This window comes from Trachemys scripta, chromosome 3 (assembly GCF_013100865.1).
Source record: "Trachemys scripta elegans isolate TJP31775 chromosome 3, CAS_Tse_1.0, whole genome shotgun sequence".
NCBI classification, from domain to species: domain Eukaryota; kingdom Metazoa; phylum Chordata; order Testudines; family Emydidae; genus Trachemys; species Trachemys scripta.
This window is the reverse complement of record NC_048300.1, coordinates 184,624,678-184,696,766: the sequence shown is the minus strand read 5'-3', so window position 1 is coordinate 184,696,766 and position 72,089 is coordinate 184,624,678.

The following is a 72,089-nucleotide window of genomic DNA, read 5'->3' as shown; positions in this document are numbered from 1 at the left end:
TGTTCCTGATACTTGTAGTCCATCTTTGTGTGGAATATTGGTGTAGAGGGCTTCTACATCCATAGTGGCCAGGATGGTGTTTTCTGGAAGATCACTGATGGATTGTAGTTTCCTCAGGAAGTCAGTGGTGTCTCAAAGATAGCTGGGAGTGCTGGTAGCGTAGGGCCCGAGGAGAGAGTCCACATAACCAGACAAGCCTGGACACCCCATCATCTCAGGCATTTGCACCCTAACATCAGGCTTGTCTGGTTATGTGGATTCTCTCCTCAGGCCCTACGCTACCAGCACTGAAAGCTGATCCCTCACTCTCACAGATCTTGGGAGACAGACCTGTCCTCGCTTACAGACAATCCCCCAACCTAAAGCAAATACTCACCAGCAACCACACATCACTGAACAAAAACACTGACCCAGGAACTTATCCTTATAACAAAGCCCGATGCCAACTCTGTCCACATATCTATTCAAGTGACATCATCATAGGACCTAATCACATCAGCCATACCATCAGGGGCTCGTTCACCTGCACATCTACCAATTTGATATATGCCATCATGTGCCAGCAATGCCCCTCTGCCAAACCGGACAGTCTCTACGCAAAAGAATTAGTGGACACAAATCTGACATCAGGAATCATAATACTCAAAAACCAGTGGGAGAACACTTTAACCTGTCTGGTCATTCAATGACAGACCTGCGGGTGGCTATTTTACAACAGAAAAACTTCAAAAACAGACTCCAACGAGAGACTGCTGAGCTGGAATTGATATGCAAACTAGATACAATCAATTTAGGATTGAATAAGGACTGGGAATGGCTGAGTCATTACAAACATTGAATCTATCTCCCCTTGTAAATATTCTCACACTTCTTATCAAACTGTCTGTACTCAGCTATCTTGATTATCACTTCAAAAGTTTTTTTTCTCTTACTTAATTGGCCTCTCAGAGTTGGTAAGACAACTCTCACCTGTTTATGCTCTCTGTATGTGTGTATATATATCTCCTCAATATATGTTCTATTCTATATGCATCCGAAGAAGTGGGCTGTAGCCCACGAAAGCTTATGCTCTAATAAATTTGTTAGTCTCTAAGTTGCCACAAGTACTCCTGTTCTTTCTGAAAGATAAAGACTCATTTAAATTTTGATATTTAATGTTTAAAAACTAAAGACTTAATTCTCATTTGTACTAGGCCTCTTATCGCTGCTCTGGCAGTGAAAAGCGGTCTGAGAGTGAGCATAAACGTATTTCACTTCCTCTTGAGAGCCTCTGTACACTAGCAGAGCAGAGTAAAGGGGTCTTAGTGGAAATGAGAATCAGGCCCTAATGTATAGATATAGATGTAGTATTATATTCAAACAATGCATCCTCACTGACCTTTCCATGACGATGATTTAAAGAATAAGTAAAGAGCATTTTAAAATTATGTATACCACAGACACATCTCACATTATGTGTTTCTACCAGTTTAAAAGTTTGACATGTATAGGAAATGGCAGGTAGATGTATTTTAAGTGTATCTATCCAACTCTCTACCTATCCATGATATTGATCTTATAATGAAACTTCTGGCTGATCCACTGGCACTGTGTTAATCCCCAGGTCACCAGCAGAGGATGCTATAATCTCCACAGTACAGGAAAGGGAAGTAAACACAGAGGCCAAAGGCAATCTGGTTCATGAAGGATCTGGAGGATGTATGACAGCAGGAGCAGCAGGCTAGAGGCAAACGTTTGTGGGCTAGCTGCACAGGAAGACAGGCTAGCAGGTGGCCTAGGAGTTGCAGCCTAGTTGGAGGTCTGACAGCCAGCCACAGACAATCCCTGGTCCTAGCAAGGGGCCAGCGGTAGCTGCAGCAAAGTGTCAATGGTCTGCAAACAAAAAGACAGTGTAGAGAGACAGTTTTATACACATGGACCAGGCTGCCCCTAAGAGCTGAGTTAGGAACTGTTGGTTCATCTTTGTTTTCTGTTAAAGCAATTGTGTCTAGAGTATTTGCACCTCTTATTTCTGTTAGCCATAGCACAGCAACCTCCTACGATTCATCAGACTTTGATTGTTTGTGGGAACTCATTGAGGTCTAGATCCAGTACAGTCTAGTGCTTGGAGCACCTGGAGCGCTTGTCTCCAAGTTCATGGTACACCCCACACTCTACCAGATACTGAAGGACTTTTGTTTTTCCATTGGAAAAAGCTATTTGCCAAAACTAAAACTGTTTGTGGGAAAGGGTTGCTTTCAATGAATCTCACGATTAAATAAAAATAGTAAAAAAACGTTTTGAAATTGTTGAAATGCCACATTTTTCCACAATGAAAATGGGGGAGATTTATTAGAGCACAGGTGAGAGCTCCAAGTTGCATGATAAGTGAAATGTATCACACAGCTTTGCAATTTATCATACAGCTGTCATTTAAATACTTGTACATATCCATGGACACACGTAGCTAAGTATCTGGTGGAGTGCTGGGTGTACCTCTCCAGTTATCAAAAGTTCTTTCAAATGTTGTTTTATAACTAATTCCTAAATGTCTCTGATGCCTTTACTCCCCCTAATGAATGCTGTCCTACTATGGTATCTGTCAATATGAAAAGGTAGCTTCTTTGCCTGTTCTGAGCCATAACCCTACAGAGCACTGCAGTGTATTTAATTGTCTCTCTTGTTGCATGAAAATGGAGATCAAACCCACAGTCACATTTAAGGTTGCTTATGTCTCAGTATATAGAACATTAAAGAATAGAGGGGGGAAACACCACCGTCCCTCATTACTGAACCTGTAAAATAATTTGGAATACATACTATATAACTGAGACTGATTATCATCTTACATTTCTTGGCTTTGCCTTTTGTGAATATTGTCATTTGTGGGCATGAAGTTATCGAAACTGTACATTAGTAAGGCAACAAAACAAAACAAAACAGATGGTGCATTAACAATGGGGTTATTAAAAAAAGATAGTCTTCCAGATTCCGATGTATTCATTAATACATTTTAGACAATTTAATTGCTTCCTGAAACACTAATTGGAAGAGTTTCATTTGCAAAAGCCTAGTTTTTGGTAATATCAATGAGGCACAGTGCCACAAAGAGCTTGAATGCTGTAATAAGGAAATGAATAGAAGATTTTTTTAATGCAGTTTTTTTTTTCTTTTAATGAAAGCTGAACAAAGCAATACTAAAGCAACAAAAAAGAAAATTACAGAAGGAAAAGGTTTAGGAAGGACCGGATGTGTTGAAAATATGGGCAGTATTTTTGGCTTATGAAAAGTTAGCCCACATCAAGGGATGCATGGCTAGGATTTGAGAGCACTGGCATATATTGCAGTATAATTTTATCAACACAACACAGTGCTATCCTGTGCATTTCTCTAAACCTAAGTGATGGATACTTTAAAAAATCCTGTCTTCTGAAGCCAAAGTGTCTGTTCTAGAAATGGATGGGCAAGCTTGTTTCGCCAGCAGGGCCGGCTCTGGCTTCTTTTTGGCTGCCCCAAGCAAAAAAAAAAAAAAAAAACAGGGCGGCCAGAGTCGCAAAGCAAAGAAAACCACCTGTGGCGTGGCCAGAGCGTGGGTGCAGGGGGACTCCCTGCACTGCAGATGTGCCCTGGCTAGTGAGGGGAGGAGAGAGAGAGAGAGAGAAGGGGGGCGGCCAGGGCTTCAGCGGGGCGCTACCACGTGGCCCCAACTGCTGCACCGCCTGCCGGGAGGCTCCGCGCTGCTCCGATCCCCTGGGAGGGAAGGACGTGGACTGCCCTGCCGGGCTTGCTGCAGGGCACTCCTGTCCTCTGCGCCACCGCCCCCTACAGGGCGGCCGGAGCGGGGAAAAAAAAACAAAAAAAAAATGGCCGGGCCACCCTAGGATTGGGCGGAATGCCGCCTTGAACAATCTGCCGCCCCAAGCGCCAGCTTGCTCGGCTGATGCCTGGAGCCGGCCCTGTTCGCCAGATTTCGAACCCACTCGACCATTGTAGGTTTGCAAGTTTGAGTCAAATCAAATCATCTTCTATTTACAAGAGACTGTGGGGAGGAAAAAAAAGCAGAGAGGTGGACAAGAGCAAACAAAATAAATCTGGTGAAAGTGGAGCAGAGAACTGGCAAAGTAAACAAACCAATCAACCCCAACAGACAGAAAAATAAAATAAGAAAAACTGAAAAGAAAAGAAAAAATATGGGGGGAGAGAAAAATCCAAATGGAAAAATAAACATAATTTACCGGCTGGCTGGCCTTTTAAGAAAAATTGGGCTTGGCCTTGCCTGTGAGGTAACAGTTAAACCCCAACTGATCCTGATTTAATGACTCAATTACAATAAGGGATTCCAGCTGTGAAAGGGTCAGGGAGGACTAGGAAGAGAGGGAAGAGAACTCAGTGAGGGAGAAGACCCAGGAGGTGAGTGCCTTCCCCCTGGGAAGGGCCTGGGAAAAGCAAGCTGGAGAGAACCACAGGGAGCTGGTTATGCTCCTATGGCAGGCCCTGAAATAGGGCCTATCAGGGTACATCTACACTGCAATTAGACACCCACAGCTGGCCCATGACAGCTGACTCTGGTTTGTGGGGCTTGGGCTAATTGCAGTGTAGAGCAGTGAACCGCGGCCACTGGGAGCTGTGGGAGGCCATGCCTGCAGACGGCCAACGTAAACAAAATGTCTCACCAGCGGATTACCCTGATGGGCCGTGTGCCGAAGGTTGCCGACCCCTGATGTAGTCAGAGACAGGTCATCACAGGGCCAAAGAAGTGGTCAACAAGGGGTGCTAGTGCTACAGTAATGAGTGGAACTATTACTGAGCTAGCGAACAGGAGTAGCAAACAGGGGAGTTTTGCGAGGGAGTTCTCCAGGTGAAGGAGGAGAGACTATGTGCTCCTTGGAATAAATTTGTCTGCTAGTTTGTTTGTCTAGTTGGCTGGTTTGCTGTGTGCTTGAAGATTACAGTGTGGCCTGTTTTGATGGCTGTGTGCTGAACCAAGCTGCCTGCTAGGCTAGGCTGAGAACTTACTAATGAGGCTCTAGCCTGCTATCCTTTGATCTCTAACCACTTTAGGATCCCTTGACAAAAGGGTGGGGCTAACTGAGAAAGAACAAGGGTTTAAAAAGCCAGCTCCTAGTGAACACACGCTAGTAAACAGTGGGCTGCAAACAGTTTGATTTGTTGGGGATTGTGTGTTTGGGGACTGTGTTGGAGTGGGGGATGGAGTCCTACTAGCTGCTAGTTGAGTGTGCACTAGCAAGGCTTTAGCCTCCTGTCTTTTGACCTTTGATCACTCTTGATCAACCTTTTCCTGTGTGTTAATGAGGGGGCAGGGCTGACCTAGGAGAGAAGAGCTTCCTGGACCATGGGATACTGTTCCAAGAAGAAGGACTGCTGAGCAGAGATGGGGTCCCTGCGCCCAAGAAAGAGGAAGAGTATTTTGGATGCAGAATGTCTACCTTAGTGAGCTAGACTTTAAACTAGGTTCTGTGGGGACAGGAGACAAGAGCCCACAGGTACGTCCAGAATATGGAAACCTGGGTGAGGCGTCAGAATCTAGGGGGAACATGGGCAATCACAGCAGCGACAAAGTTTTTTCTAGCTATCCTAATTCTTTCTTCCTCTTAGTATTTATTCTTTCTTTTTGCCTTCTACTTTTCTCCCCAGTGTAAGTAGATGGGAAAGTAAGAATTCTAGGCCCTATCAAAAAGGTAAGTCTTGCATTTAGACCAGTATAGATTTAGGCTCACTCAGATCTATGGTAGTAAGGCATTCCATAGCTTGGATCCTGATTTTGAGAATGCTCTGTAGTAAGAGTTCTATTTGGGGCCATTCAGGTTGTTACATCTCTGTGGAGTGGGTTGTGGATAGATATTTTATGTTCTTCTCTGCTTATTTTGTGTTACCTTGAGCTACTAGTTTGTCTCTTCTACACAGTTCCATGGCACAGTTCATTTAATCTATCATGGAAGAACTTTGAAAGATGTTTCGGTTCAAAGAGGAATTAATTCTGAGAAGTCTTATAGCCTGTGTTATAAAGGAGGTCAGACTAGAAGATCACAGTGGTTCCTTCTGATCTTTATAACCTATGGATGTATGAAAACACAATTATTCTTAGCATACCAAAGTCTCTGCCCAGATGAGAATGCAAGTAACATTTAACACCATTTTTTCCCCTCATGAGTTTGAACCGTGCTGAGAAGATACATTCCACCAATTTTACACTGGATTTAAAATATTCACCAAGCTACATCTTATGGCCATAGTTTCACCCGTTTAATTAAATGGCAACATTTTTCTCTAACACAATATACTGCTACTTCTATGTTTCTAAAATGTGTCATTTGTGAGGAGAATCTAGTTTACAGTGATTTTGCTTTATTAATAGTGCAGTAGTTGGGATTCAAACTTACACTGGCCTGATAACTTCACAGTTCAGTAACGTTTCTTTTTAAAAGAAGAAAATACTAATGAAATTTGACAAAGTCTCAATAAAGCAAGAGCAAAAAGCTGATTTTCATAAACTTTTCACTTTCCTGACTAAAACAGAATTTGGGCTTTTTCGTGTCATAAATTGATGTTGGATGTTAAAGTATTTTCTGTAAATTGGAGTAATAAATTATGAATTTGTGGCCTCATTTAACAGTGTGGTAGACCTGGCCAAAGTACTCCCTTAGGAAATGTCAGATTTCATCAGTGCACACGGAGTAATAAAGAGATGCACCCTGGTGTTCCTTATGTTTTTTCTAATATGTATGCTGTGTGTCATAATTTATAAAATGCACTTAGAGATCACACAGCTATTTTTGAAATTACTACATTGGAAATAATTGATAGGGGACCTGTAAGGCATTCTGTTGCTAAGTACACTCAAATGAGCTCTCACTAACTAGAAGGTAAGAGATTTCTCACCTGTATTTCATAGCAAATTAAAGTCAACAAGATCAATAGCCATGTATGTAACTTCAAGCACATGAATAGTCTCTTTGAAAATAGCTGGTGTACTCACATGCTTGATGAGCTGGTCTACACTGGGGCGGGGGGGATCGATCTAAGGTACGGAACTTCAGCTACGAGAATAGCGTAGCTGAAGTCGACGTATCTTAGATAGATTTATCTCGCATCCTCATGGCGCGGGATCGACAGCCGCGGCTCCCCTTTCGACTCTGCTTCTGCCTCTCGCTCTGGTGGAGTTCTGGAGTCGACGGGAAGCGCGTTCGGGGATCGATTCATCGTGTCTAGACGAGACGCGATAAATTGAGCCCTGATAGATCGATTACTACCCGCCAATCCGGCGGGTAGTGAAGATGTACCCGATGTTAGGCATCTTAGCCCCATCTGCCCCAGGCTTACATGGGTTTTAGTTCACACATTCAAGAGCCTAGTCTAAATCTGTAGAGAGAGTGTACTATAGAGTCACAGTCCGGAAGTCTAGGACGTCAATCCACAATCTCTTCTCTGGACTATATTGGCTCTATGTGTGGAATTCACCCACCGTTAGCTTCAACTGTAGCTCTAACGATCAGCCTGCCACTCTGCGAGGAGGGTAGTACAGGGATTGTTTTAAATCTCTGCCTGTTTTAACTCTCTTCTATTGTGAAACACTAAGAGCTTGTCTACCCATTTAATTGAACCAAAATAATTATATCTGTTGTAATGCACACCCTTCATTATTTTGGTTTAAGTCCATGTGTGGCTGCTCTTAAGCCTGGTCTACACTAGGAGGTTATGTCGAATTTAGCAGCGTTAAATCAAATTAACTCTGCACCCGTCCACACAACGAAGCTATTTAGTTCGACATAGAGGTCTCTTAAATTCGACTTCTGTACTCCTCCCCAACGAGTGGAGTAGCGCTAAATTCGACATGGCTATATCGAATTAGGGTAGGTGTGGATGGAAATCGATGCTAATAGCTCTGGGAGCTATCCCACAGTGCACCATTCTGTTGACGCTCTGGACAGCAGTCCGAGCTCGGATGCTCTGACCAGCCACACAGGAAAAGCCCTGGGAAAATTTGAATTCCTTTTCCTGTCTGGGCAGTTTGAATCTCATTTCCTGTTTGGACATCGTGGCGAGCTCAGCAGCACTGGCAACGATGCAGAGCTCTCCAGCAGAGATGGCCATGCAATCCCAGAATAGAAAGAAGGCCCCAGCATGGACTGATCGGGAAGTCTTGGATCTGATTGCCGTGTGGGGCGATGAGTCCCTGCTTTCGGACTGTGATCGAAAAGACGGAATGCAAAGATCTATAAGAAGATCTCAAAAGCCATGACAGAGAGAGGATACAGCCGGGATGCAATGCTGTGCCGCGTAAAAATCAAGGAGCTGAGACCAGAAGACCAAAGAGGCAAATGGACGCTCCGGATCCCAGCCCCAGATGTGCCGTTTCTACGAGGCACTGCATTCCATCCTAGGTGCGGCCGCCACCACTACCCCACCACTGACCGTGGACTCTGAGGATGGGATATTGTCGATGGCCACTTCCTCGGAGATGTTAGCGGACGGGGAAGATGAGGAAGGAGATGAGGAGGATGAGGCAGTCGACAGCGCTAACAATGCTGATTTCCCAGACAGCCAGGATCTCTTCATCACCCTCACAGAGATCCCCTACCAACCGTCCCCAGGCATTAACCCGGACCCAGAATCCGGGGAAAGATCAGTCGGTAAGTGTTTTAAACATGTAAACATTTATTTTGAACAGAACATTAATATTAACATTTGGTTTTTCATGATTAGTTTGCCCTAGGCGCTTAACATTTTAGTCCTTGGCAGTGCAACTACTGCAAAAAAATCTAACAATGTCCGGTTTATCATGATTGGTTTGCCTTAGGCGCTCTACTATTTAGTCCTTGCCAGTGCAGCTACAGTAAAATTCGGTCTATATGTCCGGGGATAGAGCTGAAATCCTCATGGGACATCTCCATGAAGCTCTCCTGGAGGTAATTGGAAAGCCTTTGCATGAGGTTCCTTGGGAGAGCGGCCTTGTTGTGTCCTCCGTAGTAGGAAACGTTTCCGTGCCAGGCTAGCAGCAAGTACTCCGGGATCATTGCCTTGCAGAGCATGGCGGCATACGGCCCTGGTCTTTGCAGGCTTTCACGAAGCATGCGTTCTCGGTCGGTCTCTGAAATCCTCATCAGAGTGATGTCGCTCATGGTGACCAGCTTTGAATTAGGGGAATGTTAGTATTGGGACTGCTTGCCTGTTCCTTTACAGAACTGTAAAGGGTTGTTTACAGCCATGCAGTGGAGGCGGGAGAGGGGCAGCATACAGGGATCTTTCCCGGGGACAGCCGCGAGGGGGTGGGACAGGGGCAGAGTTCATGCTTGCTGGATTGCTGGCAGCAGGAACTGGCCAACGCTAGGAGCATTGCTTTGAACGTGAAAGGAGGGCAGTGCTATTATTAAAGTTTTAAGCAGCCCCAAGTCTACGGCTTACCATGTCAGCCTGCTACCCAAATTCCGCTGTCCTGCCCCGCTTGTCTGATCTGCACTGCAAGACCCCAGGGACTGAATGAGAAGGCCGAAAATTCGACCTTGTCCTGAGTGCGCATGTGATAGGTGCTGTGCATGGTCTTGTTCACAGAGAAAGACTATGTTCTTTGTTCACAAAAAAATTTATCTTCTGAGGAATTCACTCCCTTTTTCCCATCCCACAGCTGTGACTGTCTCCGGACCTACCCTGGCATCACACTCCCAGAGGCTGTCACAGATTAGGCGTAGAAAGAAAAGGACACGGGACGACATGTTCTCAGAACTTATGGGCTGCTCCCGAGCCGAGGCAACCCAGCAGACCCAGTGGAGGGAGAACATGTCGCAATACCAGCGAGCACACAGCTAACGGGAGGAGAGGTGGCGGCTGGAAGACCAGCAGGTGACTCAAATGCTGCTTGGACTAATGAGGGAGCAAACGGACACGCTCCAGCGCCTTGTGGATGTTCTGCAGGACTGGAGGCAGGAGGACAGAGCCCTGCTGCAGTCTATCTGTAACCACCCTCCCCCGCCACAAAGTCCCATACCCCCCTCACCCAAAGTACCAAGAAGGAGGGGCGGCAGAGTCCGTGAAAACTGTCACTCCACCCCTGCAGACTGCTCAAGTAGCAGAAGGCTGTCATTCCCCAAAATTTGATAAGTCCTTTCCTTCCCACCTCACCCAAGCCCCCATCCCAGTTTCATCCCCTAACGGTGTAGTTGCTAATAAAAAATACGTTTCTGTTAATTACTGTTTCCATCATGTTTTTTTAGAGGAGAGTCTGTTTGAAGGGGGGGGAAGGGGGTTGGTAATTGGACAGGACAGTCACCTTTACCAGGGTACAGACACGGGGGCAGGTTCAGCAGCAGGTCACACACACATTGCAGTCACTAGGCACCCTGGTGAGTCTGGGAGGTGGTTTTCATTTTCTGTGGGGCGGGGCTATGTGACTTTGTGGTGGGGGAGGGTGGTTAGAGATCTTATGCAGCGGTCCTTATCCTGGATCACAGAGCCACACAGCAGGGGATCTGTAACCGTCCTCCCCCTGCCACAAAGTCACATAGCCCCCACACACAGAGTCCTGAACAGGAGGGGTGGCAGGCTCCGTTGAAACAACCAGTCCACCAGTGCGGACCACTCTAGAAGCAGGAGCCTGTTATTCCTCGAGTTTAGAAGCGTCCTTTGCATCACTACACCCGCTCCCCACCACAGTCTGCGTCTCAGTTTCAACACTTTACCGCGAAAACAGTAATAAAGAAAATGGTGTTCATTAACAAATTTCCAGTGATTTTATTTTTCAACGTGTGTTGGAAGGGGGGGAACGGGGTGAACGGGGTATGAAACTGGAGAGGATAGTGGCTAAAGAAACGGGGGCAGGTTCAGCTTCTCTGTAAACAAACTTAATAGTCACAGATTACCCTGCTCACTCAGGAACCTAGCTTTCAAAGCCTCCCGGATGCACAGCGCGTCCCGCTGGGCTCTTCTAATCGCACGGCTGTCTGGCTGGGCGTAATCAGCAGCCAGGCGATTTGCCTCAACCTCCCACCCCGCCATAAAGGTCTCCCCCTTGCTCTCACAGAGATTGTGGAGCACACAGCAAACTGCAATAACAATGGGGATATTGGTTTCGCTGAGATCACAGCGAGTCAGTAAGCTTCTCCATCTCCCCTTGAGACGGCCAAAAGCACACTCCACCACCGTTCTGCACTTGCTCAGACGGTAGTTGAAGAGTTCTTTTTCACTGTCCAGGGCGCCTGTATAGGGCTTCATGAGCCAGGGCATTAGCAGGTAGGCTGGGTCCCCGAGGATGACTATAGGCATCTCCACATCCCCAACAGTTATTTTGTGGTCTGGGAAGTAAATGCCTTCCAGCGGCCATCTAAACAGACCAGAGTTCCTGAAAACACGAGCGTCATGAACCTTGCCTGGCCATCTGACGTTGATGTTTGTAAAACATCCCCTATGGTCCACCAGTGTTTGCAGCACCATTGAAAAGTAGCCCTTTCAGTTAATGTACTGGCTGGCCTGGTGGTCCGATCCCAGGATAGGGATGTGAGTTCCATCTATAGCCCCACCACAGTTTGGGAATCCCATCACGGCGAAGCCATCTATGATGACCTCCACATTTCCCAGGGTCACTACCTTTGACAGCAGTACCTCAACGATTGCGTTGGCTACTTGCATCACAACAACCCCCACGGTAGATTTGCCCATGCCAAAGTGGTTCGCGACTGACCGGTAGCTGTCTGGCATTGCAAGCTTCCAGAGGGCTATGGACACTCGCTTTTGGAGAGTCAGGGCTGCTCACATCCGGGTGTCCTTGCGCTTCAGGGCAGGGGACAGCAACTCACAAAGTTCCAGGAAAGTTACCTTCCGCATGCGAAAGTTTCACAGCCACTGTGATTCATCCCAGACCTGCAGCACTATGCGGTCCCACCGGTCTGTGCTTGTTTCCCGTGCCCAGAATCACCGTTCCACAGCATCAACATGACCCATTGCCACCATGATGTCCACGGCGCGGGGTCCCATGCTTTGTGACAGGTCTGTGCCACTCTCAGACTTCATGTCCTCACCGCGCTGCCGTAGCCTCCTCGCCCGATTTCTCAGCATCTGCCTCTGGAAAAGGTGGATAATAAGGTGCGAGGTGTTGACAATGGCCATAACTGCAGCGATGGTCGCAGCGGGCTCCATGCTCACAGTGCTGTGGCGTCCGCGCTGTCACTCACCAGAAAAGTGAGCGAACTGATTGCCCACCGGCGCTTTCAGGGAGGGAGGGCGGGAGTGACGGTTGGATGATGACACTTACCCAAAACCACCCTCGACACATTTTTTTCCCCAGCAGGCATTGGGGGCTCGACCCAGAATTCCAATGGGCAGCGGGGACTGTGGGAACTGTGGGATAGCTGCCCACAGTGCACCGCTTCCAATGTCAACGCTTGCCCCGTTAGTGTGGTTTCACACAGTCGAATTACTGTCCTTAGTGTGGATACACACGTTCGACTTTGTAATATCGATTCCACATATTCGATTTAAGTAAAATCGAACTACTCTCGTAGTGTAGACATACCCTTATTTAAGTATCCTCTTTTTATATAATTTTAAGTCAGTTCCCTATCATCTTAACTAAATCAATATAAAGGCAGTCTGTGTTATGCTGAAAGAAGTGTCCACACGCAGACTTAAAACAAAATATTGAAGGGTGTTATTTACAACCACTATAGTTATTTCAGTTCCATTCTCCATATAGATAAGCACAAAATGATTAAAGTAAAGTAGGAGCTAGCTATTAGAAGTGCGGGGATACACCTAATGCAAAGGTAAAAATATCTGAAAAAGTTCTCACACTTTGCATTATGTCATCAAGATGACTTACCAAAGCTTTTCACTCTTGCAGGGCAGCAATGCATTATCTCAGTTTACATCACATGTTGCTTACTGTGAAATTATTTAACCTATTATTTATAATAAACTCTTTTGTCATTGTTGAGGCACGTGGAACATTGTAACAAAGACCTTTAGTAAAATCCTGTCCCACTGAAGGCCAATGGGAGTTTTCCCATTGAGTTCAATGGGGCCAGCATTTCATGCCTTTAATGTTACAAGAATTAATCCTGGCATACACCTGTGACATTCAAAATAATAAAAAAAGTGAATAGGGCTGGCAGAAAACAAGAATTTTGTTTTAAGAAAAATTTAGATTTGTCGATTCTTCTTCAAGATCTGTTGAAACTGTTCATATGGGATAGAAAGAAAACACATGCAACCCTCCCCCCTTAAAAAAAAAAAAAAGAAAAATAGCCAATAGTCCAGTGTTTTGGGCACTTTTCTCCAGTATGGAAAACCTAGGTTCAAGCCCCTGCTTGGCCTGGTATACCAGGATACAGATACAATTTCTCTCAATCAATCCTGTTCCATTTTGTGCAAATGACTATAGCCTGCTGGTTAGGGCACCCCTTTTGCATGTGAGGGGCCCATGGTAAAGTCCCTGCTCCTAAATCTCCTGCATCACAGGGGCGTGCCCCAATCATCAAGTTATTGGGGGTGAGAGTTTCTCTTTTCATTTTTGATGAAAATATTGTCAAATTTATCTTCAAAACAGTGTTTTGTTTTGTTTTTTTTAATCTCGAGTAAGGCACTTACATGTACTTTTAAGTACTTGAAACACTCGTCCTTTAGGAGTAGACGTCACTGATCTAAAATGTAAGAGTGTTTGCTAGCCTTAATACAATAACTAGCTTTGTTATGATGCAACTTAACATTTAAAATGTCACATTTTAGTTCACCTTTCTCTCCCTGTTCCACACGCAGAGTCAAAGCTTAGTTCCAATGGAGTTATTAGGAGTTTCGCTGTTGATTTTAGTAAGACTAGGGTTTAGCTATAGGAACAAATGCCAACTGAGATTACTGAAAATTCTGTCTGTGGGTTAAAGGAATAATCATTCTCCTTATATTTCAAGTTTCAGACTATTTCAAGTGAAGCACCATGGATGCTGCAGTCAATGATGCTGATCAGCAGCAGCATTTGACTTGCCTATAAAGATAAATGGGGAAACGTACTGAATAGTAGATGTCCCTGAACTGTAGCAAAAGAAAATGATTTAAAAGGGGAAAACTTCAAATGTTTTTTATATTAGAATTTAACAAAAAAAAAGTTTAGAGGGAAAATAGAAAAGACAAATCAGGTCAGAAAATAACCCACCCAGCCCCAGCAGGGAATATGAAGGTGGGATTTAAATTGGTTTTAGAAAACTCTACTCATAAGATTATGTGAAGGCAGAGATTTGAGTATCAAAAAGAATTACAGTTTAATGGCTCAAATGCTTTCATATGATCCTAAATCGACTCAGCAAGAGCTGCTTGTGATGTTCTGTCTGCCAATCTTCCCTGTATATGTGCATTCTCTTCCTAAAGCACTCATTGTGATCTTGCTAAAGGAAATTCACATACTAATGATGTCCCATAGTGTACCTTATGAAACATTTAAAATGGGCTGTTATGGATACAGAATTTAACAGGGAGCAACTAATTGTTTATGCTGGACTAGCCTAGAGGGTGGTGGTGGGTTTCATTTTCAAACTTTAATATTCTATGGTTTGAACTTCCAGGATAAAGTTTCTATAATAGATGATTCAATAGCACATAGCCATTCAGTGGAAAGCATACTGTGCATATTTTTGCACAAAACTCTCTCTAGACTATATGATGTTATTTACGAGGTCTAGCTCTGGCTATGCTAATGGCTGTAAAAAATCAGACCCTACCTGCTAGCATACCAGAACGCCTGTTGTGCCGGCTTCCCAAACTGCTGGTTTATTAATGATCTTGAAACTGCAATAGTAGGGCACGGAGAAGCGTTAGAATGGCTTACTGATATGTCACAGACATTTGCCAAGAAAATGAAACTCACTGAGTGGTGAAAGCACTAGGGAGGCCAATGAAGAACCAAATGTTCCGTTTTGTGATTCATCTGACCTTCGCCTTCATGAGATCTAAATAGAAGGAAAATTGCCTTGGTCATGCTGGGTAAACATGTTGTCCTTAAGCTCTAGCATTATGTGGATTCTGTGCAGCATTTGCTTATTACATTAAAAGAGAAAGAGTCTTGTTGAAATCACAGCACACCCCATGCTTAAATTAAAAAAGTGAAGACATTCAAAGTTGTCTTGCACTCCATCTGTAACTGATGCGCTTGTACTCACTCCTACTAAAAAGTATGTATGGAATGAAAATGAGCCAAAGGAATGAATCTGAAATTCAGAAAGTTTCCTAATAGTCATAGCTCTTAAACTGTAGACTCCCAACCTTCCCAGTCCTGTTTGTCGGTGTTATACACCTTTTGCATACTCATCTCGTAAGCTCTATGGGGCAGCCACTTTATTACTTGTTTGTACAGGGCTTAGTATAATATGCTCCTAATCCTGAACTGGGGTTTCTACACAATGACAATAACAATAAAAAAAGTAGGACTGTCTAAAGTGGACAACTCCCACTTCATTGGGAGTTTGGTGCTCAACTCTGTGAAGTTGAAAATCCCACCCAGCAAGAAATGTTTTTCAAGGGACAGTAGTGGAAATGTATATACTGTGGAGAAAAATTCTGCCCTGGCAGGGAGGGGAGAGGGTGAGATGTGTTTTCCTTTTCTGACTCTGAATCCTTCCCTTGCTGTCAGATGTCACTTAGGGCATTAACAGGCCTCTGTCATCACTCCGTCCATCCTGGGCCGCTCTTTGCATGTCCTCTATGTTAAATCCCATAAGTTTCCCCTCTTTCCTTCTCTAATTGATTAGCATATTTGAAGTATATAAAAATACTTCAGATGAACTAAATAGGACTTGTGACTGCATTTCAGGGGTGAGTGAAATAACATGTTTGTGCCTAATGTGGGAAGTGCTTTAAATAGCTTAAATGAGGTTACAGAAATATGTTGCTTGAATTACATAACATAGCGTAATGTTTAAAAGAGCATCCTGAGTGAGAGCTGTAACTCTGAATCTCCACGGCTAATGGGGATTAGATTCATTGCATTATTCTAACACTGTTTAGATCTTTCTGTTTAATTTAACACTCCTGGAAGAAGCTGCAGTCGGAGCCCTGGAGAACAGATTCACAAAGGAATTTTGCTATTGCAGTGCCTAACACCGAGGCATTCCCCAGTGGAATTCACAGCTCTGAGTTAGGCACCCTGGCTCCCCATGTATATTGAGAGTTAGACACCTAAGAAAGGGATTCAGAGAGGCCGGCAAGCTGAGCAGGGAGCTGCTGAAATTAGCCAGTAGGAAATGCCAAATAGAGGGGCAGGGCTTAAGCCCAGGAGTCTAAGCTGTGGAACTCTCTCCTGGAATTGGGCACCTAAGCCAAGGGAGGTTGTCCATGCCCTAGCAGACAAAACCGAAAGAGAAAGACTGACACCTCTCCCCACCGCTATATACCCAATATTAGGTTAGGGCACTCTCCTGGGATGTAGGAGACCTGATCTGAAGCAGGGACTGGAACACAGGTGTCCCACATCCCAGGAGAGAGCCCCTAACCACCAAACTATTTCGGGGAAGGGTGTGTGTGTTTCTCAGTCACTCCTGTTGAAGCTGTTCCTTTAGGTATAACAAATTAAATACTTGTGGGGCCAGAGGGAGTGATTCTATAAGCACTGGTCAGTCCACTCACCTGCCATGGACGAGTCTAATTAAAGTCCCTGCTCCAATGAGCATTTACATATTTATACAAAGTGGAACATGGGACATTGAAACCCATCTTAGAGTACCCGATAGTCAGGTGGTTAGGGCACTCTCCTGACCTGTAGGAGACCTGCGTCCAGCTCATGTATTCAAACCTGGGTTTCCCAAGTGAGTGCCCTCATTATTAGGCACACAGACGCCCACCAGCCAGCCCCCAAAATTCCAGACCTGCTCACCTGGCTGCCTTTAGTGCCGGGTAGGTATCCTCAGAGCACACCAACTGGATTAGGACCCACAGGCAAAACAGGTGGAGGAGAGTGCCTAGTTTGAGCTGGGGTGCCAAGTGTGAGCTAGGGTGCAGAGCAGCTCAGTAGCATCAGGACTTAGGAAGTTTTGTACATACCCACTGGTAGAAACATAGGCATGTAGGCAATTAAGGCATCTACAGGGTTAGTTGGCAGCAAGTCGTACCTAAATGTTGGATTAGGCACCTTAAAAGTGCCTACATCCCTTTGTGATTCTAGCTCAGAAGTCCTGCATTTACCCATAGTTTAGGTACAGCATGGGCAGCAGAAGTACAAACTGCTGCAAGGTGTATTATGCCTTGACACTATCTGGGTAGGGTTGCTTCTCGTAGGATTGAGAGTCTTATCCTCTGCATCTCTGCTGGCACTGCTAATTTTAAAGTTCAGTTGGTGGTAAGTTTCTCATTTGATTGTGTGAACTGGACTTAGATTCCCAATTTATTACCATATACATGGTAAAAATTTTCAGGGCCAAATTCTGAGCTTGCTTAAATCCATGCACTCCTGCAAATTTTCATGAGGTTCCCTAGGGAGTAAACCAGTGCAGAATTTGACCTTAAGGGCTGCATCTACTCTGTGATAAAAACCCCACTGCACTGAGTCTCAGAGTCAGGATCAACTGACTTGGGCTTGCGGGGCTAAAAATTGAAGTGTAGATGTGTCCCCCTTGCCAGGGTGTCAGAGCCCAGGCTCCAGCATGAGCCAAAATATCTACACTGCCGTTGTATAGCCGTGGCCCTGCCATGGGTCTGTTATTGGAGTGTAGTCACAGCCTGAGTCACTGCTGATTTAGGTTGACCTAGAAGTCAGAGGATCTCCATCTTGTTAAAACTCCCCTGAGTCATCCAACCTCCCTTTAGCATCTTATATTTAATTATGTTTGGTTGCAGTTAGAGGCCAAGAATGCTTATTAGACACAGAAAAGGTGCAAAACATAATCCAGTACTGTCTCCAAACTAGTACTTTGGCAAACACTAACCGTACATCTAAAAACCATGTTAGTATTGATCTTGAGTCACATCACATTAGCACTTCCTCCATTACCTGGCTAGTGCCTGCCAGTGGGTTAGCAATGCACAGAAGGACACAACCAGGCAGTCAAACCAATGGATTAATGATATCTGTATGTCTGGACAGTTTAACTTCCCACATATCAACCTTGATTCCTTATTACCCTCCCCAGGAATGAATTTACTTAATTGGAGTATGTATTTTCTGAACTTTATGTGCAACTAGCAACACCTCAATAATACTAGTAATAAATAATGATAATTAATAAATGATACAATTACACACACACACTTTTACATATAAATTAAAGGAGGATTTTTTGCTTTTAGATCGGAGGAATTATTTGCTCCAAATATCTCAGACTGATGTGTGGCTATTTGGAAAAGGCAAGTGATCATGTCTCTAGGAAGGACAAGAAAAAAATTGCAGGGAGTGAGACAGCTTGCAAAATTTCCATTTTGCAGATAAGAAATAATGACAATTTCCTCCAATGTTTCTTATTAATTATTTTACTTATATAGATTTATACACATATACACACTTTGGTGTTGATCATTTGGAGCAAAGGCATACCTAGTATATTATCAATTTGCTCTCCATTTTTCCCCTTTATTGTTTAATATATTGCTTTTTAAAATAACATGCTGTAACTATTTCTTTCACTGCTAACTCCAAATACCATTCTCTGTACTATTAATTCCTTCCAAGAAAACTCCCCTTTCCCATGTGTTTTAGAACTTAAATATTTGATCAAATCTTCCTATATATATATATATATATATATATATATATATATATATAAAAGTTTTATGTGATAGTTTTCTGAATGAATTATTGACATATTATAGAACAACTAGGTGTCTGTATGTTCTCGATTAGAGAGATACTGTTCTGGAGAAAAGTTGTGTAAGATCTGCTATTTTCAAACATACATATGCTCCTTTTGTATTATTAATTGTATTTTATTTCTCCTCTACTACCAGTTACTATCAGATTCCTTACATTTTTGGTTTCTATTACTGAACATTTTTTTCATAGGTTTCATTCCCCTAAAGTGGGCTTCATGATACTTTCTGATAACCCTGAGTTTGTTAGTATTGCTCTTTGTATTTTAGTAGCACCCAGAACCAACTGAGATTGAGACCCCATCGTGCTAGGAACTGCATGCACACATAGTAAGAGGCAGTCGCTGACCTGAAGATTTACCATCTACTGTCACCAACTGGGACGTAAGCGGTCTCACCTAGTGGTCGGAGCAGGAGTCGGGGGCCAGGCTACCAGGAGATCAGCAGTAGGTAGGGGGAGCAGGTATTGCAGGGGAAGCAGTCGTAAGCAGGGAGTACCCTCTTGCATGGACAACTTCTTGTCCCTGTGCTCACTTCAAATAGAAGCTGGGAACCAATCAGGACTCCTAATGTTCTGCCAGTCAGATCCCAGAACCAGAGTCCTCTGTAAGAGTTCAGCTTCTATGCTGGCATTTGTTAGCAAGTCACTGGGTAGTAGGTTGAAATGTACTTGACCCAAAGGGCCTTGTAGACTAGGGTTCAAGACCTGACATCACTCCTTCCCAAAGAGTGCCCTTAGGGTAAGTCTTATGGATTGCTTGTACAAATGTACATTTTCTGCAGGCTCCCAGGTACCCTCCTAAGTACCATACCCCTCCCAGTCAATAAGATACCCGAGCCTGCCACATTTACATTTAGAGTCTAGGATCTCATGAACCACATATTCTTCATAGTCCTGTAGCTGTACCAGTGGAGGAGATGGCTGGATTCTGTGAGGGAAAGGGGTTTTCGTGTGGGGTTTTGAAAGTGACATATGTGGAGGGCCAGCCAGGAGAGACTGATGATCAGGGTAAGGTGTGGAGAATGGGATTACATTACTTGCAATGTTTCTTGGTGCCCATTAATCCTGGCCTCCAGGGAAATTGTTTCTTCTGTTACTGGACCAGAAGACAAAGGGGAACTGACAATAGTGTCTAAGGTTGGGTGTGGCCTTAGGTTGCAGGGGAATCAGCTCGATCTGGGTTGCCACTTCATTTATGAATCAGTCAGCTATGCCTGAGTCAATGGGGGCTGAGTAGGATGGGAATTTTCAGGGGCACCCCAGGTATGTGCAACTGGACTGGAACCTGCAAGTGAGGAGCTCTGGGATGAACCACAAGATTTATTCCAATCAAGACTGAAGTTTGGGGGAGCTCTTTTCCCAGATTCCTTGGAGTTCATATGGGGCAAGGAGAGATGGAATGATCTGACTCACCACAGCAGAAGCAGAGATGGTGCTGGATTCATTGTTCCTTTTTTACGGGAGTGAACAATTGAGGCCCCACAGCCACTTTCATTGGCTTGACAGAGGGTATTGATGGAGAGGTCACAGTACATGGATAGGAGACTTGCAAGACCCCTGCTTTGTTCCTCCCTTCACTGCTGTAACTGATTGTCTATACAGATGATGTGATACATGAGAGCATCCAGACTCATAGGCATCTCCACTGGGCTAACTCATCTTTAATATCTTCTGGCAGGCTCTACCAGAACTGGTACAGCTATGCTGCCTTGTTCCAATGTCTATTGGCTGGGAGGCAGTGGAATTGTGTGGCGTAGAAGGTTACAATGCCCTACCACTGCCAGAGTTTCCATGGGACAGCTTCCACCATTCAAGCTTGGTGCAGATTGTCAAACACTACTAGTGTGGCTTGGAGGAAGATCTCCCAGTTTAAGAGTACTGGACTGTCACACTCCAAGAAGGGGGAGGCCCAATCTAATACTTCCCCATATAGTAGGCTGACAACCACGCTCACCTTTGCATGGTCAGTAGTGTAGGATGGAAGATGCATCATGAACAGGAGATAGCATTGGTTTATTGGCTGATGTATTAGGGCATATAGCTCTACAAGCTATGTTTGGAGTGTGGCGTTTTCAACACACAGCTGCCTGACTTGCTTCTGCATAGCTGATTCTCCGAGGTCAGCTGGATAACCTGCTCCTGCCAGGCTTGATTGTCCACCTGAAGATGGGTGGCCCACTTGGGTATGTCTGGTGCTCCTGAAGGGTTAGGTAGGTCCACTCCGCCAGCACCAGCTCCACTCTTGTAGTCTCAGTGGTCCATGCAAACTGTCATAACTAGGATGTGGGCGGTCTAACCTACTGGTTGGAACAGGAGTTGGGGGCCAGGTCTGGGCAGATACCAAGAGATCAGAGTCTGAGACAGGCCAGAGGTCAAACCAGGAGTCAAGCACCAGGAGGTAGGCAGAGTGAGATTACCAGGAGATCATAGGCAGTAAGAGCAGATAGCACAAGGGAAGCCATCCTAAGCAGAAAGTACAGGAGTACTTGTGGCATCCGAAGAAGTGGGCTGTAGTCCACGAAAGCTTATGCTCTAATAAATTTGTTAGTCTTTAAGGTGCCACAAGTACTCCTGTTCTTTTTGCGGATACAGACTAACACGGCTGCTACTCTGAAACCATCCTAAGCAGGGGAATCCAGCTGCAGGGACAAATTCCTGTTCCTGTGCTTGGTTTAAATTGAAGCTGGGAACCAATCAGAACACTCAGCTTTCAGCCAAATCCTCTGTCAGAGTTCAGCTTCTGTTCTGGCACCTGTTAGCAGATCACTGGGTAGCAGGTTGGATCTTACTAACACAGAAGGGTCCTATAGAACAGGATTCAAGACGTGGGGTCCCTGATATCTATATACACAGGACAGACAAACTGTAATGGGGAGAAAACATGGGAGAAGTGACTTGCAGTAGAATCATAGGATTGGAAGGGACCTCGAAGCAGGACTAAGTATTATCTAGATCAGTGGTTCTCAAACTGGGAGTCGGGACTCCTCAGGGGGTCACGAGGTTATTACATTGGGGGTCGCGAGCTGTCAGCCTCCACCCCAAACCCCACTTTGCCTCCTGCATTTATAATGGTGTTAAATATATAAAAAAGTGTTTTTAATTTATAAGGGGGGTCGCACTCAGAGGCTTGCTATGTGAAAGGGGTCACCAGTGCAAAAGTTTGAGAACCATCAAGGATCTAGATCATCCCTGGCAGGTGTTTGTCTAACCTGTTCTTAATAATCTCCAATGAAAGAGATTCCACAACTCCCTAGGCAATTTATTTCAGTGCTTAACTACCCTGATATGAAGTTTTTCCTAATGTCCAACCTAAACCACCCTTGCTGCAATTTAAGCCCATTGCTTCTTGTTCTATCCTCAGAGGTTAAGAAGAACAATTTTTATCCCTCCTCCTTGTAACAACCTTTTATGTACTTGAAAACTGTTATCATGTCTCCTCTCAGTCTTCTCTTCTCCAGACAAAACAAACCCAGTTTTTTCAATCTTCCCTCCTAGGTCATGTTTTCTAAACCTTTAATAATTTTTGTTGCTCTTCTCTTCTCCAATTTGTCAACATCTTTCCTGAAATGTGATTCTCAGAACTAGACACAATACTCCAGTTGAAGCGTAATCAGCATGGAGTAGAGCGGAAAAATTACTTCTCGTGTCTTGCTTACAACATTCCTGATAATACATCCCAGAATTATGTTTGCCTTTTTTTTTTTTTTTTTGCAACAGTGTTATACTGTTGACTCATATTTAGCTTGTGATCCAGTCTGACTACCAGATCCCTTTCTGCAGTAATCCTTCCTAGGCAGTCATTTCCCATTTTGTATGTGTGGAACTGATTGTTCCTTCCTAAGTGGAGTACTTTTTATTTGTCCTTATTGAATTTCATCCTATTTACTTCAGACCATTTCTTCAGTTTGTCCAGATCATTTTGAATTTTAATCCTATCTTCCGAAGCACTTTCAACCCCTCCCAGCTTGGTATTGTCCTCAGACTTTACAAGTGTACTCTCTATGCCATTACCTAAATCTTTGATGAAGATACTGAACAGAACCGGACGCAGAACTGATCCCTGCGGGACCCCACTTGACAGGCCAGTCAAGGTCAGTGGTAGAGCTGGGAACAGAGTTCAGAATTCTTGCCTCCCGTGCAGTATTGCCTCCTGTTTGTTTGGTGACCAGTCTAATTTCACCATCTGATGTTGGTAGTTTCCATTTACTTTATAATTTACATATTGGATTGGTCTTTTGAAGACTTACTGGTACTTCATCCTTTGGATGGAATTAACCACAGTGCAGGAAATGGTAGATCAGTCACACAAGAGTCTCTGCATCCCCTTTGTGCAAAAAAGTGTGTCTCCAGACTGGTTCTCAACAGGGTGATGTGGAAAAGGAGTTGAAGTGGAATCCCAGGAAGGGTCATGGCTTCTGTGACTGTGCAAATCCAGTGGCCCCAAACTCCTGCATAGTGGCACAGATGGGTAACTAATCCAGTGTATATACCCTGGCTGTAGCAGGGGCATGTAGCTGGTTGGTGGCCTACCAATAAATTGAGGTTCTGGATTCTGACACTCCACAAAGTTCCCAACACTTACTCAGGGTTTTGTGCCAAGAAGGGAGAATTCTACCTCCAATACAGATGAAGAACCATACTGTATATGTACTGCATTGTTGTATATGCAACATATAAAGTGCCTTATCCAGAGAGAATGGATTCCTATAAGAATAACTAAGCCCACAAAAATGTTGAATATTTTATGAAATTATATTTTAGTTTGGAAGTGATATGCTAGGACTGTATTGCTTTCTTCCTCTGAACTCCCAGAACACTCTTAAAAACATGATAATGCTTCTGACAAGCCTTTCATGGTTTAGCAATTTCTTTCAAAATAGGAAATAAATTACATCTCTGAAAATTGTTCATACATTTGATCTAGCCTGATCAAAAATCCCATCCATCAGGACTGGACAGAATTTTTTGAAGCAGTTTACTGGGTTCAAGTTCTCCTTGTTAATTTAAGAAAAGTGTTATGGGTCAGAGTATTTTTATTATCAGACTATTTTCAAATACTCGTTTCCCTTTTCCCATCACTGGATAAAAATCTTCATTGGCACTCTGTTTTAAAGAGCTCATGTTGATACCTCTGCTAACTCTATATTCTCACCTTAGAGCTTTATCACTGAAGTGTCTGAGAACCTATTCACACAAGCCCCAATTCTGAAAGCTTCTTCTTACACCAGTGCAAATCTTCATTGACTTCAACTTCTCCTTACAAGCGATGGAGAAAAGGTGGGCCTTAAAAATTCACAGATTTATGCTGTTTTGGACCAAGGGAGAAGCAAATCCCAAGGGCACAGGTCCCTAAAAGAGAATGCACTGTTTTTATAGTATTGGTGTTGCAGCTAAAGCACCTCTGTTGACTATAACTGTTACGGTATGGCATGGAGAAAGATAGCCTCTTAGATAAAAACATGCACAGGTCACACTGATCATAACAAGGGGAAGGGATAGCTCAGTGGTTTGAGCATTGGCCTGCTAAACCCAAGGTTATGAGCTCAATCCTTGAGGGGGCCACTTGGGGATCTGGGGCAAAATCAGTACTTGGTCCTGCTAGTGAACGCAGGGGGCTGGACTCAATGACCTTTCAAGGTCCCTTCCAGTTCTAGAAGATGGGATATCTCCATTTATTATTATTATAAGGGCACTATTGTGTTAGATACTGTACTGTATAGTAAGATGGTCCCTACCCTGAAGATCTTACAATCTAAACAGACAAGACAAAGAAAGGGTGAAGCACAGAAAGGTGAAATGACTTGCCCAAAGTTACAGAGCAGGTCAGTGGAAGAAACAAAAATAGAATCCAGGTCTCCAGTGTCTCAGTTTAGTGCACTATCCAGTGGAAGACTATGCTGCCTTTATTCCAAACAGGGTCTAGGATTGACCCTTACCCACAACTAGGACTATTTCACTTCCTCTGAGAGATTACTGCTTATTGTGAGGTGACTGTGAGGTTATTTATTACTGAATCAGAACAGGAATAGTAGAGGAGCTTGCTGAAGGTGAAAAACATTTGGGAGAACAGCAAATCTATTAGAACCACACAAAAAATTCCAATTTAAAAAATGAACAAATATTTCCACTAGAATGGGTTACCTAGGAAGGGGGTGGAAACTCCATCCTTAGAGGCTTTTAAGGCCTGCCTTGACAAAGCGCTGGCTGGGATGATTTAGTTGGGGTTGGGCCTGCTTTGAGCAGGGGGTTGGACTAGATGACCTCCTGAGGTCTCTTCCAACCCTCATGTTCTATGATTCTTGTCTCTTGTGTTTATTTTTTCTGAAGGATAAGAGAGCTTGCTGGCTTAGACGATTTGTGCCTCTTAACTCAATCTTTATTTTTTTGAGTTTGGGGGATTGGGGTCAGGATTATGCTTGTCTTGAGTGAAACCGAAGGGTGTTATTGTGTTCAAAGAAAATTGGAATGTGTCTGGCCTTGGCAAAAGTGTACATTTGTTGATTACTGTTACTTACGGAAAAGCAAAGGGGGAAAAAAAGAACAATTAGTTATGGTGAGAAGGAGATTATATTTTCCTTGCAGGTGGAGTTAAGCAATAAACTAGATATGTGAACAGGATTTGTGCTATTTATTTACAGCATTATACAGATGTAAAAGTAATGGGCAAAATACATCTCTGGTGTAAGGAGGGTTAGTAGTGTTCTACTGTGGGTGTATTTGGCTTGTTATTTCTTAAAGTTGCTACAAAAGCAAACCAAGAGATGAAGCTGTAACTACATTATAGATGATAACTACAATATGTGGAGACTGCGGCATTGCTTTTGGGAGGTATATGTGAATGGAAGAGTCACCTCAAAATATGTTGATTCCATCAATAGATGATGTGGCCATAAAACTAAAGAGAAGGGAAGGTGTAGATTGCTGGAATTGAAAAGATCATCAGCTTGTGAATAAAGCTAGTCAGTTTTTCAACCAAAAAGGTTTTGTGTTTGTTTATTTGTTTTATTTTTTCTTCAATGAAAAAATCCACAAAGGCCTTTAATTGAAAACATTTTTTTTAAAAGCAAAAATCAAACACATTATTAAAAAGTTATAGAAATGGTTATAAAAATCTGCTGCTGACAGCCATTTCAATACAGGTTTTGATTAAAAAATTGAAAATTAACTTGCAAAATATATCAATAAAAAATAAAAATAAAAACTTTGAAACTTTGATTATTTTCGTGATAATAGGTTTGAACTTTTTGACCAGCTCAAAATGTAAGGCATTTTGTCAAATGAATTACCAAAGGCTGCTACTATAATGAAATTTAAGACTCAGTTGGGTGATCGTTGGGCCCTGATATACTTAAAGTTCTTATGATCACAACATGGGTCATCAGGTCTGGTTTAAAAAAAAAAAAAAGCAAAAAAGCACAGATCTTCCAAATATTTTCAGTGTTTTGCTTTCAAACCAAGCCAAGGAACCTTTAAAGCCTATGTCTGTGCCAAGATTCAAGCTCCAGCTATTTTTGTTCCAAAAAAGAGGGGCCAAAGTGTTCTTTTGTAAAAAAAACAAACAAGAAACAAAAAACAAACAAAAAACCAAGCAAGAAAACTGTGAGACGTATATTTTTAATTCACTTTCCCAGAACTCAAAAACTGCTGAGGGGATTCGACTCACACTTTCCAGATTAATTCACTAAGCAAGGAACATTTCAGACCCAGAGTAGAATCTTTGGGAAATGTCTGTTCCAGTGAAAAGGAGGGATTATAACAACATTTTTTCAGTTTTAATTGTAGATGATACCACCAGACTCCCATTAACAATGAATCTGGCCACCCAGCATAGTCCTCCATTTCTGCACATTACAAAACAACCATGATGAGAGAGGAATGGAATGGAATAGCAGAGGCTTTGCAGGGCTGAGGTTGACAAGGGTAGCTGGCCACTAGAACTTGTGGTTTGGTTTGATCCAGTTCAATTAATAATTGCCTCTTATACGGTTTTCATTCTCAGATCTCAAAGTCCTTTTCCAAGGAAGGTAAGTGTCATGATCTACATTCTACAATGGGTGAGACAGGCACACAAAGTTATGATAGAGGTCAGCAGCAGAACTTGAAATATAAATGAGGTCTCAGGGCTCCACGGCCACTGACCCCTGACCCCCTAGATGAAAATCGATTCCCAAATTGCACAACGCACACAGCTTAGAAGAGCTACAGCAGGTTGAGGGATTCTAAACATTCAAAGTGGATAGGTACTGTGTTTCAAATAAATATGAATTAACCTAGGTTTATATAGGAAAATAGAGCCTAAGACCCCAGTCCTGTATTGTGCTCTGTAGGGACTCAGTGGCTGGCTGCTTGGAGCTTAAGGTCTAAGAGGCTATTTCACAGAGCTGTGCAAGATCTAGGAAAACAGTATTGAGAGAGCCCAACTCCTGTTCTGAAAAACACAGCTGTGCATTGCAGCATAACAGAGGGTATGACCAACCCCACAGACAATAATTTGGAATCAAAAGATCACAATGATATCAAGAAAGGAGAAATGCAATATATTAATCAAATGACAGAGGTAGTGGCATCTGATAGTTAACATGGGCCTAGGTGTCAAAGATCCTTGTCTACTGTATGATCCCAGGCAAGCCACTTAACTTCTCTTTGCACCAGTTTACTCATGCAAAAGAGTTTAATAAAAGTTCACCTACCACTCTGGAAAGTGTTAGATTGAATTAATGAATATTTTCAAGATGCTTTGAGATTCTCAATTGAAAATTGTTGTATAGGTGGAGCATTTTTACGTGTGTGTGTGTGGTTAATTTATGTGATACAGGTAATTGTTTACAACCTGGATTTGTAAAAATGTTTTCATATAGACTACTCATATCTATGTATTCCTGGTCATATTATGTATTCAAATTATAAAGCTGAATTCTGCATAAATCCAAAGACAGCATACTTTGTCAACTATAGCCTCCTGCAAGTTTGAGAGAGCTATATTAATGAAAATGGATTAGATTAAAAAACAAGAATCCTGTTAAATTCCTGTATTAGTGATGATAATTTTTCATTTGACATAAAGTTAAAAAGAATTTCTCTATTTGATAGTGTGTTCATATCTGTAGTGACAAATTCTTCAACACATAGTATAGCTGCCATTTGCCTGGAGGAAAACCTAAGGACAATTTTAAGAGCAATGTTCTGGGTAAGTTGTAAAGAAGTATTCAGTCTGGAGTTGTTAGACTGAAACCAAGCAAGAGTGTTTGATGTATTGCCAGAAGGCTTTATCTTCTCAAAAAATGTTATAATCAAACACAAAGGAGAGCCTGCTGCATATTTTGTTGTTCAGCGGAACATGAAGAGTTGCTTTCCTTTCTTTAAGGGATCTCTCTTTACATTTAGCTTTATCCAGAACAGCACATACTGTATATAGTGTTGCCATTCACAGTACAGAACTAATCCTCTTCAATTAAGGGTTTTGTTTTGTTTTCTGACAAACTAAAAAATAAAACAAAAGTTAGAGAGCTGGAAAGGGCTTGTTACTAAACATCTGGATAATAATACTTTGCACTTATACAGCACTTTCCATCCAAAATTCTCAAAGGATTTTATAAACACTAATGAATAATCACATACCACATCCCAGTCAGAAGGTAAATATCACTTCCATTTACATATGGGAAAACTGGGGCAGTGACTTGCACAGCAGTTATATATGAAATATGTGACAGAAGTAGCAACAGCATCCATTTCTCCTGTCTCACCACAAGATCATCCTTCAAGTTGGAGTGACAGGAGCACAGTGAATACTGAGCACAATGTTCATTGAAGCTTTTGATACACAGTCAGAAATCTTACCCTCAAAAGTAATTTCCATTTTCTTGGTTATAAACACTGGGTATCATTTTCAAAAGCACCTAAGTCCCATTTTTAAAAGCACCTAAACCACTTAGGGCCAGACTTTTAAAAAGGGAATTAGGTGTCTTAATAAGCAGGTTGATCCCTAGTGGAATGGAAGCTGGGCACCTAGGTGCTTTTGAAAATCCTGCTAGTTTGCTATCTGCACCTAAATATTTCAATGGGCATCTAAGACCTATTGAAAATCATTGGGATTTAGTGTCTTAAGCACTTTTGGATATATTATATGCAGTGCCATGGATCGAAAACTAGCCGAAGGGCCATAAACAAACAAAATGATATATGAGCAGTGCATTGAGTTTAAGGGAGGTGTGATCTTATTTAACGTCACAGAGTTCTAGTTGGTTGGTGTCTGCTACAGACCACCAAATCACACTCAGGAACAGGATGACTGCCTCCTTACTAACCTATCAACAACGGATAGGGAAAAAAACCTGCATGATCAAGGAGAACTTCAATTTGAGTTACAGATGCTGGAGGTCTCGTGGTGACAGTACTAAAAACATACTTTGAATTTCTCAACATTATAGATGACAATTTCCTAACTCAAACAGTGTTTCAGCCAACATGGAGGAATTCTTTATTAGAGTTTGTCCTAACAGATAAAGAACTGATTACACACTAAAAATTAATGGTAGCTTAAAGATATCATATAATATTTCAATTTTTCCATTGTTTTCATTTTAAAAATATAAACATGAGCTTCATCCTGTTTTGTTTTCAAAATTTGTATAGTGTTTGATGCTCAGGCTGTTGTGGATGGCTTGATGAACTAATCTAGAAATTAAGATTCATTTTGTTATTTTCCCAGTAAAAATGTGCGAGCCCATTTACACATCTTGGTTTAATGTTTTCTTCCTACTCTTTCTCCTCATAGTGATCTTTTAATTATGTCCTCATATGTTTGAAATATGAATGTAATATTTCCTAGTTGTAATATACAGTTATTAACTAGCCTTTTCTTAGAGAAATCCTTGAAGAATTTTAGACTCCAAGAGCAGGGCTGGATCTATTATAACATTGTTAAAAGAAAATTACCTGCAATTCTTGTTCTTGGACTATAGTACTTGTAATCACTATCTTCCTCACTCAGAGTTAGCCATGGCATTTTGTTCCTATCTTGTCTTCATGTAAAAATAAATGGAAAGCTGAGGGTATTATGCTGTCCCAGGTAAGTAGGGCCACCCTCTTCCTCATGCCATCCTCTTCCTCATGCCTTCCTCAACCAGGAGTGCCGCCAGCTTTTCTGCTGCCCTAGGCGGCAGAAGGTCCCACCCCGAAATGCCGCCCCCCACAGAGGAGGCAGAAGGTCCCACCACCTAAATACTCCCATGGTTGCTGCCCCCCAAATTGTAGCACCCTAGACGGCTGCCTAGGTCGCCTAATGGGTTGCGCCGGCCCTGCCTCTGGGACAATTTTGTTTTTCTTCTTGTTTATGGGAGATGGTTTCATTCTGGGGAAGAGAGGTGCAGGGTCTGACCCGTTCGGATCACCATTGCAGCAGAGCTGTGGGGGGAACAAAGGAGCAGATGGTGGTTTTTAATCATGGGAGAGAATTTAGCTCAGGTTTCAGTACTAGTATGTTCAGGAAGGTATACTAATGCTGAATGGAACACTTTCTGTGACTCCTCTTTTGCCAGCCATTTCATGAACTTCTGCACTTGTGTAGAGACCTATTGGCTTCTGTGAGGTTCTGGGCAAGCGTAAGGGTCTGCTCATATAAAACAACTTGCAGGATCAGGTCTAGGTGTGTATCAACTGACATTGAGTCTCCGTTCACCTCAGGAAGAAAATATAAGGAAAGCTAATGAGCACAGCTGCCTGTGTCTCAGTGCAGACTCCTGTGCAGAATGTGCAGCATGCCTAGAATGCACCTACAAGAGCCCTATTGGAAAAGTCAATTAATCTCTCTGGGCCTGATTAATGTAAATGACAGAGTCCCTTCACACCACTCTAGCAGTGTAAAGGAGCCTTACAATGTACATACGTTTAATTTATGCTCACCTGGAAGCTGCGTTACATGGCTAGAATGGTGTGAAGAGGCCTTTAGGGAAATGAGAATCAGGACTGGAGAAATTTCTCAAGCTCACACAGTGTGACAGAATCAGGCACTGAAACCAGATTTCCTAAATCACAGCCCTGACCACATCACAATTTACAAAAATAAATATTTGAGCTGGTCAAACTATTAATTTCACATAATATTCATTATAAATATAGCCCCTTTCTTCTGGTTAGCCAATCATTCATGGACATTTACCAATTTCTGTGAATATAGTTATTGATTAGTATTTACAAAAGTAGTTTTGGTGAAAATGTTTCACCCGATGACTTTGTGAATTATTCACTTCAACTATTGATTATTCATGTTGTTAGTCAAATAAATTCGGCGATATTGTTTCTTCTCCCGATTTAGATGAGTGAACCTTTATATACACAAGAATAATAAGTAGGGTTGTTTAGAACATAGAGCATTTTTTGCACTGAAAATATCTACTTTTCTGTGAAATTTCAGCTGAAAACTGAAAAATTGTATTTGAAAACCAAAATATTTGTATTCAAATTAGCACCATGGTGCCTCATGGGAATTGTAGTATGGGTATCTTATGTTCCTATTCCTTCTTTATGCTGTCCCATATGGCTGGACAACATCTCCCATGAAGTATCACTTTCTCCTTGGTAAGAGGTGTGGGGTGTATTATAGAACTCCATAGCTATGTTGCATCATGGGAGTTGTAGTCCAGCCAAGCAGCCTGGCTCATGGTTTTTAGGTTTTTGATGAAATTTTTTCATAGAAAATAGACACTTTTTGCAAAAAAAATATTGTGTTAAAACCCTGATTTTCCATCAAAATACTGCTGACAGAAAATTTTCAAGCAGTTCTAATAATGAATGAACTTCCAGTATGAATTTTCAGAAAAATAGAGACATTTGTGCTAAAAGCTGTGATTTGCCACATTGATATCTGGATAATCGTGAATATCTAATAGTATGGGATCCATGATTCACAGCAAACAAAGCAAATAATTTTGGTTACTATGCAACTAGGTCTACTAAACATATCATACTTCCCTATTTTTTCTTTTCTCAATTTTTAATTTTCTAATGACTAATTACCTTTTCTATAGCCTCTGAAAACTAGTGAAATTGAACATCTATTAATGTGCTTGTTTGTTTTCCTTTAAGAAAAATAAAAAATCTTGCTTCCCAGGTAAGGTTCATAATTTTTCATGGCCATAATTTTCCGTTTTCATGGCATTCACATAATTTGTAGAGAAATAACACTGTATAGAAAATGAACCATTAATATTCCAGGTTTGCTAATATTGACTTCATATCTTTCTAAAACATTATTTCCAGCCTTCAATAAGGAATACACAGTGATAGACTGAAATATAAATATATATATATATATATATAAAAACCCCAAAATAATAGCATTGTAATGATCCTCACGTGGGGTCTGGTTCAGAAGTATGGCCTAGTGGTCATGGCCAAAATCCCGGACTCCCAAGGGGGTTGTGGGGAGGGGAATCCGAGCCCTCCCAATCCATCAGTCTCCAACCCAGGGCCCTTTGGGCTACTAGTGGTTTGGCAACCAAAGCTGCTTAAGGCTGCCTTCACCTGGGCCTCTTCCTCTCTTCTCTCCCACTGGGGTCAGCTCAGTCCAAGGCCTTTGCTTGGTGGGGAAATTCAAACCAAAAGAAGTAAAAGAGAGTTACCAATGTCCCTGGATACTTCCCTTTCTGGTTGTCTCTGGGGTGGGTTCTCCCTTCCCTCAAGGATGGCCCCTTTGGGCAGTGGTGTCAGAGCCTTTAACTTCCCTCTGCTTTGCTTTCCTGGAGCTGTGGACTGCAGGTCTGCTCACCTCCAGCTCTGCCATTCAAATGAGCTATCTCCTGGCCTTTTAATTCCTCAAGCAGATGGAGCATTTGCTTCAGGTGGGCAGGGCTGGCTGAACCCAAAATGATCCCTTAACCCCTTGTTGCTCAGTGTGGGGTTTGTACACCCCTCAAGATGGAGCCAGGGGAACTGGGGCCATCCGATTGGTCCTCCTTCCGGTGGGCTTTCCTGGCTCGATGCTGAATTTGGAGCATGTAGGGCTGGAGAGACAGGTAGCAGCGCATCAGGAGGGTGGTTTGTATCCTTCATGGTGCTTAGCCGTCTTAACAGGGCATTGCTGGTGACAAGCTTGAATGGGTTTCCCAGGAGATAGTATTGGAGGAAATCTACAGCCCATTTTACTGGCAGGCACTCCTTCTCTAAGACAGAGTAGGTTCATTCTTGTGGAAACAGTTTGTGGCTCAAATAGAGGACAGAGTGTTCCTCCCCCTTTATTTTCTGATACAAAACAGCATCTAGTCCCACATCAGCAGCATCTGTCTGCAAAATGAATTACATGGTGACCCTGCCATGTACATTGGCCAAACTGGACAGTCTCTACGCAAAAGAATAAATGGACACAAATCTGACATCGGGAATCATAACATTCAAAAACCAGTGGGAGAACACTTCAACCTCTCTAATCACTCAGTGACAGACTTGAAAGTGTCAGTTTTGCAACAAAAAACCTTCAAAAACAGACTCCAAAGAGAGACTGCTGAACTCGAATTAATATGCAAATTAGACACAATTAACTTTGGTCTAAACAGAGACTGGGAATGGTTGGATCATTACACTAATTGAAATTTTTTCCCCCCATGTTAAGTTCTCCTCACACCTTCTATGGGTCATCTCGATTATCACTTCAAAGTTTTTTCTTCTGCTGCTACTGATAGCTCATCTCAGTTGATTGGCCTCTTACAATTGGCATGCGTACTTCCACCTTTTCACGTTTTCTGTATGTATAAATATCTTCTGTCTGTGTGTTTCACTCTATCCATCTGAAGAAGTGAGCTGTAGCCCACGAAAGCTTATGTTGAAATAAATTTGTTAATCTCTAAGGTAGCACAAGTACTCCTGTTCTTTTCACTAATTTATAATGGTCCTCAATCGGCGTCTGGTTGGGAAGTACGGTCTAGTGGTCATGGCCACAACCCCGGACTGCCAAGGGGGTTGTGGAGAGGGGAGTCAAGGCCATCCCTCTCCACCAGGGGCCCCTTTGGGCAGTGGTGTGAGAGCCTTTTGGCTTCCCTCTGCTCTGCTCTACTACAGTTGTGGGCTGCAGGTCTGCTCACCTCCAGCTCTGCCACCCAAATGAGCAAATACCCTACCTTTTAATTCCTCCAGCAGATAGAACATTTGCCGCAGATGTGGCAGGGCGGGGCTGGCTGAGCCCAAACTGATCCCTTAACCCCTTGTTGCTCAGTGTGGGGTTTGTATACCCCATCACAAGCATATTTATACAACATATTGTATCACAAGCGGTCCCAGAGTGATTCATAGACTAATAAATATGTAATCTCAATTATTATGATGGATTTCCATCTGAAAAATGCAGAGATTACGATATTGAAACTGAAGTGGAAATTTAGGAAGAAAGGTTCCCAAATTAGACATGGTGTAATCTACCAGCTATTGTGTATATACATCAGTGATCTCTTCTAGATGGAATGTCAGATATGCTCAAGTATTTACTTTGTTACCATCTGGTAGCTAGCCAATAGAAATCCCCTAAATCCCAATATTATCACCGATGATAGAGATTTTCCTGTAGTTTAAGTGGCAGGGTCTTGCATTTTCAAGCAGAAGGTCCTGAATTCTAGCCATTCGGACTTTGGTGTCCATGTGACTATGGTATGCTGACACAAATTTTAATTGAAGCATGTTGTTATCTAACTGTTAAACCAGAACAGCAAGGCTAAGATCCCTATTTTTGTAAAAAGTGCCATGGGATCCTTAATCATTGCTAGTGGCCAGGACCTAGGTTTTACATCTCATCAAAAAGATTGATAATGTTGGGGCTGCATTCACAGGCTAGTAGTATAATGTATTGATTGAACCACCAGTGCTTTCAGTTAATGAATCCAAGCTAGCATTTACTGGCTTATAAAAGAGAGACACAATAACATTGCATATGTAATTGTTTTGTAAATTAAATGTTGCTGACAAATAGATAAATTGGAATTATCTTCATTAATACAGCAGAGGTTATTGCAAGTTATGTTAACAAAGTTCAACAAACTGCCTTCCATGTCACTGAGAGGTCCATAAAAACAAATTAGTCTGGGGAGATATAAAATGCTTAGGGAAATTCAAACCCATATAATTGTACTGGGTTGTCAAGCAAACTGATAGGCTTGTTCAAATGATTAACAGTTACCTAGGTTTAGAATATCCTCAAAGAGTTTCACAAACCTATAATTTAAAATATAATTTCTTTAGATTGAGTTAATGGTGTGGTCAGATGCCAACTCTTAGCTGAGACAGATTATTCATTTTAGGTTTATTTTTGTTTGAGAGTGAGATCACACATCTTTGCTTTTAACCACATTTATGTGACCACAGATATATCGCATAACCAAAGGAAAAGACATTTGATTGCATTGGACTTGTTAACAAAACTCAGTGAACCTTACGTGAGAGACGTGATTCAGGTTTTGGCACTACCGGTTAGGCTGAGAATGGCACCGGCAGTGTTTTGGTTTGTAGGCTTATTTTACTTTTCCTCAATTTTTTGCTAAACTGTAACCTTGATTGGTGGCATCCCATTCCTCTTTGTCACTAAATATTGGTATTGCTATACCAGATCTCACGATAGGGAAATTTAAAACAAGTCTTGAAAATCTTCCTGACCTATGAGAAAAGACTAACTCTGTTTCATTCTAATTTATCAGCTTTTAGGTTTTATAGCTACCATTGAATAAGGAAACACTAGATTCAAGCTACCCATGATTATTGTTGTATTTGAACTTATCCACGTTACTTAAGTATATGTGGTCAAGTGCTGAGCAGGATAATATATCCAAAATATGAGCTGGATGATTTTTAGCCAAACAGTGGGAAAATCTCAAAAACAGTGTTCAGGGTCCCATATGCTGCACTTGAATACTTTTTAACATATGTGACAAAGTTCCTCCTCTATCTTGGTGGGTCCTACGCTTATTGGTGGATTTTTTTGCCTCAGGGATTCACCATGTGGGTTGGGGAACAGCCCAGAGACCTTCCCCTCTGGAAGAACCCACAGTCCAGGTCAACTGGGAGGTTTGGGGGGAACCCAGGCCCACCCTCTACTCCAGGTTCCAGCCCAGGGCCCTGTGGACTGCAGCTGTCTATAGTGCCTCATGTAACAGCTGCATGACAGCTACAACTCCCTGAGCTACTTCCACATGGCCTCCTCCAAACACCTTCCTTATTCCCATCACAGGACCTTCCTCCTGGTGTCTGATAACACTTGTGCTCCTCAGTCCTCCAGCAGCACTCACACTCCCACCACCTCTTGCTCCCAGCTCCTCACACTCCCACCATAAACTGAAGTGAGCTCCTTTTAAAACCCAGGTGTCCTGATTAGCCTGCCTTAATTGATTCTAGCAGCTTCTTCTTAATTGGCTCCAGGTGTCCTAATTAGCCTGCCTGCCTTAACTGGTTCTAGCAGGTTCCTGATTACTCTAGTGCAGCCCCTGCTCTGGTCACTCAGGGAACAGAAAACTACTCATCCAGTGACCAGTATATTTGCCCTCTACCAGACTCCTGTACCCCACTGGTCTGGGTCTGTCACACATACCTTCCCCATATAGTTGATGGCTTTGAGTGTTTTTATCCCCACACTACCCCACATAATGATAATTTGAAGAATGACATGACAAGCTTGGATAATGCTGCTTGGTTCATGTATCAGCTCATGTGGGGGAGCTGTGTAAGTATGGTGCCATTAACAAAAAATATTTATAATGACCTACACAGGTGGACATTATTACCATTTACAGTGAGGTAGAATTCAAGTACATAAAATGAATGCCCTGCACAGGGTCTTGTATCCTTTTTCCCTGATTCCCTTTATATCCCCCAAAACTTTCTTCAAGAAATTAAAAGTTATTTGAGATGCCTATGGTCAAATTGGAACCAAGTAACAAAATGGAATAGCTGGAGGTCTGGCAGTACCAGATTTCAAGAAATACTATAGGGTGGCACAAATCAGACTGGTACTAGAATGGAACTCTAATGGAGAGAATCCATTGTGGATACAGATAGAATAGAAACTCATTATATAATTGTGTGCTAGACTTATGTTCCAAAATTCTGGCTCCCATGGAACATCACCTGTTATAAAAAAGTGCATGTACTTGGCATATATGTGGCACTTGTTCCAACAAAAAGAGGTGATCTCAGTAATATCAAAATAACAAATAGTAGTTTTGCATCCAGGATAAATATAGGAGAATTTAGATGTTGGAGCAAATATCACTATGTTAAGTGAAAGGGTTTCTTCAGTGATGTAGGAGATATATACTGAAAAGAAAGAAGAGTGTGAAATAGGAGTTTATACACATTGCTTACTTTATTAAAAATACTTTTGGAAAAAAAAGAAATAAAGCTACTTACATTAGAAAATGTCAAGGGCTTGAAGCTTCAACAATGAAGATTGTGTCTAATGTATAATTCAATTGACAATACAAACAAATCCTTCCCCCATACTCATGTCCCGTGTACTACATTACAATACATGACTGAGTCAAATTGAAATGGAAACTAAACTGTTTTAATGAAAAAAAAAATCTGTGCACTAGTTACACTTTGTAATAAGGGTACTTACATTGCAATTATAGTGTAATTGCACTTGGCTTTTCGATATATAATGACCAGTTCATGTAAGTAAGAGGTAGGTGAACAACATGGCTGATTTATTTATTGTTACTCCCCAGGGTTTTATTTTAATTATATATAATGTTAGAACCCAGGTATACTACCTGGGGGGAGGGATAGCTCAGTAGTGTGAGCATTAGCCTGCTAAACCTCAGATTGTGAGTTCAATCCTTGAGGTGGCTACTTAGGGATCTGGGGCAAAATCAGGACTTGGTCTGCCTAGTGAAGGCAGGGGGCTGGACTTAATGACTTTTCAAGGTCCATTCCAGGAGATAGGACATATTCATTTATTACTATCTTCCTCTTACATCTGCAGTTTGCTGGCTGTGTACCATACAGTGTTCAGTTGCATTCTGAGATATCCAGATTCTAAGATACTTGCCTACTTTATTCCCTCATTTGAATGTATTGAGTTGTTGTTGTTTTTTGTCTGTAAGTAGATTCTTCAGTCTTTGTGCATGATGAGTAGTACTTACTTGCTCAAGTAGTCTCACTGAGGTCCATAAAATTTTTCTAGTACATGTGACTAAGGGGACAAAATGGGATATAATCTGAGGGCCACATGCTCAACTAGGATAAATTAGTGTTGCTACAATGGCTTTGTTGATTTTTACCCCCTAAGAATCTAGCTCTAAGTATTTAAGGGCAACTGCTTCCTTATAACTTCCTGTTTTCTTTTTGGAACCGTCCCCATTTCTCTCCCATGCTTTCTCTTAGTTTTGCAGCATCTTATTAGCATGAGGTAGTGGGAAATTGCAGGACATGTTGTATCTCAACCTTTAGATTTGGGTCTCAATCCAAGTGCATGTTGATCTGTTTATTTACATACATATTAATTATCATAATGTGACACTGCTTCCACATCCATGTTGGATGATGGTGACTCCCAAATCTTGACAGACAATGCATGGAGATGATGCCAATACTGAGTCTAGAGCTCGCCTTGGATTCAGAACCTTCTCTTCTTGTGAAACTGCCTTAGGCTGCCTTTCTATTTTTTAGGGTAAAGTGGAATTAAACTAAAATTTCTCTTATGTGATAAAGAAGAAAATAATCCTAGATGTTAAAATAGGTTGTCAGAAACACTGACAAGTGTGTGATTTATGGACCTTTAACTTTTTAAATTAAAATCTTATATCCTTAGATTACACAGTAGTGTTGGTGCACACTGAATTCTTACATGCATTCCAAATTATCTATAACACATTAATTTATCATAGATCTGTTTCAGTTGTTTGAGTAAAATGGACACGATAAATTGAATTAGTCTGAAGTATAAGACTAGGGGAAACATAAAAGCCCATGAACACCAGCAGAGCTAAGGAATTAACTTTTATAATTTTATATGCCGTCTGTAAACACATGGCACTGGGGGACACACTTCCACTTTCATATTCTTTTGGGTAGTGCCTAATTTTGGCTCATACAAAGGACTGTCATGTAAGTGAAAACTCAGTAACTAGGGATTTGTAACATAGTTAATAAAATAATATTGAGCCTGCCAAACCTTATAACAAAATCCTTTAGTCTCTGAAATGTAAATCTTAGAACATAGTAATTCCTATATTAGGGCAATGGCCTCTATATACCAGTATCCTGTCTCCAACAGTGGCTGGTAGTAACTGCTTCAGGTACATGTAAAAAGCCCTGTAAAAGGCAATTATGGAATACCTGCCCACTAGGAAAATTTCTTCCTAACCATCATTAATTAGAGGTTGTCTTATGCCCCAAAGCATAAGGATTTATATCCTTTCCAAACCTCTCTGATTTCTTTTAGTCCTTACTGTTACTGTAATTACTAAAACTCTCTTAAATTTCCTTTATATTCCATTTTCAAATGTTCTACCCTTAAGGGGGCTGGGACCAGAAAACCCAAAATACCTTTAGGAGATGTAGTTCACACAGTATTTCCAGATGTGTGGTCAATAGAAAGTACTTGAAATGTCACCAGGCTTTTTCTCATATTACTATCAGCCTATGAATAGACTCAATAGATTTTTAAAAAGGTATGAGAGATGAGCCTGGGATTTATAGACCAGTGAGCCTTACTACAGTTGCAGGCAAACCTGTTGAAATTAGGATTAAAAATAGAATTATATAACATATGATATGGTTCAGACAAACCAACTTGGCTTCTGTAAAGACAATCTGGGTGATACTCATCTACTAGGATTCCTGGAGTTTGTGTAGAAATTACACAACAAAGGAGAACTGGTTGATATATTTTTAGATTTTCAAAAAGCCTTTGATGACAGATCCTCACAAAAGACTGCTAAATAAGTAGCTAAGTAGGCATGGAGTGAGAGTTAAAGTACTGTCATGGATTAGAAACTGGCAAGGAGAAAAAAGAACAAAGAGTAGGAATAAACGGTCAATTTTATTTTGACAAAAGCTAACAGTGAAGTGCCCTGAGGTTCTGTACTAGGACCGTATTGTTTGATTTATTTTATAAGTGAACAGGTAAAGGGGGTGAGCAGTAAGGTCACAGTTTGCAGAAAAAACCTAAATAATAGGTTTATCAATAAAATAGTAAGCTGTGAGGAGCTTCTGAGGCAACTAACCAAGCTAGATGGCTAGGCAGCATGATGGCAGATGAAATTCAGTATTGACAAATGGAAGGCATAATATAAATGCATAAAGCTAAGTTCTAAATATAGCCCCTTGGAAAAAAGACCTGGGAATCACTGAAGACTTCTGCTCAATATGCAGTAAAAAAATAAATAAACCAATACTAGGATTATAAAGAATGGGACAGAAATATTATAATGTCATTGTATAAATTGAGGGCAATCAGAGGCTAGGGACACAGAGCATGGAGTTGCATCCCTCACCATCTTGGCTAATACCCATTGATGGACCTAGCCTCCAGGAACTTTATCTAATTCTTTTTTGAACCCTGTTCTAGTTTTGCCCTTCACAACATCCCCTGGCAGTAAGTTCTACAGGTTCACTCTGTGTTGTGTGAAGAAATACTTTTGTTTGCTTTAAACCTGCTGCCTATTAATTTCATTGGGTGCCCTGGTTCTTGTGTTATATGAAGGAGTAAATAACACTTCCTTATTTACTTTCTCCACAAAGTTGCAATTTTATAGATCTCTATCATATCCTCTCTTAGTCGTCTCTTTTCCAAGCTGAAAAGTTCCAGTCTTTTTAATCTCGCCACATGCAGAAGCTGTTATTCATTTTTGTTGCTCTTCTCTGTATCTTTTCCAATTCTAGTTTCTCTCTTTTCAGATGGGACGACCAGATCTGCATGCAGCATTCAATGTGTGGGCATGCCATTGATTTATATAGAGGCAATATGATATTTTTTGTCTTATTATCTATCTCTTTCCTACTAGTTCCGAACATTCTGTTGGCTTTTTTGACTGCCATTGCAATTGAGAAGATGTGTTCAGAGAACTATCCACAGTGACTCCAAGCTCTCTTTTGTGAGTGATAGCAGCTAAGCTAGACCCCAGCCTTTTGTATGTATAATTGGGATTATGTTTTCCAATGTGTATTACTTCATATTTATCAACATTGAATTTCCTCTGCCATTTTGTTGCCCAGTCACCCAGTTTTGTGAAATCCCTTTTTAACTCTTTGCAGTCAACTTTGGACTTAACGATCTTGAGTAATTTTGTATTGTCTGCAGATTTTTCCATCTTACTGTTTACCCCTTTTTCCAGATCATTTATGGATATGTTGAACAGCACTTCACCCAGTACAGATCCCTGGGTGGGCACCACTATTTACTTCTCTCCACTGTGAATACTGACAATTTATTCCTACCCTTTGTTTCCTGTCTTTAAACCAGTGACTGATCTATGGGAGGACCTTCCCTCTTGTCCCATGACTGCCTACTTTGCTTAAGAGCCTTTGGTGAGGGTCCTTGTCAAAGGTTTTCTAAACGTCCAGGTACACTATATCCACTGGATCTCCCTTGTCCACGTTTGTTGACCCCCTCAAGGAATTCTAACAGACTAGTGAGGCATGATTTCCCTTTGCCAAAGCCATGTTGACTCTTCCCCAACAAACTGTGTACATTTATGTGTCTGATAATTATGTTCTTTACTGTAGTTTCAACCCATTTGCCAGGTACTGAAGTTAGGCTTACCATCCTGTAATTGCCAGGATCTTCTCTGGAGCTTTTTTTTAAGAATTAGCATTATGTTAGCTAACCTCCAGTCATTTGGATCAGAGGCTGATTTAAGTGATAGGTTACATTCCACAATTAGTAGTTCTGCAGTTTCATATTTGAGTTCCTTCAGAACTCTTGGGTGAATACCATTTGGTCCTGGTGACTTACTACTGTTTAATTTATCGATTTGTTCCAAAACCTCCTCTAGTCACATCTCAATCTGGGACAGTTCCTCAGATTTGTCCCCTAAGAAGAATTGCTGAGGTGTGGGAATCTCCCTCACATCCTATGCTTTGAAGACAGATGCAATGAATTCATGTAACTTCTCTTCAATAGCCTTATCTTCCTTGAGCGCGTCTATAGTCAATCAGGCAGTGGCCCCTATGAGTGTTTGGCAGGGTTCCTGCTTTTGATGTACTTCTTTTTTTTTTTTTTTTTTGCTTTTAGTTTTTGAGTCTTCAGCTAGTTGCTTTTCAAATTCTTTTTTGACCTGACCAATTATACTTTTACACTTGACTTGCCAGAGTTTATGTTCCTTTCTATTTTGCTCTGTAGGATTTAACTTGCAATTTTTAAAGGATGCCTTTTTGCTTCTAACTGCTTCTTTTTGTTGTTTAGCTGTGGTGGCACTTTTTTGGTCCTCTTACTATGTTTCTTTTAATTTGGGGGTATACATTTAATTTGAACCTCTATGGTGTTTTTTAAAAGTTTCCATGCAGCTTGAAGGCATTTCACTTTTGTGACTACACCTCTACCCCGATATAACACTGTCCTCGGGAGCCAAAAAACCTTACCGCATTATAGGTGAAACCATGTTATATCGAACTTGCTTTGATCCACCGCAGCGTGCAGTCCCGCCCCCCTGGAGCACTGCTTTACCGCGTTATATCTGAATTCGTGTTATATCAGGTCGCGTTAAATCAAGGTAGAGGTGTATATCTTTTAATTTCCATTTAACGATCTCATTTTTGTGTACTTTCTCTTTCTGAAGTTAAAGGCTACTGTTGTGGGTTTCTTTGGTGTTTTCCCCCCTATAAAGATGTTAAATTTAATTATATGATGGTCACTATTACCAAGGAGTTCAACTATATTCACATCTTGGACTAGATCCTGTGTTTCACTTATGACTAAATCGAGAATTGCCTCTCCGCTTGTGGGATCTGGGACTAGCTGCTCCAACAAGCAATCATTTATGATGTCAAGAAACTTTAGCTCTGCATACCATCCTGAGGTGACATGTTCCCAGTCAATATGGGGATAGTTGAAATCCACCATTATTATTGAGATTTCCACTGTTATAGTCTCTCCAGAGCATTTCACAATCAACATCAACATCTTGGTCAGGTGGTCGGTGGTATATCCCTACTGCCATTGTCCTATTATTTAGGCACGGAATTTCTATCCATAGAGATTCCAAGGTAAAGTTTGATTCATTAAAGATTTTTACTATATTTGACTCTATGCTTTCTTTCACATATAGTGTCACCAGCATGACCTACTTTGTCATTCCTGTATATTTTGTACCATGGTATTACCATGTCCCATTGATTATCATCATTCCACCAAGTTTATATGATGCCTGTTATATCAATAGTCTCATTTAATACCAGGCACTGAAGTTCACCCATCTTAGAATCTAGATTTCCAGTATTTGTATACAAGCACTTAGAAAATTTGTCACTTTTTAGCTGTTTGCCCTTATGTGATGTAATTGAATGGGACTCTTTTTGAATTGATGGTTTCTTTTCAGTTCCTACCTGTATTTTATCAACTTCCATTTTCTCCTCCTTACTAGGGTAGACAGAATCCCCATTAATATATCCTCTCCTAAGAGATGTCTCTGTCAGAACCGTGTGCTTCTCTGCACCTGTCAGTTTTCCCCCAACCTCTACAGCCTTTTTAATTTCACATGCCAGGAATCTGGTTCCATTTCAGTTTAGATGGAGCACATCCTTCCTGTACAGGCGCCTCCTTTCCCAAAAGGTTCCCCAGTTTTTAATTAATCTAACCCCCCTCCTCCCTACACCATTTTCTCATCCATTCATTGAGACTCTGCAGTTCTGCCTGTCTCACTGGCCCTGTGCATGGTTCTGGACACATTTCAGAGAATGCTAATATGGAGGTCCTGGACTCCAATCTCTTACCTAGCAGCCTAAACTTGGCCTCCAGGACCCCATGTCTATCATTCCCTAGGTCACTAGTACCTACATGTACCATGCCCGCTGGCTCCTCCCCAGCACTGCACATAAGCCTGTCTAGATGTCTTGAGAAATCCATAAAAGATACAGAAGTAGACTGGGCTAGTGATGGGTGATGAAATAATTCGGGGTGTGGGAGTACTTTCATATGAAGAAAGATTGAAAAGATTGTAACTGTTGAATTTAGAGAGGAAATGAAAAGAAGGGACATGTATAATGAAGGTGTGCAAAATAATACAGAAAGTAGATAGGGTGATCCTGTTCTACCATTTCTCATAATACATGAACATGGGGACATTCAATGAAAGGCACCTCATTTACACATGGTGAAAAGAAATACTTTATACCCCAGACATATTTAACCTGTGTAACTGCAACAACAAACCATTCAGGCTAAGAGCTTAATAGGAGTCAAAAAAGTATGAGAAAAGAAAAATGCCCACAGTTAAACTAGTGAGTATTAATAGGCTGACCTCTGTGTCACAGGGAGACAGGGCCGGCTCCAGGCACCAGCTTCTAAAGCAGGTGCTTGGGGCGGTGCCTCCGGAGAGGGGCGGCAGGTCCAGGTATTCGGCGGCAATTCGGCGGAAGGTCTCTCACTCCGCCTGGGAGCGAAGGACCTGCCACCGCAGATCGCAATCGCAGCTTTTTTTTTGTTTTGTTTTGTTTTGGCTGCTTGGGGCGGCCAAAACCCTGGAGCCGGCCCTGCAGGGAGAGAAGAAACTTCCTCTATGGGCAGGTGTGACAGAGTCTAGAGCTGGTCACTAAGGTATTAGTTATTTAACTCCTGGAATGGATTTAATTGGCAGAATGGATGCTCAATGGCAGGAGGCTGATGAATTAATGAGAACAATCGACGCACTGGCTGGGAATAGTTAAAGGAGAAGAAGGAATTGCAAGGGGAAGGCTGGCAGGGACTAGGGGATACAAGTTCACAGAATGGCGAGTCCTGTCCCTCCCCAGAGTGTGTGCTCAGGGGGAAGCTGACTTCCATTTATATGGTGCTGCACAAGACTGTACTGGTGAATTGGTGGAGGGGACCCAATACATAACACACTGGTGTTTATAAACTGGGAAGTCCAGCCTTTTTGTGGTGGTGCAAAGGATGGAGAAGGCAGCCTGGTACAGTAGGTTATTCCATAACTGTCCACTAAAGTCCACTGAGTCTCTGATATTGACCACTGACAGAGACAGGAGACTGGATAAGAAGGACCACTTGTGTGAGCTGGGATGACAATTCCATGGTTCAGTCATTTTGATGAGCTTCAGAGAAGCATTCAGAATCTTAGTTACTTATTTGAACCAAACTCAAACTTCAACTCCAACCTCAAACTGAAAATATATCAAAAGCTAACAGTAAAGTGCCCTTAGGCTCTGTACTAGGACCTTCTTGATTGGTATATATTATGGGTGATTCCTTAATATTGGTATTAGAATAGCAGCACACAGCACTCTCCAGTTGGGATCAGAGCCCATTGTGCTAGGTAACATATATGAAGATGTGGTCCCTGCACCAAGCAGCTTCCAGTCCAAAAGTTTTGAAGCATTGATTTGCAAAGGGAGTTGGGCACCTACTTTGAAAATTTCCCCGCTAAACTTCATGTTGCTGTGGTTATTTTTTTATCCATTCCTCTTCACACATAGGAATCTGCACTTTCCAGGATGAAGGGCAGAGAAAACTTGGAGATGGGAATTACAACATACTGGAATAGATTTGTTCCTGACCAGAGCATTTCTGGTCACAGGAAAGAGGGCAAGGAGGCAGGGAGCTGAATGTGGCTCTCTCATTCTGAGGTTGGTTTGCACATGTCCCAGCCCCAGTAAAACCTAAAGCAACTGCAAAGCTGCTCTAACTTATGGCAGTCAGGAGTAGGTTTAGTGGAGTTTCCCTCTACTCTTCCCCCCTCCATTCTACAACATGCCCCTTACACTGGAGATGGGGTTGGGTGATGCAGGACCCAGCTGCTGCATCATTCTGCCAGCAGAGGAATTCTCTTCTGGCCCCTTGCATGCAGAATCCATCCACTTTACACTGCCTCAGTGGCACAAAAGGGCCGAATCTCAATAGAGAATTTAGCCTCTTGTCTAGTAGCTCAAGCACACGTACGTGATTAGAATTCCAATGACTGTTTCCAACCAAGGTTAGATGCATTTGTCTCTTCATCTAAATCTAAAACTGCAGAAAACATCTTCAGAAATGTTATGCTATTTTACTTTTGTTTCACAAAATTTGCATTGCTTGGATTTGTGTACCAGCAGATAATGAGGCAACATAACACAATATATGATAGCAATAACACAAGAGTTATGTGAGAAAGTCATTTATCTTTCTGTTTCCATTCTGCCTGTGAGAATCTGAAAATCACTAGCATTCCAATTTGAATAAATATTTTGGTGGGAGACATTTGTGCAATGTAAAGGACTGAAGAGGTTGACTATATGTAGCTTAAAGAAAAAGAAGAGATGAAGTACTACTACTTATCAACAATATTAACTGCAGCTTTTGAATGTTTTGCTAGTATAAAAATATCTTCTGTTTATTGATAATCTCTGCCAGAAATACTTTGTAAGACTACTGCTCAGAAACTAGTCCTTAGTTTCCATACCTCTTCCTCTTCTTACAAATTGCTTAGCAGCTTGGAGGAATCTCTTCGAAATTTCATTAAAGCTTTAATATTTGCCACTGCAGGTAGAACTAATTAAGTTTAAAATAATTATTAGAAAAGTGTATTTTCCTTTTGCCTGTCCTAATGTTGATGTTGGAATTAACAGTAATTGATTGCAATCTGTGCCCCAATTGCATCTGAATTTTCTAACTCCAGCAAGGCATCTAAATAAGGCATTTAAGGAAGGTGCTAGTGGGAGCAGATCTGGATGCCTCTTATGGAAGGCCAAGAGCCACAGATAAAATGTATACATTCCTTGACAGTTATACGTACTTAAGTTAGCATGAAATGAACAAAGGCCTGGATTCTTCCTACCCCTTTATGGAAGTGCATAGTGCAGGAAGAGGATGGGGTAGGGAGACAGAGAAGATCCTTCCCCTCATATTTGTGTGGTGGCTGTATAGCCAGGTAGAATGGCAGCCCTGGTGCTCGGGGAGCAGAGGGATTGCTCCCTAACTCCTGTGACAGGTAATCCTTCTGCCAGGTGCTATAGCAGTAATAAGACCAGGTTCAATGCTGTCTAGAAATTCTGTTCAATTTAAATAAAATGTTTAGCTTGACTCTTCCCACCTAACATCTTATCCACCCCAAATTTTAGGAACTAAAACTGTGAGACCCATGGTAACCTTTATATACTGCTTCTTCCCCACTTGCTAGCACTTGGGAGTCCTTGTAGGGTGACCAGATGTCCCGATTTTATAGGGACAGTCATGATTTTGGGATCTTTTCTTATACAGGTTCCTATTACCCCCCACCCCCGTCCCGATTTTTCACATTTGCTGTCTGGTCACCCTAAGTCCTTGAGACATGAATCTGCAAAATGTTTTCCTGCTTTTTCTTTGGAGAAAACACAGTAACTATATATTTCCATAAACAAAAGAAACAAAATCCAAACAGTAAAACTATTTCCACATGTTTATTTCCCTCCCCCCACTGTGCCTCACACCTTCTTGTCAACTGCTGGAAATGGGCCATTTTGATTACCACTACAAAAAGTTTTTTTTTTCTCTCCTCCTGGTAAAAGCTCACCTTAACTGATCACTCTCGTTATAGTGTGTTTGGTAACACCACCATTGCTTCATGTTCTCTGTGTATATATATGTCTTCCTACTGTATTTTCCACTGCATGCATCCGATGAAGTGGGTTTTAGCCCACGAAAACTTATGCTCAAATAAATTTGTTAGTCTCTAAGGTACCACAAGTACTCCTGTTCTTTTTGCGGATACAGACTAACACGGCTGCTACTCTGAAACCCAAACAGTGTGGCAGAAGTATGGCTGACCCCATGGTCCCAGTTATTAATTATCTGGTTTGTTGATGAAACAGAACTCTTAATTACAATGCGATCCCCACCCACCTAAAACCTTGCTCACAAACCCCATTAGACTCAGGGAGGGTCAAATGGATTCCAGTAGGTGGCTCCCCTCAGCCTTCCAGTTCCAGTCCCTTGAAGCCCACAACATCAAGGCCTGCTGTGATCTGTGGCTGCCTGACTTGGTTCTGTGACGTTAGCTCCATCAACTTTGCTGTGGCCAGTCAGCCCTTGCAACTCAACTCTGCTGCTGCCAGTCAGGTCTCGCAAACTTAATTTTGCTGCCTCAGATTGGCCCCTGTGAACTCAGTTCTGAAACCCCTGGGTCTGCTCCAGTGAAATCAGCTTTTCATGGGATCCAGAATCTTGGGCATCAGAAAACCAAAGCAAGGTAGGACTTCTGTACAGAGTTCCTGCTCTTTCCAACACAGCTCCTGGTCTCACTCAGACAGAGCCCCTCATCTACTTTGTAGTACCCACCAGAATTCACAACCTATCAGCTCAAGATGATGCACTTACTACAGGCTATCTCTTGCACAATTCATATGCCCTTTTATCAATACAGTTACATTGACAAAATATGATTCATCAGATGGCACTATGCAGCACAACCCACCATGGGGAATTAGGGGTAAACAAAATGACAATTTATTCAATAAAATCTGACAGAGCTTGTTTTTCACCTATGGGGGAAGCAAAGAATTTCCTTTCCATTCACGCCTTCTAGCTCTGGGGCTAGCCAGCCAACTGTATGAAACATGTTCCAGTGGTGGGCAAAAATGGTGAGAAAAGAAAACAACCTCACAGACTTATGAAAGAATCACTGTCATATCTGTGTTTAGTTCACTTTAAAGGTAAAGGACCACCTACTTTGTGCCTTGAAGCATTTAGCTCTGATAAGGTAAGAAAGCTAGTTCTGGGCCAAGACTAAGTGCTGCAGGAAGTGTTGCTGTGATTCTTGACATTTTTCTTACCAAATCCGTTCTGGATCCATGTCCCAACATGAGGTGCTTTCTCTTAGATGAAATGTAAAGTAGAAATCCTAACAATCTATTCTTATTAAAGATCCAGTTTTACATATCTTCAGAGTAGAGGATGTTAATTCTGGTCTTCTCACTAAATTCTAAATTGGGTAATTAAATCACCCCAGAAGCAAGCTTAATTAGAATGAGTCGATATCTCTCCAGTGCAGAGAAGACAGGTCACTATCACACAAACCACCATCATGGTAGACACAAACTGGTCCTCTTATCTGGCAATTATAGCACAGAGGGCAAAGCATGGACAGATATGGAAACTGAACTCTCTTCTCCTCACTAGAGGTGGACTCTTCAGGTCAGGGTATGGGAGTGGCAGAGTTTTGATTTCTTGCTCTGGAGGTGCCCATGCTGTATCAGTAAAAATCAGAGGGCTTCCATTTTCGGAAAAGCTAATCCAGGACCCTCCATGAGCAATAAGAGCCAAATTCATGGCCCATAGCTCAGCTCGACTATCTGGGCTATGTATCAGTTTAGGTTTGATAACGTCACTCATCGCCATGGTAACTGGACACCTTTCACAAAGTAAATGGATGACTGGATGCTAAGCAGATGCATGGGAGGGACAGAGGGAGGAGGCCATTTTGCGATTGCAGCGGCAAGGCTGCTTGACAGAGACTACTTCAGCCCAAAAGCTCAAATAACCCCGTATGCTTGACTACTGCCTGTCCTCCATGGGGAAAGAGACAGGGGATTTGCATTATAGTAGCTCCACTCCGACCTAGCTGTTTACTTCTATGGGGTGTGCAAGAAGCCTCTGTCGAGCAGATCTCTGTTTTTATTCTGGGTGTTAACCTCATACATTGCGCCCCTACTTGAACATGCCCCGTCTGGGCACTGGGGGGAGCCCTGCACCATGTGATATGGTGTCTGGATTTGCCTCTACAGCCAATTTTAATAAAATAATTATAGCATTGACCTCTTCCATTGCTTTTCCAAACCTGACTGCTGGTCTTTTATGCTAACTCCAACTGAGCATGTCAATATTGGAAAACATCTGGTTGCTTGATATCATTTCAGGGAGTCTAGGATTCTAGGATTCTAGCTCAAGGGGAGACTATCAAGAAGTTCACAAATTTGGATGGACTTATTCCCTCAAATCTAAACCTCTTGCAAACATCTCATTGCAGCTCCACTTTCTTATGAGAGCCATACTTTACCAGCTCTTAGCAATGGCTCAGCCTTATAAAGCTATAATTAAACTGTCTTGCTAATGGACAGTTAATAATTTAAAAGGAAACAAACCGCTAATGTCATGTCCCTTTATTATTCAGTACATGCGTTAATGGTTTGTATTAAATTGGTTGCTTATTAAGACCATGAATATCTGAACAATCACACTACATTTTCTCAGATAACATAACATGATACAATGTGGTTAAAGCAGAGTGACAGGAGGAGCTGCAGCATGAATGCAAATGCTGCATTATACCATGGCATTAAAATGTCCACAAATCTGGGGAGTCGGCTATCGCTTTGAATTTGGAAAAGATTCAGCATGACGACATGGTTCAGAACTAATTTCCAAACAGTACCTCATCACTCACAAGGCATGCTTAGTCACCTGGGGTGTGAACCTGCTGGGCATCAATTTCAGTGAGAGCTTTGCCCTAAGAAAAGAAGGCAGATTGCATCTAGAGTAACTGCGGGAAAAAGTCAAAGACAAATAGAAAAATCTAGCTTATGGATCCCATCACCATAGTGTCTTAGCTCTTCACAATCTTTAATGTATCTATCCTCATAAACCCCCAGCTATTATCCCCATTTTACAGATGGGAAACTGAGGCATGGATGGACTAAGTGACTTCCCAAGCTCATATAAGAAAAACAATAATTGAACCTAGGATTTCTCTGATCCAAGCTCATGCTCTAAATTCTGGACCATCTTTCTTCTCCTAGGAAAGGCATCCTAGCATCTGTCAGGTTGGAAGTAATCAGGGTGCTGGAATAATTTGCATAGTGGGGGTGCTGAGACCCATTGAACCAAACTGTAAACCCTGTATCTAATGGAAACAACTTCAAGCCCAGCATTCCTAGTTCTAGCACCTATGGAAGGAATTTTTTAGTAGGACACCGGCAATGTGGCATATTCCAGGTGGTTTTAGTGGTCATCTAGTCCATTAGTGCAAGGGCAGCAGGATAAGTCTCAATGTCCCTAAAACAGCCTGAAAAGAGCAAATTCATATTTGTACTGATTTCCTCACCTCCATTGACAGCCTTCAATTTTCCTACCTTTTCTGATAGTAATAATGTGAGGGAAAGCAGTTTTATTTAACCAAAATATTCCATTGCAGCCTCAGACCATTCCTTCCTTCTCTTTTTTGATTAATTGTAATAATTTATTCTTGCCCTTTTTCTTAGAACATCCCTTCCTGTTTTTAATACACAGTTGCCATGTCTCCTCTTGGTCATTTGCACTGGCATAGTTTTTCTTCCTCAAGACATCACTTACCCGACATTTGATAGCTTTCATGGGGCTCCTCTGTTCTTTCCAAGGTCTTGTTTAATGGGCTGTGAATGCAGGACTTCCATCTTGAAACACTTTTTACTGATTTTTTTATGGTAAAGCCAAAGGAAATAAGGTGCCCAACTTCTATCAAAATTAAATAGTTTTTGGCCCCTTAGACTTTAGTGAAAGTCCCAGCCCTATAGTATGCCAGGCCATTGGTTTGAATGGTAGGCTTCATCGAAGGATTCTGATCTCTGTTGCATAGGTAAAACAATTCGGAGTGATTCTACTGATTTATACCAGTGTAATTAGATCAGAATCTGGCTCATTGGGCAGAGCCAGGGGAAGAATCTCCATTCTAAAATCTTTACCACAAGTCCATCCTTCTTCTCATCAATGAGCAATATATTTAAAATCCAATTTAACATCTTGCATTTTCATAATGGGGGCCAGTTGTCTAAGTTGTTAATGGTGAGGGACTTTCATTGCAGAGTGATCACATCCCTTCCTTTCTAAACAAATTGACTTTTTCTCCCTTTCTGATTTGTTTTGCAGAGGAATTGTCTGTTCTTATCTTGCAGCAGTTCTCTCCCTTACAAAGCCTTGTTGCTCTGTTTTAAATACAGTTGGTGGACTGACCCTTTTGTCTACGCCCCTGTCTTTTTCTCCTTTTATATTAAGCATAAATGCTCAGGGAGGTAAAAGTAATCAGATACTATTTTATTTATTAGCATTGATTCTGCAAATCACCTGATGCAGTAAACAGACTCAAGAGACAATATAATATTGTAGCAACTCAGAAGCATCTTAGAGTCTGTCTTCCAATTCTTTCTGCTGTTCCGAGTAAAAGCAAGAAAAGCCAATAAGCAGCAACTGGTGCTCTTCACCTCTTCGCTCCTCTTCACATTGTTTTTTGGGGATGGAAAAATATTTTGTCTCTCTCCCCCACAGATATTAAGACTTCTTTACACCATGATTACACCATTACACAAAAAAATCAGCGTGCAGTTTTAGGGGAGGGCTAGTGAGATGATTCTTTGAGACATTCTGAAACATAACTGATCCATTTTATAGAAAAGATGAGTGAGAGTATTGGTGACTCATCTTCCGGGCTTAATGGAACTTGAAGCTAATAGCAAACTTTAAAGGAAGGGAAGAAAATTAAGGCAGTATGGTACCAAGAATACCACTGTGCACTAATAAAGGACCATCCTTCCAAAGACTTCCTAGAACTTTATAAACATTATTAATTCCCCAGACCCAGGGGTGCTGGAACAATATGTATACTGGGGGCGCTGAGAGCCTTTGAACCAAACTGTAAACCCTGTATCTAATGGAAACCACTTCAAGCCAAGGGGTGCAACAGCATCCCTACACCCCTATTTCCAGCACGTATGCCCAAACCAGAACCTTTATTCAGATGTCTTAATGTCACATGCTGTGCATGTAACTGCTAGCCAATATTTCATCATTTCATTTCCCTTGGATTCCCTTATGGTAAATCAAAGAAATCCTTTTCCATACTCCTTATTCCTTGTTCCTTCATTCAATTTGACCAAACTGGAGGTGGTGGGGAGTGGGATGGGAACTAGGAAATTTTTAAATCAGCTTGTCAATTAAGTTATGCCACCATTGTCCTCAGAGTTTCCTAAAATTGTCTTTATGACTGTTGCTACAGCAGTAACATCTGGATCAGAGAAGAGCTGGAAAAGCATGGATGGACAAGTAGAAAAGGGCATGTCTGAAGTAATGATGCTTAAGTTATATGTATCCACCCCCAATTAGAATAGAAGAAGAGGAGGATTTAGAAGAATGGGGGATCTAGTAGAGGAGGATTTTCCTGAGTTGCCAGCCACTTTGAGAAGGTTAGGTCTACACTAGCTCTGATACATGGAGGGGAAATGAGGGAGTGAGAAGGAAGAGCAAAACTGAAAGACAAGACATAATGGTGAAGCGGGGAAATAAGAGACAGAAGGGAAGAGGAAAGGAAAGAAAAGCAGTAGATGGGAGATAAGGAAGGCATGAGAAATTGATGTTGAAAGAGGAAGGCAGAGAACAACAAGAGTTAAAAAGAAAGAAGAGTGAGAGACTTAGGAAGAAAAGGATAAATAAAGAGGCTGAGGATACCTGACTCCAGATAAATTCGACTGCGCTAATTCCATAAGGATTCTCAGAACTGCCAGTACTGCACATATGCAGAGAATGAGCACAGTGGCAGGTATTTCCAGTGTATGTAATTACTTGCTCACGCCTCCAGCAAGATTATACAAAGAAGAGAGATAATAAATGGTTTATTTTGCATTTTAGATGACTTTTCTTGAGACACAGTTCTAAAAGATGCTGCATGACTAAGGGCAAACTAACCGAAGCCAAACTAAAGCCTGCTTTCAATTCACCACCGATTTAACCAAGGTGAAGCAGCATTCTGAAGGTAGTCTAAAATACATTCTGCCACAAACATGGGTTCAGTTAATCTGGTCCAGAGAAATTGTGGTGCATGAAATTAGAGCTGGCCTAGTTACTGTATGAAAATATAAACTGCAATGACCAGACATTTCTGGTCCTGGGCAATAACTCAAATGGAGAGACTCCAAGAGTCTTTTTCCCAACTGAGCAAAGTGACACAGAGATCAAAGATTCAGTGTAACATATGGGTTTTAGTTGCACTCCTCCTCCTGCTAAGGTTAACCTGCACATATCTCAGCTCTTGGCTCATCCTTAATCACTGCAAGTGGGGAAGGTTACTGAGATTTTTCCTCTGACTCCCTTTTGGCACATGTGGACCTCACAGGGAAGGCTTCTTGCCTTCTTGCCTGTAAAATGCGATGAACAACAAAGGTCAAAATTTCTCAGAAGCAAAATGGTTGCCAGGGATGGGCACACACCTGACAGAATGGTTGCGAGGGATATTTGTGATACTCGCGAGGGAATTCTGTGCCAGAAAATTAAAAATTCTGCTAAAAATAATTAAAATTCTGCATACAATATTTTAAAATTCTGCATATTTTATTTTTTCAATAAATAAACGTGGAGGCTCCAGCATGGCAGGGGGGAGCACAGGCCATTGGCTGCACGGAGGTGGGAGATCACCCTGCAGCCCCCCCATGCACTCCCAGACATGGACTCGGCAGTGAGGCTGCACTCAATCATGATGCAACGCAAAGGCTGGGCCTGTCCCAGAAACATCCTGGGGCCCTGCCCCTCCATGCCAGGTGCATGGACATAGCAAGCAAGAAAAACAGAGTCTCACACACACACACACCCCAGCCCTGGCTCCCTATCTGGGTGCGGGGCAAGTAGGCTTAGCCCGGCAGGGTCCAAGTGTGGAGGGGCTTAGTGTGGGGGATCCAGATGTGGGATGAAAAGGTTCTGTGTGGGGCAGTCTAGGTGTGGGCAGCTCGATAGGGAATCCAGGGTGGGGATCTGGATGCACAGGGGCTCATTGAGGGCTTCTAGGTGCAGGGGGAATGAGACTTTGCAGGGGGGTCCAGGTAAAGGTGGTTGTGGCTCAGCATGTGGGGGACATGAATTCTGTGTGCGCGCCGTGATGCAGAATTCACCCAGGAGTATTGTGAGCACCATGGTAAATGCCATGCTCCCAAAGAAGCTTCAAATGAAGATATAGAGGAACTCAGAGATCCTCTTCCTTCATACCTTTCTGAATACAGTTATCATTTCCCCCACAATTCCTCTCAGCAGCAAGAAATGTGTTGTCTCCACAGATTCTTTAGTCTTCTTGAGTCCTTATCCCTCTTCCCTGTCAACATTTAGGTGTGGGGCCCAGAGAGCACCTCCCATTTCCATGAAAACAGAAAGTTACTACTGGAATCTCTGCACTGAGAAATACCCTGCACTGGGGTCAGTGAAAGGAGGAGGCAGAGTGTTTATCCATCCAGGCACAATATGATGGAACAAGGGATGGAGGACACAAAGCTATGGGGAGATTGTACTATATGGGGAAAGTGATGTAGGAGGACTTCTTAGGGGCAGGAGGACAATGTCAAATGAATATGGAATAGTGAGGTATCAAGGTGGCATAGGAGAAGGAAACAGATTAATAAAGTAGCAAGCCTTAGGGTGGGCAGGATTTAAAATGAAGCAAGACCCTTGATCTCAAGTTGGTGCAAAACATATTGACCTGAACCAAGTAATGAATAACCAGAAATAGGAATAACACAAACCTGACTTCTCATGAAGAAAGACACAAGGGAATTTTGCACTGTTATATTATGGAATAGCAAATCTGTGCTAACAAGGAAAATGTTGGGCTTCACTTTGCCACCTGTGTTCCAGGTGCAGAATTTATATATGGAAAAGGCAACATGAGCAAAAATGTACTTGGATACCTCACTGCTGAAGGCATTTTTAAGTAACGCAGGATTAATCATCCTTCTAATCAGAGGAAGATTGAGGACTCAGAATTTATTAGCACCAAGCAACTTACTTGGATAAATTACTCAAAGCACCTAATTAAATTGATATACTGCTTACCAGGTTGTAAATTTTAAAACCTGAAATTCTGTAAACAGCACAAAGGTGTTTATAGATTACTCCTGATGCATTTCTCTTTTTGTAGAATATGTAATCATAACTCTCCAATATCCTCATAAAAATTACCTTAAAAAGTGGCGTAGCCACATCAAGACCCCTCTCTTTCCATAAATTACTAAACAAATCACAGTGAATTTTATTAGAGATGAATGTGTAAATTAATAGTAATATTTACAACACCCAGTGGTTTCTCTTTATAAAAAGCACACTTTGGGCTCTTGGTGTCTTAGTTATAATGTTATTGTGTGAGAAATAATTATCATCATTTCCAAGGTGGGACAGTTTGCTCAGGTCTCTGAAAAAATAGCAGGAGACAATTAAGGGTTTAGACAAGAAGTCTCCCAACTGTGGGGTGTGCCCCACTGGGGAGGCACAGAGGACCATTTGGGGTGTGTGGCTACGGCTTAGGCCAACCTCCAAGGAGGGAACACCATCCAGGTCTGCTCCTGCCCTTGGCCCTGGCTGTTGGTCCTGTGCCCAGGGCTTGCTCCCAGCCTTGTGCCCGGGGCTCCGCGCCTGGCCACACACCCAAGGCCCCAGCTGCCGGCACTGCACCCAGGGTCCCGGCTGCCAGTTCCACTGCTGGCCCCATGCCTGGGGCCCTGGCTCCCAGCCAGGACGCCGCTCCAGTCCCATCCCTGCCCCAGTTGTGGCCCCAGCCTCGGCCTCCTTACCCCGTCCGTATCCTCCTGCCCTGGATCCGCGGCCCTGCTCCCAGCCCTGATGTGGGGGGGAATGTGGACAGAGATAAGGGGGGCACAACCCTGAAAAGTTTGGGGACTACTGGCTTAGACTGTAAGCTTACAGTGTGCTCTGAGGAATGGGTATCTCAATGCTGCATTGCCTCAGCAGCTTATCAGAAAACCATGTGTGACTCAGAATTACAATGCTTCCTCTGAACTGATGTCTCCAACTGAACATGGGTCAGTTGGTCCTAAGAGATAGGCGAGCGCCGTTCCAAAGGGACAGTCATCTAACCCTGGAAATGGATGGCACTGAAGTGTCAGGCCTATACCCGGCGGTCGCCGGCAATGAGAGCCGTGGGGGCTATGCCGCAATGAGCAGGAGGTACACCTTGAAGCCTACGGCATGGGCCCGGGTGGAGCTGCCGCAGGTGCAGATCTTGGTGGAAGTAGCAAATATTCAATGCCTCCTCTTCTTATCCCTTGCCCTGTATAGGGGTTCTGGTGCTTTATCCCCATCATGGGCAGCTCATTCACCTTGCCTGCGTACCCAGCAAGTAACTCTGAATGGAGAGTAGGTGTGGTGGTGAAACCAGGGCCCCTATATCTCCCTAGTCCTCTGTGCTCCTTTCCTGCCCTCTTGCTTGCACTGGGGAGTTTCAGGCAGGAAAGCCCCTGCTCTACTCTCCGCAACCCAACTCAATATCTGAGCAGGGCTGAGCAGAGTTGGGAGTGGATGGGAGGAAGAGGAGTATGTTTCTAATCAATTTAGGGCACCCTGCCTATACCCTAACAGGGGCTCAAGGTGTGACCTGGTCAGTTTAGGCAACCCCACCCTTTCCCTTCCGAGGGCTCAGGGTGTAAGGCTCCTATCCTTACCCATGGGGCTCAGGAAGAAACCTGGTCAATTTTAGTTCCCGCCCTTTCTCTCAGGGCTCAGGGCTCTATGGGTCTGTGGAACCTTTTCCCACTGAAAGAGCCTTATACAGTTGTGCTCTAAACATCTATTTATTTGCAACATACACAGAATACGTATACCAAGCAAATCTCTTATGCTCACCACTGCCAATATACAGACAGATTTCACCCAATGGCCAGTCAGGATCCATGCATCTGGGGGTTCCTGGTGATTCCTCTGTACATCACGGTCGTGCAGGGGGGTCAGAGTTCCAGCAGCTGGATTTTGAACTGCAGTCCGGAAATGGTTCCCAAAGAGCATTGTTTTTCATTTACATTACAGAAGTAAAACTAACTACCTGCTTCAAATTTATGAAACCTATCACATTACCCCACTCCTAAATAACAGAAATTTAATCAATTATGCACTGGCACCTATGTGTCCTCCTTCTTTCCCAAGATTTTTACATTTTATCTTTCATGTCCAAATTGTAGCTTAGTTGTGACCTTCTCTGCTTATGCAAAGGGTCAGCATTAAAATGCTGGTCAGAGCTTATCTTACTATTTATTGAGTCTCTTTCTGTATCTTCACCCCTCCCCTGGGCAGGAGGCAGCCAATCAGAAGGCGCCATGTTGAGCCTTCTTTGCAGCCCTCTCGCATGGAACTTGCACTGATGCTGCCCAGGTTACGACTGTACGTGGCAGAGGTGAGGGCCAGGCAGGTGGGGTCAGACATCAGGCCAGAGGCTAACAGCACGTGGGCTGCCTGCTACCAGCTTTGTGTGCATGGATCAGTGGGACATGAGGGAGGCGCTGAGCATGCTGGGTGGAGACTCCCATGTTTCCCTGCCTCAGGAGATCTAATCAGGGCTGTGGGAATTGGAGAGCCAGGAACCAGCTGGGGCAGCAGCCAAGGGGTGTGTGTGCAGGCGGGGAGGAGCGATTCCCATGGCAATCTGCAATGCACCCAAGGGCATGAATGTGTCACAGGTGCCCCAGGCCCCCTTAGGGAGCTGCACTCGGGGCCCCTGGCAGAGGTTCTCTAAATCATCCACTTCTGAAAACCAAACTCCTGGGCTGTCAACTGGCCCCCAAGTGTCTACCCCGCAATTCCAGCCCCTACAGCCTGTGGCTTAGCCCTGACTGAGGACAGGGGGAGCTGTCAGCCTTTCTATTAAAACAGATGGCAGCCCCATCGCTCAGAAGGTAACAGCCGGAGAGCCAGGTCTGCAAAGAGAACAAACTGTTCTCTGTTCCTGCAGGGGCAGGAAAGGGTTAATGTTCACACTAGGGTAAGGGGAAGCCGCTGATCTGCCCTGGAGAAATGAGCTGCTGGGTTCAGTCAGGGGCTGGTTGTCTCCTGCTGAAGAGCATCAGAACTGACCAGTCCTGGGGAGAGAGGAAGAATGGCCCAGTGATGTAAGGGCCGTCCCCTAGGAAACCCTGGGTCAATTCCCTGCTCTGCCACAGACTCCCTCTGTGGCCTTGGGCCAGGCTCTTAGCTTCTCTGCGCTCAGCTCCCCCTCTGCACGGTGGGGGAATGACCTTGTCCTGCCCCACAGGAGTTGTGTATAGTTGTGAAGTGATGGGGGCTGTAGATGTACCACTTATGCTCTAGTGACAGCTTGGATTGCCAGGGGAGGCAGATGTGATTTCTCTTCCTGGATCCATCCCTGCATGGTCTAGAGCCCCTCTGGGAAACTGATAACCCATGTGTACAGCACACCTGGTGAGGGCCAGTTTAATTAGTGTCTAGGGTGCTTTGAGATCTCTGGAGGGAAGGGCAGAGTGTTGTCGTCCCCAATGACAGTGGGCCTCGGGGAGTTAATTTCCATGCCTTCATGGAGGGGCACTGAAGCTGGGGAGAATTGTTGTTTTCCTTTGCGGGGGAAGGGGGTGTTATCTCCAGTGGGGAGCAGATGCTGGTTTGACGTGCAGCATGGAAAGCAGGGCCGGACCCGGGATCTCCCCAGTATCCTCTGTGCTGGACTCTTCACCCCTGGTGTAGACAGTGAGAATTCTCCATTGCCCTAGCCATCGCCTCTTGGGGGAGCGCAGCGGGAGCATGTCAAGTGTAGACCAACCCTCAGTTATACTGTGGGAACTGGTGTTTAGTGGCTCAACAATTATCATCTCTTGAACCAACTCCTCTGCACGGTTCTTAGGGCTGAGTTGCATGTCCCCTGCCTGCTCTGGAGAGCTGTTCCAAGGGGTAATCGTTTGAAGTGTCAAGCAACTGCTTCTCCATCTCCTGTCCTGCTGTGAAGTTCAACCCCTGTATAGGTGCTATGTGAAATCCTCCATTGCTATTACTTTATTCAACTCTGCCTCCAATCTCTCCAGCGTTGCAGCCTCAGTCTCCAGTCCTTGGTTTGCAGGCTGGCAGTACTACCCCACTGAGGTATTTCAATTCCTAGGACTTGGGATTTACCTCCTTACAGATTCTACTGTGGGATCCAAATGGGATCTCATTAGAGTCTATGGAAACTTCTAGGTACAGTGCTAGCCGCCTCCCCCCAGCCCCAACAACCTGTCCCTGGGATAGTTCATAGCCAGATATTGCAGTTCCCATCGATGTTTGTCATTCAGGGGTGCAGCCAGCTGCAGTCTGGGGGGGCATGTATGGGGTTGTGTTAATAAAGGAAACGCTGAGTTGGGAAGAGCAGCCCAGTGCCCCCAGCTGCCAGCCTTCACATTCTCCTGGAATGGATAAGGAGTTGGATTAGCCCTGGGGGGACTGCCAGGAACATAGGCTGGTAAATCACTGCTCCCGGGGGGGGGCAGAGGGGGCCTGTTATCCCCCAGCACATGCCGGCCCAGTGGCCAGCCCTGCTGGAACACAGATCAGCTAGGCTGGGGCAGGAAGAGCGTTTGGGGTTTCCTGCTCTGTTGTGTGAGGGCAGAGTATTGACAAAGGGTCAGATCCTCAGCTGGTGTGAATCAGCTTCCCACGGTGTTTGCTGTGTTCCTTACACCCGGTGGGATCTGGCCCTATATGCCAGTCTGTAGGGCTGGCTGTGTGGGACTCAGCTAGCCCAGTGATGGGGCTGGGCAAGAACCGAGACCGATAGGAGAGAAAGCCAGCAGATCTAGGGGATTAGCTGACATGGGAGGGCTCCTTCCATGGGAGCTGGCAGCTTCCCTCGGCAGCAGAGGGGTTAATGGGCTGCCGGTCAGGTGCTGATGGCCCCTCCGGTGCTGTGCCATGGGGGGTCTGTGGTGGATCAGCGTGGGGCATGGGTGTGCCTGAGGCCAGGCCTCTCTGTCCTGGCTGAGCGGGTCCGTGTCCCATCTGTCGGGCCCGTTAGCGAGAGGCTGCTGGAGCACTGGGCTCGGCAGTCGGATTACAGCCCCTCTCCCTTGTGAACTTTCCCATGCTGTGCGCTGAGTGCTTGCTAATTAGCTCCAGCAGCGGGAGTGGAGCCGAGATGGCGCTTGGCTGGTGGGGGTGAGGAGACAGCAAGGCTGAGGGGGAGCACCATCCCCTGCCACGTGCAGCGCGCTGGGCCTGGCTTTGAAAAAGGGCCCTGCAGGGGCTGCCTTTGCCCGGGGCTGTGCTCTCTGCTCCCCTCTGAGGGCTGTGGTGCCAGGGAAACATTGCTCATCACTGCCCCGCCTTGGGCTGGTGCCTGCCCTGCCGGGGTCTGGAGCAGGTGTGTGCAGCGCCGGGGGGGTGAAAATCGCATCAGGCTCTGAAAACCATGAGAGTGGCTGAAAAATGCCAGCTTAGAAATGCTAAAGCACAGCTCGTTCCTCTGGGGCTGTGAACTCACCTGGCTCCAGCTTCACGTCCCAGTCCCCAGGGCTAAAATGAAATGGAAGCCAGGGTTCTCCCAGGATCTCCTGATTCCGGATGGATGGATGGATCTAGACTGTTCTCAGTGGTACCAGATGACAGAACAAGGAGTAATGGTATCAAGTGGCAGTGGGGGAGGTTTAGGTTGGATATTAGGAAAAACTTTTTCACTAGGAGGGTGGTGAAGCACTAGAATGGGTTCCCTAGGGAGGTGGTGGAATCTCCTTCCTTAGAGGTTTTTAAGGTAAGGCTTGACAAAGCCCTGGCTGGGATGATTTAGTTGGAGATTGGTCCTGCTTTGAGCAGGGGGTTGGACTAGATGACCTCCTGAGGTCCCTTCCAACCCTGATATTCTATGATTCTATGATCCAGTGCCTGGATGTCTCTACTTTACAACCTTGGCGGTTATATCGCTCGTAAGGGACATTCCTGAGGTGAGGATGCTTAATCAGGAACAGAACATTCTTTTTTTCAATTTTAGTTGTGAACTCCCTGAGTTTCACCCAACACTGGTTTAATATAGTGGGGAGGGGACTGATCAAGTCTGAGGTCTATAGCTATTTTATACAGACTGATAAGGGCTGATACAATCAAGCCCTTTCAGACTGGGACAGGGTGTCACTTGTCTGTAAGGCAACATTGTTGGTGTTCTACAAATAATAACAATAGTGGTCTCTTCAAGCCCTCCCACTGATTATCAGTCACACTCATCCTGTCAAGGAAAAGAAACAATACCATGTAACTGTGATACTTATGTGGCCAATCACAACCAGACACTGCAGCTGAAATTTAGAATTTTGAATATTGAATAAATAAATACTCACAAAAAGGCACTTTTCTCTACATGATACACATCAGCCACTTTTATTTAGTGCTGTGTTTCTGCTTAGTTTTGCACACCTGGAAATTTGGTGGGCGTCTGTTCTCTTGGTATTTTGCATGTTGCTTCTGTTCTGAAGTACCACTTCTGTTAATAGTTTGCCTGGATAAGAGTCATGCAGCCCCAAAAATAAAATGTATTTTATGCTCCATCCTGTGTTTAATCTTCCAAAGAAATAGCATTTCTTGGATCAATGGTATTGGAGATGTTTACACACATGATTTCAAAGAAATCTAGGTAGTGTAAATGTCTGACCTTCTGTAGTTCTTTGAATTCCCTCTGTGATTCAGGGTTCCAAGATTTTCCTGGGTCAGTGTTTCTTAACCATTTGGTCACAACTCCCAAAGGAGGCATGCAAGGCAATTGCAGGGGTCATATTATTACAGAATAAAGCAAAGAAAATCTCCCTCCCTATTTCCCTGCACATCCTTACCTTATGAAGTCTGGTATTCTCTGAGACCCTCTCAACACATATACACACAAATAAATTATAGAGGCTTGGCACCTCACACACTTACTGTTATGTAGTCATTAAAAATTTTGACTATGATTGAGAGGTTGCCAGCTTGGGAAGGAGGAGAAACACTGGCGTAGGTAGTTGGGTGCACTAAACACTTAGAAATATTTTTAAAGATCCATTTGCTTGATCATTACCATGAAAGCCAGATTCCTATCAGAAATAGCACAATATAATAAAAGAGGAATTATTTAGGGTGGGCCTAGAAGTGTGAGTAGAGTAAAAGGGTGATAATGAGTAAAAGGGAAATATCAGGGAAAATTTTCCTGACTGCGAGATTTACTGGACTAGGGGGTAATCTCCCTACACGAAGGTGTGGGTTTTAAATTGCTTGAATCATTTAAAAATGAACGGGACAATATATTACAGGGAATATCCTGCACTGGAAGGATGATCTAGTTGGTTTATTCCATCCCTAACAGCTAAGATTCTGTGTATCATAAAACTTAATAATTTCATTCAGACTTGTGTGTAATTTCATAAAACTTTATAACAACATTGTATTCATTTAGGTGCTGTAACTAAACCTTGCTTAACCTTCAGTTTAAATGCCAGTAGGTCAGATTTTGAAGTGCCTTGTGTCACTGTACAACATTCCAAATGGCCTACAATGTGACATCATGCCAGGAGCCAGAGTAACTATGTGAGCTATTGCCCAAAGCACTGAGCTAGGAAGAGCTATGGAACAACAACAACTCTTCCACCTGTTTTTTTATAGTGTTGTTTTTTTTTAATATGCAGGGATGAAAAGGGAACACAGTCCCAGTCAGCAAGTGTGGGTGTGTTCCACCCAGATCCGTCAGTACACGTAGATCCCAGGATCATTTAACTGCTTTGACAACTTCAGGGTACAACTTATTCCAAGTCAGTGCTGTAACACGTTGTGGGTATACAGCATGGTGGGGAGGAAGGAAAGGCAGGTAGAAATAGCTCATCTTCTCCAGACTCTGCATCCTATCAATTGATTGGAGACAGTGAAGGAGGATCTGAGGCAGTGGAGTTACTTAGGATTTATACTAGGCTAAACAGGGGGAGGGATAGCTCAGTGGTTTGAGCATTGGCCGGCTAAACCCACGGTTGTGAGCTCAATCCTTGAGAGGACCACTTTGGGCTCTAGGCCAAAATCAGTACTTGGTCCTGCTAGTAAAGACAGGGGGGCTGGACTCAACTCAATGACCTTTCAAGGTCCCTTCCAGTTTTATTAATTTAATTTAATTTTATTTAAAAAAAAGAACTTCAGTCTTCAGGCCCATCACCCCAGCATCTTTTACAAGCACTAAGTTAATTCATAGAATCATAGAATATTAGGTTAGAAGAGACCTCAGGAGGTCATCTAGTCCAATCCCCTGCTCAAAGCAGGACCAACCCTAAATAAATCATCCCAGCCAGGGCTTTATCAAGCCAGGCCTTAAAAACCTATAAGGATGGAGATTCCACCCACCTCCCTAGGTAACCCATTCTAGTGCTTCACCACCCTTCTTCTTTTAAAAAAATGGACTCTGCAGAAAATTCATAATCTTCTATTTGAGACCTTACAGTCTGTTAGATCTAATTGTAATTACAATGTCACAAATCAAATTTGGCACCCCCATTCATGCCTTGACTGCAGGGCAGATAAGAAGAGAAGAAGATGGTGAGAAGGGAGTCTTATTTAGAAACAAATGGCCAGATTCTGCTACCTTTAACTCACTCTAGGTAGTAACTTACTCTGTTAGTATTTGCATCCGTTTCAACGGTGTGGAAGCAAAGGTGGTGTAAACCAGCTCAAATATTTTAAAGTTAACTTTAAGGGAAAAGAAAATGATGAAAGAAGCATGAAATGTACATGGAATTATGGTGAAAGTTCATATATTTTTCAAGTGTTCCATTTAATGAAAGGAAATCATTGGGTTTTTGTTGGATGATATTTTGAATGAGACCATGCTAAAGCTGTCTAGGTCTTTCTTGAGCGGTGGTCATTTTATTCTTCACACTGCTTCTATAAATAAATACCTAAAAACCATTTGGCCCATTATTTGGATCATTATGTTCCAGGAGACAAAGGGCTATGTGGGTGGATAGAAATCAATGAAACACTGTAAAGAGACATCACTTAAAAAAATTGCAGAATTTTGCCAAGTGTCTAATATGGTAGAGTCTGAATAGTTTTTCTCACATCTGAAAACAAACTGCAAAGTTGGAGCCCGGCAGCTCCAACATAAATATAACTTGAGATGGTACCTTTTTGGTTTTGTTTAGAAAAAGAAACAGAAGAACTCTTATGTGTGTGCCACAATGAAAGAGGATTGTGAAACGAAAGGCCAAAGTTTCCCATTTGTTATTTTTCAAAATAATGACTCTGGGTTCTCTCCCCACAGAAAAATAGGTTGTTTATTTTTTTATGATGAGCTGTTACCCAAAGTAACAAAGTGGCATTCTGTCGACACCAGATGGTAACTGAAAAATGGGATTCCATAGTGTTCTATTTGTTAGAATGTTTTCTTCATTTCTGTATCCATATTTTAGTTTGGGGCCCTCTATGACTGCCAATATTCAAATAGCTTTCTCTTCTCAGGGCAGCCTGTGTGAGGCAAAAGGTTTTCAAAACAGCAGGACCTGAACAATCTCCTACTGCTCAGAGAAGAGAACATTACCAAGCTTCTGTCCTTCTGTCTGCTTTCATTGTAATACTAATTTACATCCTGAGCTACGGGACTATGTTTTTATTCAGAAAAAAGCAGCTTATGTTCCTGTATGCTAATACAAGAAGGCTTGAATTATAACCCATCACTTTAAAGTTACATTGCTTCCCAGGCCATGACGTAAGTAGGCAACTTAGCCTTCCATATATTAATGGGAAGTGATAAGCAGTGGCTATTGAATGGTACAGTTTCCGAACAATTGCTCCTGTGGCTGATTTTCATAGTGGTTATGGATGAGCTAAAAATAATCAAGACATATTTATCTCGCTGTCTCGTCAGGTTGTTACTCGCTTTTTAAGAGGCCATATTTTAAGTAGCAATTTAAGTATGACTGTGTGATTTATAAATAGATACTCATGAAATTCTGTGCACAAGGTCGCTTGTATTAGGCAGCACGTTAGGCCTATTCTGAGCAGCAAACGCTCTGGAATTATGCCGCAGGGTCCAGCTTGGGGAGAGGATTCCCGCTTGCCCACCAGCCTTCTGCCACAACCCTCCCTTCAGCTTCGTAGATCTAGCACAACACAACACCTCTTAGCCTGATGCCACAAGTCAACTCAAGCTCCCTTCCTTTCCCTAGGGACCTGTAGGAAAGATCTCCTGGGGAAGGTGGCTAAGAAGACAGGCTGCAGCTGGGGAGTTAATACTAAGCAGGAGTAGGCTTGCAGGAAGAGGTTCTTGCCCTGCAGTGCTCCTAAAAATTGGATCCAACCAGCCAGCCACTGCACATCTTGGAGCAGAGGCACTATGATTCCCAGAGTTACTTTGGCCCTCAGACTGAGATGGACCTTTAGAAAGGTTCTACTGGCATGCTCCAGCCTAGAGAAGAACCCGTCTCCTCATGACCCTCCTGAGATCCCAAGTGTGCTATAGAGTAAGTACTGCAGGAAATGTAGAAAGGCTATATTTCCTGTACACTCTTCATGCACTCTTTGGTTTCCTGTAACACAATTCCTTCTGGGAACAGAAGCAAAGAAGCCCAGGACAGAGCACTCGCAGGGTGCAGTTACACAGATGAGTAGGAAGTTTTATTACCTCATTTCTGTACATAGTTCCTGTTCATAATAAAGGGCATATACTGGTACCGGTCTGCTCATCAATAAGATACATAGCACAAGGAGTGGAAGACCCAGTGAGAGGTAAATTTACAGTGACTGCCACAGAGCCTGCACAACTGTAAGTAACTCCCTCACCAGCCCTGAGAATCAGGGGAAATGCTGAATATGCCTGAAAAAAGTTCAAACAGCAGTTTAAGTTGTACATGAAAGCCACAGGGGCAAATAAACTGGAGAATGAGGAAAAGCTTGCAGGCATGGAAGCCCTAGATGTATACAATACATCCCATGCAGACAGTGGAGGGGAGCGAGACAAAAGCTTTACAAAAATAATGAAAATGTTTGAGGATCATTGGGTCCCTAGAAAAAATGTTACTTTTGAAAAACATATGTTCAGAATGAGAACACAGAATGAAGGCGAAACAATAGAGGCTTTTGTTATAGACTTAAAACTTAAAAGTCAGTCCTGTGAATATGGAATATTGAAAGACACTCACTTTAAAGACTAGATTGTCCTGAGGTATAACAATAAAAAAAATCCATGAATGGTTACTAAGGGAAATGGAGCTGACACTAGAAAAGGTAATATGTATATGCTAAGCAGCAGAACAAACATAACTCAAATAAAAAGTCTAGAGAAAGGCACAGAGCTCATGGCTGAGTACTATAGCAAAAGCAGAAAGGGAAAAGTTTGCAGAAATAAGTTGGCTCAGGGACAGAAACATGGAATATAGGAAACAATGCCTGTGATGTGGGAAACAGCTTGAGTATTGGAAATGCCTGACATTTGGGCAAATATGTAGAAACTATAATAAACACAACCATTATGATCAAATGTGCAGAGAAAGCAGAAAAGTGCCTGCATTAAATTCTGAGCTGTTTTTAAGGACAATAATGGAGAAGGCTGAAAACTCACAAGGTTAGCCAGTTTAGATTTTCAGAAAGCCTTTCACAAAGTCCCTCACCAAAGGCTATTAAGCAAAGTGAGCTGTCATGGGATAAGAGGGAAGGTCCTCTCATGGATTGGTAACTGGTTAAAAGATAGGAAACAAAGGGTAGTAATAAATGGTCAGTTTTTAGAATGGAGAGAGGTAAATAGTGGTATCCCCCAGAGGTCTGTACCGGGTCCAGTCCTATTCAACATTTTCATAAATGATCTGGAAAAGGGGGTAAACAGTGAGGTGGCAAAATGTGAAGATGATACAAAACTACTCAAGATAGTTAAGTCCCAGGCAGACTGTGAGAAGCTACCAAAGGATTTCTCAAAACTGGGTGACAGGGCAACAAAATGGCAGATGAAATTCAATGTTGATAAATGCCAAGTAATGCACATTGGAAAACATAATCCCAACTATACATATAAAATGATAGGGTCTAAATTAGATGTTACCACTCAAGAAAGAGATCTTGGAGTCATTGTGGATAGTTCTCTGAAAACATCCACTCAATGTGCAGCGGCAGTTAAAAAAGGGAACAGAATGTTGGGAATCATTAAGAAAGGGATAGATAATAAGACAGAAAATATCATATTGCCTCTATATAAATCCATGGTATGCTCACATGTTGAATACTGTGTGCAGATGTGGTTGCCTCATCTCAAAAAAGATATATTGGAATTGGAAAAGGTTCAGAAAAGAGCAACAAAAATGATTAGGCATATAGAGCGTCTGCCGTATGAGAGATTAATAAGACCGGGAATTTTCAGCTTGGAAAAAAGACAACTAAGGGGGGATATGATAGAGGTCTATAAAATCATGACTGGTGTGGAGAAAGTAAATAAGGAAGTGTTATTTACTCCTCATAACACAAGAACTAGGGGTCACCAAATGAAATTAATAGGCAGCAGGTTTAAAACAAACAAAAGGAAGTATTTTTTCACACAACGCACAGTCAACCTGTAGAACTCCTTGCCAGAAGATGTTGTGAAGGCCAAGACTATAACAGGGTTAAAAAAAAACCTAGATAAGTTCATGGAGGATAGAGGCTATTAGCCAGGATGGGCAGGGATGGTGTCCCTAGTGTCTGTTTGCCAGAAGCTGGGAATGGCCGACGAGGGATGGATCACTTGATGATTACCTGTTCTGTTAATTTCCTCTGGGGCACCTGGCATTGGCCACTGTTGGAAGACAGGATACTGTGCTAGATGGACTTTGGTCTGACCCAGTATGGCCGTTCTTATGTTAATTAAAATGTGCAAAAATGGCCCTTATCTGACATACAATATAGACACAAGTAAATGTAATGACAGAAAGTGAAAGAGAGAGATATAAGGAGCACATAAAAATGTATGGGTCAAAAAAGTCTGTGAAAGGCTATAACGGAGGAACAATTCCAGCATTGGGAGAGTGCACATTGACACTTAAATACAGAGGAAAAATAATAAATCAAGAATTTGTAGTGGTACACAGAGGCAACCAACTAGTCTTGGGCCTATAATACATCTGAGGTCTTGTTAAGAGGATGTATGGCATAGAAAGAGAGAAAGACAACATAAAGCTAGATAAGAAAGTATTAATAGCATCATAAGAAGATGTTGTCACAGGAAATGTATACCTCCAGTAACACACAAGATACAGTTAAGGGAAGATGCAGAAATTGTGGTATATTCTACATGAAAATTTCCACAAGCCTTAAAGAGGCTAGAGGTTTTTTCATAGTAATTCATAGATTCTAGGACTGGAAGGGACCTCGAGAGGTCATTGAGTCCAGTCCCCTGCCCTCGTGGCAGGACCAAATACTGTCTAGACCATCCCGGATAGACATTTATCTAACCTACTCTTAAATATCTCCAGAGATGGAGATTCCACAACCTCCCTATGCAGTTTATTCCGGTGTTTAACCACCCTGACAGTTAGGAACTTTTTCCTAATGTCCAACCTAAACCTCCCTTGCTGCAGTTTAAGCCCATTGCTTCTTGTTCTATCCTTAGAGGCTAAGGTGAACAAGTTTTCTCCCTCCTCCTTATGACACCCTTTTAAATACCTGAAAACTGCTATCATGTCCCCTCTCAGTCTTCTCTTTTCCAAACTAAACAAACCCAATTCTTTCAGCCTTCCTTCATAGGTCATGTTCTCAAGACCTTTAATCATTCTTGTTGCTCTTCTCTGGACCCTCTCCAATTTCTCCACATCTTTCTTGAAATGCGGTGCCCAGAACTGGACACAATACTCCAGTTAAGGCCTAACCAGCGCAGAGTAGAGCGGAAGAATGACTTCTTATGTCTTGCTCACAACACACCTGTTAATACATCCCAGAATCATGTTTGCTTTTTTGCAACAGCATCACACTGTTGACTCATATTTAGCTTGTGGTCCACTATAACCCCTAGATTCCTTTCTGCCGTACACCTTCCTAGACAGTCTCTTCCCATCTCTTCCTAGTAGTCCTTCCTCGAATAGCATCCCGTGGTTGAGGAAGCCAAAGCCCTCCTGGCGACACCATCTTCGCAGCCAGGCATTCACCTCCATGATGCATCTGTCTCTGCCCGGGCCCCTACCTTTGACAGGAGGTTTACTCCTCAGTAATTAAAAAAAAAAAAAAAGAGGGGAATTGCAGCTGGGTATGGACCTTAGGGAGTTGAACAGAAACATAAAAAGAGAACACTCACTTGCCCACAAGAAGTGAACTATTATCTGAGATGGCAGGTGCCAAATTCTTCAGCAAATTAGATGCATCAGCACGATTTTAGCAGATCGTGTTGGACAATGAGCGCTCTAAGATCTGCACTTTCAATACACCATTTGGCACATACTGCTTCTTAAGACTGTTTTTTGGGACAAGCTCTAGAAGTATTTATCCGGACGCTGAGTCAGTTGCTAGAGGGCCTAGCAGGCAGGAAAGTGTACACTGATGACATAATAATTTGGGCGGCACTGCCACTGAACATCAGGAATGACCGAGGAGAATACTGGAAATTGTGAGAGCTAATAGCCTTAAAATGAATGAGGCCAAATGTCAATTTCAAATAACAGAAATAACAGACATGGGAAAGAGTCTGACCTCCAAGGGAATCTTGCCTGATGAATCAATGATTCAGCCAAACCCGAACATTCCAAAACCTGAAGATAAAAAGGGAATGTAAAGGCTAGTACATATGTCGACTTATGTCAACAAATTCATACCCACCTATACAGCTTACACAACTCACCTAAGACATTTCCTCCAAAAGGCCACTGAATGGACATGGATGCCAGAGAAAGTTCAATGACTCCAGCACATTTGGACATCAGTTCCAGTACTGCTTTTTTTTTTTTTTTTTTTTTTAAACCCATTGAAAGACAAACTTTCCACAGATACCTCTAAAGGAGGGTGGGCAGTACCGGTCTCACATGCATCTCGGACTATGATAGTTGCAGGGAAGATGTATGCAGACATTGAAAAAAAGAGAGATGAGGTCTGGCGTAGGGAGATACAAGATGTCATAATTTTCGCTATGCCTGTAGCTTCAAAGCAGAAATTGATCACAAACCACTGATTGGAAAACACAAAAAAGGGATGTGGAGAACCACCACCAATGATACAGCAACAACTTTTGAAAATACAAAAGCATGATGTGATCCTGGAGTTCCAACCTTGCTGCCATGTAGTAATGGTAGACAAATTCTCAAGAACATATGCTCCATCTAACAATATGCAGCCTGATGTTCTGGAACAAGCAATAAACATACATGTGAACATGAGAAAAGTGTCACATGCTGTGTCTCCAGGCAAATGGGATTAATTGGAGACAGAAACTGCTAAATATGAAATACTGCAAACAATGATACAAGTGATAAATAAAGGAGGAAAAACAACACTTACTATCTTCCTATTCCCATATAAAAATGAGCTTTCACTGTTCTCAGGATTGCTCTCGAAGTGAATATAGATCATGGTTCCCATGGTGATAAGAAGGAAAATATTGGAACAAATACACGAAGGACACCTGGGAATAACCAAATCAAAAAGGAGAGCTAGAGAAGTTGTATTCTGGCCACAGATGAATAATAACATTGAAGAAATGATGAGCAGTTGTGAAATGTGTCAGAAGTATAGAGATTCCCAACAGAAAGGACCAATGATACCATATGAACAACTCACAATACCATGGGACAAAGTTAGAACTGATATATTCAACTTGGGAAGATATTATCATCTGGTTATAATGGACTACTTTATCATTTTCCCAGAAGTAGTCACACTTGAAGATACCACAGCATATGAAATCCATATTTGCATGTCATGGAATTCTTAGAACAATAATAACTGACAACAGCCCACAGTTCAAGAATAGGTTATTTCTAGACCTTTGCTAAAATGTATGACTTTCATCATGAGACATCTCGTCCCAGATATCCTCAAAGCAATGGATTGGCTGAATGTGGAGTATGTATAGTGAAGAACTTACTCAAAAAAGCAATGGGTGCAAGAGAAGATCCATATTTAGCACAACTCAGTTATAGAGCAATACCAATGCAATGTGGAAAATCACCTGCTCAACCTCTCTACGGCAGACATATAAACACTCCATTACCACATATGGGACAAAAATCACGGATGACTAAGGAGTCTATGATAGTGAGGAAAAGTCTGGGAAAATAAAATCAGAAAAAAAATATTACAACAAAGAAGCAAGACCACTACAATAGTTAGAAAACAAAGACTCAGTGAGAATTTGGTAAGATGGTCATTGACCTGTCAAAGCTGCAGTAATCAAAGAGGAGTAACCTCATTCAAACTCAGTGATCACAGAGAAAGGCAAAATCATAAGAAGTAATCATACGTATCTGCTCAAGATACCTGACAACTTGGGTGGAACATATGAAGTGAGAGAAGACATACAAGTTGAAAACA